The sequence below is a fragment of the Scardinius erythrophthalmus genome, assembly GCF_964197995.2.
Source record: "Scardinius erythrophthalmus genome assembly, chromosome: 13".
Lineage (NCBI taxonomy): Eukaryota > Metazoa > Chordata > Actinopteri > Cypriniformes > Leuciscidae > Scardinius > Scardinius erythrophthalmus.
Window position 1 is genome coordinate 18,069,300 of NC_138233.1, and position 72,089 is coordinate 18,141,388.

At 37.0% G+C, this 72,089-nt stretch overlaps 1 protein-coding gene across 2 annotated transcripts; it reads left to right on the forward strand.

Annotated features, from left to right (window-relative positions):
• The first annotated feature begins 8,573 nt into the window (after positions 1–8,573).
• pdgfc (platelet derived growth factor c) lies at positions 8,574–57,711 on the forward strand. 2 transcript variants are annotated; one of them, XM_081382473.1, is made up of 6 exons: positions 8,574–9,019; positions 9,127–9,193; positions 38,146–38,341; positions 46,183–46,363; positions 55,022–55,229; positions 55,330–55,738. In XM_081382473.1, exons 1-6 carry the CDS (start codon positions 9,017–9,019, stop codon positions 55,554–55,556), a joined length of 882 nt encoding a protein of 293 aa, XP_081238599.1. In that variant the 5' UTR covers positions 8,574–9,016; the 3' UTR covers positions 55,557–55,738. The 2 variants fall into 2 exon arrangements, with proteins under 2 accessions (XP_081238599.1, XP_081238598.1); XM_081382472.1 differs by adding an exon at positions 56,510–57,711 and having other exon boundaries at positions 8,986–9,193; positions 55,330–55,550.
• The last annotated feature ends 14,378 nt before the right edge of the window (positions 57,712–72,089 follow it).

A 72,089-nucleotide genomic window follows, 5' to 3' on the forward strand; every position in this document is an offset into this window, starting at 1 on the left:
TACAAAAGTATAATAGGACCCCTTTAAAAAAATAAATTTTCATATCATGATCTCTGACCTAAGATCTTCTAAAGGTCTATAAATTATGTATTAGAGGTAGCTGAAGTGGTGTCATGATTCCTGTCTTATGTTCCCCTTGTCTTGTGTGGACTTTTGTTATTTCCTGCTCTGTGCCATGTTTTGTAGGGGAGACCGGGGACAGTTGCAACACTTTTTGCATTTCTCTCTGTTACTCAGAGACTATTTGGACTAGACCAACCAAATTTGTATATATTAAACTTGCGGTCTGCTAATTACCCATACCATTTAAAGATGATTATATATGACATATCGTTCACAGTATTTATTTGAATGGAAGAAGTCAGATGTTGCAACTGACCACGACCCAGGGGACGGTTGCAACACAACCCAGGGACGGTTGCAACACGTTAAAAATACCTTAAATTTAATTAATTAACTTAAACTTTTTGTCTCAATGTGCATAGAATTTTGAAAATATTAACTGTTTTAGGCCTACTATAATATTATAGTATTATTTATTTCAATAATATTATTGTAGCCTATTATTTATCTATTTAGTCATATTTATCAAAAAACGGTTATTGAGTTTTGTTTGTTTATGTGTAGAACATAGGCCTACATAGATTCAGTGTGCAGGTGTTACAGATGCTATTCAATCTCTCCATATTTCAGTGTCAGACAGGAAGAACTGAAGAATTTGTAATGCAGCAAACCTTTATTAAACATGCAATTTAAAACTTGTTGCAACCGACCCCAAACCCTATCAGCCATGACAGAACATCATATAGACACACTGACTTTGACACATGCTAACCATGTCACTAAGTCAACAAAACAATAATTCAAACTAAGTAGGTTTTGATTAATTCATACAAAATTTCAGGACAGTATGATAAAAATATGAAAATCTCATGAAAAAATTTACTTTCAAACCTCCAAAACAAGTTTTGTTCAATAAATGCAGCAGCATATGTTGAATATGTCTACTGTCTTTTTGGTGGGGGGAGGGTCTAACTGTGTATGTGCAGTATGAGTGTCATCACTCTAGCTTGTTTCTGATTGGAAAAAAATGACATGTTGCAACCATCCCCTGTTGCAACTGTCCCCGGTCTCCCCTAGTCCTTTGTAGTTTTTCTTGTTGATTAGTTCATGATTGTTCCCAGGTGTGTCTTGTTCGCCTATCTCCCCTTGAGTGTATAGGCTATATACCCAAGTGTTTCTCATGTTCTTTGTCTGGTGTTGTCCTTCTATGGATGATATGTGTGCGCTCTTGTTGTCAGTTTTGTTTGGATTCCTTGACTGTGTCTGCATTTTGCCTGGGTTTACTTTTATTATGTTTGTTTGAATAAATGTCTGCTGCATCTGGATCCCTCTCTCGTTCCTCTGAAACAGCCATCGTTACAAGTGGAAAATGCATTAAATTATGGGTCCCACTTTATATTAAGTGGCTTTAAGTACTATGTACTTACATTGAAATTAATAATTTGATACAATGTACTTATTGTGTAACTACATGTTTTTACATTGTACTTACATTTAAAAAAATCCTGCATGTAACTACAGCTGTAATTAGGGCTGTCAAACGATTAATCGCGATTAATCGCATCCAAAATAAAAGTTTGTGTTTACATAATTTATGTCTGTGTACGGAGTATAATTATTTTCTATATATAAATACACACACATGCATATATATATTTAAGAAAATGTGTTATTTATATATAAAATATTTATATATAATATAAATTATATATAATATAAATATATATAATATAGTATATACATGCAAATATTTCTTAAATATATACATGCATGTGTGTGTATTTATATAATTATACACCGTACACACACATGTATTATGTAAAAACAAACTTTTATTTTGGATGCGATTAATCGCGATTAATCGTTTGACAGCCCTAGTAATTACATTTGTAATTACACAGTTGACCCTTCCCTTACACCTTAACTCACCCTTAAACCTACCCAATCCACCACACCTGTCCCTTACCTTACCCGTATCACACCTCAATAGCAGCAAAAGTGTTTTACAATACAACATGAACACAATAAGTACATTGTACCTTTTTTTTATGTTAACGTCACTTAATATAAAGTGGGACCAAATTATGTCCAGTATATTAATTTAGGCCTGCTGTACTTCACACAATATGCTACAACATAAAATCAGAATAAGTATAAACCAACTGCTAATCATATTTATGAAGGTTCAATATAGTAGTGCAAAGATAAATATTTATAAAATATAAATATAAATGTATTTTATAACAATATTTATAATATAATACTAAATACAAATTGAATATATAAGTTAAAAAAATATATATATATAATAAATATGCACAATTATATGCCTATTAAATACAATTACAAAAAAATATAGATATAGAAAATTGTCCACTTAAAAAAACACACACACATTCATTATACGTTACGGTTATCATTTTTCAGTAGTACAATAAAATTAGAATTAGGCCCATATTACATAATTTTAGCCTGACAGAGCATACCTATACTGGAAATCTCACCACATTCTCACATTGTGCTTATATTTTATGTTCATGCAAATGCGTAAAGGTACAATAACGACCTGTGGATGCTTTGAGCAGTTGAAGAAGTTGCATTCAGGCGTGATAGAAAATAAAGCAGGTTACGGCAGCATATGGGGAAGAGGGAAAACATAGCAACAGCATCCTCCATGACGACGAGGGGGTTGGGATGATGATGATGATGATGATGATGGGGGAAATAGTACAACACAGAATGACAGCAAATACGCGCGTCGCACCTCCCCATTCATAATACACATTTAAAACGCCCGATCGCGCTTTCTTTAAAATATTATGAGTGGTTTCACTCACCATTTCAAAATATGAACAGTTGTTGTTCCACAGATTCGATTCGGTAGAGCTGACAGTGCAATCTATCAAAGAGCCTTCAAAACAAGTCGCCGTCTAAATCGCATTCTGATAGTCGTTTCCTCAATCAGCGCGAATCTTCATTACGACGGCGTTTCACGTCAGTTTTTTCTTTTCTTTTTCAAGTTTAATAACCTGAGCAGAATATATATTCCCGCTGTCCTATTGCATTGGTAAAGGGTTGCCAAGATGGAGACTTGTGTGTGCACATGTCATGCAACATGCGCAGTAGCACACTGTACGAGGACAGAATTAATCACACAGCTTCCACAGTATCACTGGAATGCAAGGCCATCACACTTGCTCTGCCATTTCAGCACAAGTAGCCTATATAACCCCGAAAATGATTATCACATGCAGTATTCTTTACTGGGTCTGTAGAGTGCTTGAAATTGTGCCTCTGTAATGAAAAAAAAAAAAAAAATAACAGAAGGAATGCATGCAAAAATGAACTGAACACAAGGATGTTTGTAAAAAGGAATAAATGTAAAAAAAAGAATGAAAGCGAGAAAGAAAAATGCAAAGATGAATGCAAGGCCAAATGCAATAAAGAATAAATGCATGCAAGAAAAAATAATGCAACAAATCAAGAAAAAAACAAAATAAGAACTTTTGTGTATTTTTTGTATGTGTAAATAATTTAAAGCTTAATACTGTATGCTATACATGTTCCTAGATGAATGAATGGCGCCTTTTTAGGCTTAAACCAGAGTACTAAAGTAACAAGCAAAGTAAAACACAAGTGTGCCAACAGACACAAGGTGTGGATGTCTGTATTTTTAAGCTTATCAAGACATACGTTGAGGTTGCCCTGGGTGGAATGTAGCCGTCAGGTACAGTCCCAAACTGAGGCCAAAAACACACTCTCATTCTCTCTGAGCGAAGTCAAACACTATTACTTCCTCAAAAGACAACTCAAACATTAAGATGTGAACCAAAAGCAAAGCTCAGACACATTTCTCTCCCATGCAGATACTCTCCAAGGGTCTTGGGTGAATGGTGTTTGGATTAAGTGAGAATGAAAACATAGACATTCACAAATTTCCACAGGGCACTCTGGCGTTTAGAGGTCCAAAGACCTCAGGCATTGTTCATGTGAATTATACGCAATACAATACCTCCTTCATCAGCTTTGTCAGGACAATGGACTTCTTAATCTATGTTTTTTATTATAGTGGAGTAGAACGTATTAATAATGCGTGCACATAAACTAAATTACTGATTAATACCGGCTGAATTAAAACCCCAATAATAAATGACCAAGAACAAAGGGAGGCTTGTTTTCAGAAAACGTTCAATGTTTGGCCAAGAGCCACCTAGCTGACGGACAGTGCTGCACCGGTCCAAAAATATGTCAGTAGATTCTAGCAAATCGAATGTGTTATTATATCTGGCATGCAGACTCCACTTCGCTATCAGTCTCCACACAGTCGACACATTCCATGTTTAAAATGAAAATAAAAGCAGCCATAAGGTGAAGGTACCACTTGGCTTTCTCAAAGACTTCTTTTTGGTGTACGATGTTGTGTAGCTCTCAAGAGGTGATTGACAAGCCTTCCAGGGGTCTGAAGGAACATCAGGACAACCCGGATGGAGAATAACTGGGACTCTGCATTAGTCATCACATATATAATAGCCACTAGAAAGAGTGAGAAATGACATCTGAGAAAGGGATTGTCATGTTTCCAGGCAGACAGGAAGTTGTATAGAGAGATAAAACGGTCTTCCTACAGTGAATTGTGACTTTAAAGAAGTTAGTGTTGACAAAGAATTGACAGAAATGACAGGAAGTTTATTAATAAATCTGTTAATCACAGATATATGTCTCACTTTCCCCTGACAATGTCTATTTCAAGGATTTACAATGTTTCTCTTGCCAAAAAAGCTGTGCTAGCAACATGACTCATCCTATAGACTCTCATCTCACTCGTTCACTTTACAACATTTTTATCTGATAAAATCTATCAAGTTTATCTGTCTAGTGAAGTACGGAGTGTGATAATTCCTTAGGTCATAATTGCAGCTTAACAAGAGATTGTTTTAACTATTACTTTCTCTTTTTATGTCTCTTGGAACAGACCCAAATGAATCAAAGTGAGCAGGTCATTACCCTTTTTCTCACATTGGAACAGAACCAAATCACAGACTAGAAGCAATTTACAAGGAGAGAATTTACTCACCTGACAAATTACATGGAACTTTAACAGCTACAAATGTTCAGTGCAGTGCAAATAGAGATCAGATGTTAAATACAACAGGATTTAAAGAAAAATCTTTATGGTTTTACAATGACGACCATGTCTGCAAGCCAACATACTTTAAACGTGACAAATAGCCTATTATAGTGATTTGAAATCTTTAATTGAAATAAAATAGAAATATTAAATGAGAAACTTAGAAATGTTGCCTTAGCAACTAACTAAAGCTGAAATAAAAATTAAAGCTGAAGTGCTAAAATGACAAAAAAAAAAAAATAATAATAATTTACAAAATAATTATAACTAAAATTTTAACTAAAATAAAAAAAGATCATTTAAAAACATTAAAAATACTATAATAGTGTTTAATAAATAATACTAAAATAACACTAAATTTGACAGAAAATCATCAGAATGTTATTGTCATGTCCCTGGTGATGCATACCCTGTTCTTGTCAATCTGACGTGTCGCATCCTGCATGATGGAGACTGCACTGGACTGAAAGTGACACAACATTTGTTTAGTTTAGTTTCCTCTATGACCTCATTGCAAACAAACAAAGATTATGTTTTTGTTAATGCTACTGCCGGATGCTAACTCTGTGTTTGCTGGCCAGACAGGCTATGGCCACAGTGACCTCTTCATCCAATCCACAAATATCAGCTTTGTTTATAATTTCATATCTATTGTTTATCTATCAATATCAAAGTGACTCACAGGACCACCATGGAAGCATAAAACACTGTAGTGTCTGGAACAAGGCAAAATAGCAATCTGCTGAAACCCCTCCCCCATATACAGACAGAGGGAGAGATTCTTTCTGGCAGAGGTGCTGACATCTGCTGTAGGGTTTGGGATGGAATATGATACTCTCCCATAGTCTCCACATGACCTCCAGTCTGGCAGCACCACATACTGCACCTTTCCATTTTCTGTTGCTGAGGGATCCATAAGCAATATTTCCTGCATGCCTAGTGGTAATACTTCTACCAAAAAAATTAAAGCATTATATACTGTACCATTTTAATGCACACACACACACACACACACACACACACACACACACACACACACACACACACACACACACACACACACACACACACACACACACACACACACACACACACACACACACACACACACACACACACACACACCACATATACACACACACACACACACACACACACACATTTTATTTAAACACAATATCAAATATGTGTGTGTATATATATATATATATATATATATATATATATATAGACAGAAATGTGTATATATACACAAACACAGAACCAAAGACATATATAATGTATATATAATATATATAAATATAATAATAATATATACACACACATATGTTATATAAACACAAACTTTTATGTAGATGCGATTAATCGTGATTAATCGATTTCACAGCACTAATATACACCATCAATATCACCACAATAGATATGTCACACAATACAATAATTTGCAACAATAAAATAACAAACTTAGAAATCTGATCATGTCAGCTATATTGAAATCTTCAGCTTCCACATGCTCCTGGTCTCAGATTTTCCCCACATCTACTGAAAGTGAATTGCTTTGCCATTGCATCATTTGTCTGGGATAATCATTTCAATGTGTGCCCTTTCAATTGTTTAGTCTGCTATAGAAATCTACACCTAACAGGCATGTAAGGGACACGTTGACAACAGGGAGATGAGATTAACCACATGAAAAGACCTTCATGAGTTGATGCTTTGAGTAGGGAGAAGGAAATAACTTACACAAGGGGAGTAAGTGCACTGTCTGCAGCTTTGATTTGACAAATTAAGAGGTCTTTAGCGTTTCCCTTAAGATGCTTTAGGCATTGTTCTGACTTCACAATGATGAAATGCCAAACAAAATGATGAAAAGATTTAGACATGAGGACCGACACAGGCCACAACTTGTGATAATAATAGTGTTAGGCCTTGTTCCAAATGGTCACATCCGTTCAGGAAGCCTTTCCATAAACATGTGAAGCTGTCATGAACTAATGATTAATGCACCTTCAAGACCATTTGCAGGGCAACCTTAAATCGGCCAACCAACAGTACAAATGAGGGAAGATTACAAGTCAGTTTAATAAAAAAAAAATAAAAAAAGTATCTGCATCCAAATTCTTGTACTTCCAGAGTATGTACTGAATGTGATGACAAACTTACTTCCCATCCCATTGATGGAGTATGCGTTGGCAGTGCAGGTGTGTAGTATGAATACACCCATGTTGTAATTGTCCTTTGACCCCAGGATATGACCTATGATGTACTACAACAACTGTGAAAATCATTTACTCAAGTGTTTTTAAACAAGTATAATCTACATTAAGAACAACTTTTTTGTGATCTTTACAGATCTTTCACATATCTCCCCCACTTTTATTATTTATTTATTTGTTAAATCTGACAGCTCCAGCCGTCTCAGGTATTTTCAGAAAATACACATATTCGTATGTGGGGTCATGTTTTCCACAATATCTGTTATTCAATAATGCCAACTCAGCTGTGAACACTGTAACTTATGTATTTAACACTGTACAATCTGTAACGCATGTTTAATTATGCTCTGATCGCTTTATTTGTAAATCGGTAATCTATGCAAATTTTGTCTTTTCTCATGTTTATTTACAGTCTTATAGACAACAGGTTCACTTCCTCTGGTGCCATTGTGTTTGCAACATTGTGTTTGTATTTAAAATAAAAAAGTTGCTGCCTTAAATTTTTAAGTACAATCAACTTGGAAGTTTAAGTCATTTCAACTTAAATTACATTAAAATGACTTGTATAACTTTAAAAAGTTGAAAATCGCTTTACTTTGATGAGTTAAAGCAATGTAAAAACACGTGTTGTCATAACTTATTGATCATATACTAACTTTTTGCAGTATACTCATCCCAATACTTCGTCAAGCCATCCTTTTATTTATTTAATTATTTATTTATCTTCTGGACTGTTGCACCACATACATAATTTTGAGTAAGCTCTACAAAATGTATACAAAATAATTTAAATTAAGAAAATATGTTCATCAGAAGTGTTTTTAAGTGTATATAATGTATTTTTTAACAGTTCATCGATCAACAGACATCGTCGACCCATAAACTTCATAAACCCAACTCTCTCTCTCTCTCTCTCTCTCTCTCTCTCTCTCTCTCTCTCTCTCTCTCTCTCTCTCTCTCTCTCTCTCTCTCTCACGCACACACACACACACACACACACACACATTCATATATACTTGTGTGGCGGTGGATATGTGAGAAATATAGTCTTTCACTCTAAAGCGACTGCAGCGGCAGCACCAGCAGCAGCTTGTGAATGGTCCCCGCCTCTCCGGGGAGTTTCCTCCACGGGGAACTTTTACTTTATGTGCAGCACCTGTTGTGTCGCCAGTCGGCCGTCTGCGCTCGCCAAGCACTCGGAGCCACCTCAAGACATTAATTTCCTTCAGAAAGTCAGACGCGCAACGCTACAAGTGGCGTTTTACCCAGAGTCAGTCGCGTTACTCGAATGGACTATAGTGTTTGTAAGGGAAAGTCGAACACTTTGCAAACAGGCAAAAGTATGTTTCGCGTCTGAGCAGATCTTAAATTACAGCCGTGCACGTTTCCAGCTGTCCTCTTGAACACTCGTGTTTAGGCGAACAGGTGTGCGCTTACTAAGTTAACAGCAATTAATGCTCTTTGCTCAGATGCCTCTCGGGAAACTTTCCACAAAGAAGTTTTCGCTGTAGAAACTCTGCCCGATCAGGATTATGTGGACTTTACTTTACGCGTGCCTCTTACAGATGTGTCCAAAGTTGGATACGCGTCTCACGAACAATATTTCTGCATGGTGATTGAAACAACACATACTAAGTGCCTATAAGCAAGCACCGACAGCCACCATTAATCCAAATGATTCCAATGCTTCTCTTGATTCTTATATCGTCTCTTCATCAGCATGAGTCGGTGGCGGAATCGAGTCACATCAGTAAGATTCACCACGCCAGCACTAAAGAGCAAAATGGTAAGTTCAGAGAGTCATCTTTTTCTCTTGTTGGGGTGTGTGAGACTTCTGATAATTCTTTACAACTAAACGCATTGAGTTTACCTTTTCAATAAATGACCATGCAATCCTTTTTAAAAAATATTCCTTAAAACAAACTAATCTTTTTCATTTTACTGAAAAAATACTGCTAGTAAGATAAATGTTATTCATATTAATCTCTCATTTCTTACACCAGTGCATAATATTTATGTAGTAGTAAAGCTGGAATACATACTTATTGGGGTAGTACTAGTAAAACTAATCCAGTGACAATTAAATACATACTAGTGCTAATTTATATCTAACCCACAGAGAAAAAATTCATGTTACATTAGAGACTATTAGCAAATTAACAAATGCTGATGTCTGATGAATAATTACTACCAATTAAAAAATATAAAAGTCACTATTGGATTACCTATGTAACAGAATAGTAGCAAAAATGGATTAAAGTTAGTTAAATTGATTACATGTTAATTGATTACATGCTTGCCATGGGATGTCCTCAATTTATGGGGTTCACACAGCATTATGCTTAGTAGGAAGCTGAAGTTACCTTTGGCTTTCATGTGTATGAAACGCACATCTGTATGTGTGTTTAAAGGGAAAAAAATCTCTGGGTAACTGAGTCCCCAGGGAAGGGTTTTCTCTCTGATCGCAGAAAGACTCCATTCATAAAGTGTGGGGTGCCCCGGGGCCATGCAATTTGCTTTCCTCTTAATCCCACCAAAACTCACAGGTGAACTAAAGAAAATCAGAAATGATAAAAAATTAAATAAAGCAAAAGTTTCCATTTAACTTTGCTCTGGAACTATAAGCTCAGTGTTGTAAGGCAGGCGTTGGTGGGGACAGGCAAACTGTCGCTCATTGCGCACCATTAACAAAATGTAAACTACTACTTGTGTTGACTTAGGCGAGGGAGCGCCCCTTACTGTGTCAGGGGTGAAGCAGAGTGGAAACATCTTGCATTCAAACGGCTTCTCTGGGCCCAGTATCAGAGCTTTCATTGTGTTATCATTCTTTCTCTAAACTGAGGAACATGCAGAACATGTCTAATGGGAAGCCATGTTTATATGGAAAATATACTTTGTTTTTTTGGAAGTCTATGAAAGCACGAAAACCTTCTCAGAAGACTAAAATCTTAACATCTTTGTCTATTAAAAAGGAAGGCTTAATTGAGTTGGAACCTCTGATGCAGTACGCATCTAGTCCCCTCAGGTCAGAGTTGTGTGCCAGGGAAGACCTTTGTGATTGCCATTTGATAGGGGTCTTTGGCTGTAACGCCACCTTTATTCCCCAGTGACTTAAGAATGGAGGTGAATTGGTAGTGTGCTCTGCCAAGGGTTTCTGAACGGGGAGTCTTGTTCTCTGGCTCTCTTTAATTGTCAAAACAGTAGATGCTCTGTGGCAGCCATCTCTGGTTGGTGTTGATTGAGGCAGTTCTTCACCACTGATCTGAGGCTGGTTTTATTTTGCAGCTGCAGTGTGAGGTTAAGGTCAGGTTAAAAAGCTACTTGACCAACTTTTTCAGGTTAACCTCAATAGAGAATTTGCCAGCCCACAGTTCACTGAGCTGTTCACCCATCTCAAAGGCTTTTCTGAACACTTTTAAGTTATTTTGGTTCAATGGTTTTCATACAAATTGATGCGAGTAGGAGGATGTAGTTGAGGAAGGAGGGTGAAAGATATTTGCTGTGCTCCGTCCACACCAATGACTCAAATGGCAATACCTGCATTGACCTGACCTTCAAAAGTTGATTCATGACATTATAACTGACCGTTGCTGAAGGTTAGTCCATTTACGGTAGAGACATGTCCATGGTGTTGCAACAAGGGCTGTCAATTGATTAATCAAAATGCAAGTTAATCTTTTATATCGATGTTTTCCGTAAGCCATATTCAAACTCATTATTGTGGTAAATGATGAATGTGATAAAAAGTGGCTTTAGAAATCAGTAGGTGGAAATAATCCACAACAATCCATTTTATTGTCAAATTTGGTAAGGACTTTAAGTCCCCATGAACCAGAAGTTGCAACTGACTTCAGTGTTGTGATGTATTTCCAAATTCCAAGTGAAACGGAGTATTGAGTAGAGGGCAGGGTTTTATTTTACTTCACCTCCTCTCCATCCCTTAATCATAGCAGACTGACGATTGGAGGGGAGTGGTTAAAGTGAACCCTGGGTATTAAGACTTGTATGGCTTAAGGAGGCTATATGCAACTTTTCCCCCAAAATAAACGTAACAATAACCTTTTTATTTGACCATTTATGACTCAAACATCTCCTGATGAGCATATTGAGACCTTGTCAGCTCACAGTGGGTGCACCTATAAGCCTGTATCCTATTTTTCCTATTTTCTGTCGGGTCGGATTTTTCGCGCGCTGTCTGCGTATGTGACGTCAAGTTAAACGTTTCAGATCACTCCGCCACCACCGCTAGTCAGCAAACAAACTTAATTTCTCAAACAATATATGTATTTGACTGTTCTTACCTCTGTAAACATAATGTTGACTTTGCAGCGGATGACTTGTGAAGTGTGCACGTACGAGAGCGAGCAGAAAGGAAGAGCAGTTCCGTTTTTTGGCCACAGGTGTCAGTCGTGAGTTTAAATTTCAGAAAATTGCATGTAGCCTCTTTAATATAATGTAAATGATGTCTCCTAATGAAATATGTACTAGAAAACCCATGAAAGATTTGCGTTATTTAAAAAATCCACATCGTTTTATACATATTTTAGACAATTGGGGGCGCCATTATTTTAGGTGCGCAGTGCGTTCTGCGTCTGTCAAATTGTTGCTCTCGCTGAGCTACTGGTGCTATCTGTTGCACCCTCTTTAAGCCATGAATGATCAGCGACTAGTCGACATCAAGCTTACAGCATCATGGCAGTCTGTTCAACCCCAACGACCAACAATTTTTTTTTCCTGCATATTTTTTTAATTAGTTTTTAATTGTTCACCACAAGACTAGTAATGTGCGCTAACCAAATATAGGGTACATTTTTATTTCATAATAACTTTAAGGGTCTTTCACGGTGCGTTCTTTCATTATCTGCACTTTTTTATTTGATCTTTTTTTTATCTCGTCTTTTTAGACGGTGTTAAATTTAATTCGATTTTATTTGCATTGCATTTATTTGCCCCATGATTTAATAAGTTCTTAAGTTTTAAAAACATTGGCTCTTTCAATATGAACGGCTCATTACTCATTCTATGCTGCCTACTCTCAGTGGTTTGTCAGGTCAGAAGACATAAATATGTACATTTTAATGATTAGCTGCACTAATTTAACATGTTAAATTGACTCATACAAGGACTATAGCGCTTTGAATCTGAGAACAGAACATTAATGGCTGTTTACTTTGCTTAAAATCCCCATTTATTTTCATATTCCAACATCTGAATGAGCAAGATTTCTGCCATCTAAAATTTATTTTAGACTTTAGTGTGAAATTATTAACGTATAACAGAGGTCTTACATTTTATTGATCTCTAATTTTATCATGTTAGTGTTATCAGAAGACATCTAGATGACATTCAAGCAAAGAATTAGAATGAATCCTGAAATGGTGAGTAGTTGCTTATTAACCCTTGTTGCAACAGAGTCCTACCCTACTAATGACAGAACTACAAATACTTGCACCATTGTCCGTTAGCAGTTCACGTATTTAGTTGTCCATAAGTCAGATCTATATCAGTTGTGTGGGTTCAGAAAGCAGCTGCAGTTTTCTAATGGTGCTAGATTATCCACCATTAATCTGCTATAACCCCTGTGACGTCCCAGGCAAAGACGTGTGAGAGTCAGCCTCAGTAACAACTGAATGCCTCTCAAGGCGCTGCATTACTGGATTACTTAGTTAGGAATGGGGTTAATGTGATCCACCAGCTAACTGCGAAATGCAGCCTGCCTCACGTATCTGACAGTTAAGTGGTGGGTTTGTAATGATTAAAGCAAAATTGCTTGAATTATCACAAGAAACACTTCACTGTGCAGTTAAGAGTTTAAATCTAGTGCTTAGCATAGCTGACAGGAAGAAAAATATTGTTAAGTTCATTAAGGTGCTTTATGCATGTTACGCAGCTTGAGGGTTTAGTTCACCCAAATTTGAATGTCGTTATTCACACCCTCATACAGTGTTGTTTTAGTTATTTTAGTATTGAGATACTATTACCTTTTATTAATATTTACATTTTTAGTAAATTTCTGTAATTTTGTTCTTTGTTTTTGTCATTATTTTATTTTAATATGTCCATATAGTTTATTATATTTAGATTATTATTTTTTTTAGTGCATAAAAGTAAACTGAAAATGAAAAATAAAATGTTACATTAATATTTTTTTTTTTTGAATAAGTAATTTTAATAACCTTGCCCTCATGTCATTCCAAACCAAAATACATATTTTTTGTTTTTTTGGGCATACAATAGTGGAGTAACACATCACAGTTTCGATGCATACAGTCAAGACGACAAATACAGTCAGTTACAGGTGATCCACACTCCAGTCCAGAAGGGTGCGCGTGTGGCAATGCAACGCTCTTTGCTAACCACCACAACAGGAAAAAGAGCAGAAGAACAGCGCATGTGCAAATCACTTGACCGCTTGAAGTCCACTAGATGCATAGAATGCATCTTTCTGCTCTTATGGACAAAGGAGTATACTTTGAAAGGCTGTGCACGAACATTAAGTATTGGAGGTTTGGGCTTAAGCTTTGAATGTTTAAATATAGTTTAAGTGGAGCAAATTGTAAGACTTCCTGATTCACAATTTTTATTTTTTCTATTTATTTTGTACTTTTATAACATGAGATGCTTTTCAGTTTTGTTCTTCATAAGCCTTGCAAAAAATTACCTATGCAAGAGTGCATTCTGTTTACTACTAAGTTCTTAATGCACTAAAAGAGGCTGTACTGAACCAACTACCTCAGGGGGGACTAAATGCCGCTAGGTGGAACAAACTGCAATGTGCACTACTGTCTGTTCCAAATTAATAAGAAACCTAGCATTGTAGATTTGTTGCTTTTTCTGGTAACACTTTAGTTTAGAGTCCAATTCTCACGATTAACTAGTTGCTTATTAGCATGCATATTACTAGGATATTGGCTGTTTATTAGTCCTTATAAAGCACATGTTATGTACCCCCACATGTATGACCTTATTCTACATCCCTTAATCCTAACTATTAATAAGCAGCAATTAGGAGTTTGAGGCAGAAGTCATAGTTAATAGTTAGCTAACGGTGAGAATTGGACCCTAAACTAAAGTGTGACAATGTTTCCTATTGTACCGAACTCGAATTGAACCATGACCCCATGAGGTACGTACCGAACTGTGACATCTGTGTACTGTTACACCCCTACTATAAATGTTGTTTTGAACTCCATTGATTTGAACTCAATTTATCCTGTTGGACTTGTGGAGATATCAATGAAATTTAATGCTACATACTTAATCCATTCCTCAATGGAGTAATATATTGTTGGTATTCCCTTTGTTATAAAGGCTTCAGAAGGAAGTGGTACCCAGAACTCAGAAACTGTGTGGCAGCTGGCAGTGTTCTTGCTTGGCAAACCTCTACATTACTAGCTTGTTGTGTTAAGTAGTTTCCATGGCATTTCAAGTTTATAGTGCGATTGTGAATTGTGCATACACTGTGGGTAGCGACTGGCAAACTTTAACAAAAAGGATTTTCAATACCCCGTAGTCCAATGAAAAAAGAGCTAGCTTTCTGGTAACTTACACACACACACACACACACACACACACACACACACACACACACACACACACACACACACACACACACACACACACACACACGCACACACGCACACACGCACACACGCACACACACACACACACACACACACACAGACACACACAAACACACACCTGAGACAAATGACTCCCTGTTAAAGTAAAAGTTTACCCCAGTCCTTTTTCACCAAGCCTTTCTGGCTGTAATACTGTAGGTATTGAAGTTTGCTGTCAATCGACACGCTGTACCCTGCCAATGCCAAAATGTTTCAAAAGCTCATTGGGGACCGTGCTTTTTCATTGAAACCTTTCAGACTTAAGGAGAAAAAAAGCACTGGGAAGCTGAAGATATTATGTATGCAATACTGTGCAGTTTGTTTAAAGGTAAGTCTCTAATGTAACCCATCTAAAATAGAAGATTGCTTGGTTGGGATGTCCATGTTTTTGCTTTCGGCACACTTTAAAGGCAATGCGACAGATTTGGTAAGTAAGCAAGTCAATGCCTGTCTGCTGTTTGTCATGATGGACAGTGAGTGTACATTCCTAACCCAAACAGAGCTCCAATTTAGAGGGATCAGCAGCAGGGCAATGGAGTTCCTCTGTAGAACTGGGTCATAGCCTTGGACACCCACTCATTAAAATAAATTTCATCCATGCTTTCTTAATAATTTTCTTAAAGGCTCAGAGGGATGGCAATGCAACGACTGTAGCTGCATCACAAATGATGCACTATACACTATGCACTTATGCACTATATATTAGGGTTTTAATATTATTTTGTCATTCACCGTTGGAATTTGATAGCCTCTCCACAACATAATTAAAGCTGCAACAGTTGATTGCATGAAGTGTCCAATATTCCACACTTAGTTTTTTCGGTTAAGAGTATCATCTATTTAAAGTACACTTTTTTTATTTTAAATTTTCAGTGTGAACACGCTGCTCGCACTATTTGTACCAACAACAAAAAAAGGTCATAGAATAGTACGCGAATTGGGACGCACATTGTTTTTTTCCACAACTTGGCACTTAATGTATTGTAATCCACAGAGGCATCTTTATGGTTTTGTTGCTCAGTAATCCTGTCTTTGCATCTCTTTCGTATTTACTACTACATGACATGCGTGAATCGGTTGGCGCCTGGGTGGGCTATTGTCGGAAGGCGGAAGTCTTTTGTCACACAGTAATGTACTATGACAATCCAAAACTAGTAATTTTCTGAGCTTAGTTTCAATAAAATCTGATTTTGGAATAACAAGGAAGTTTTGGGTTCTGAAACTTACAGGATATTTTTATTGTACAATGACCTCATCTATTCACAGAAACAGTAGAAGACATTTAGTCCACTGCTTCTACAGTAAAGCCAAAAAAAAAAAAAAAGGAATCAGATTTAAAAGACTGTAATTGTGCTACATAGCTGCTTCCTCCTGTCTGCTTACCTCTCATTTTTGATGATTTATGCAGTGATAAGAAATAACGTCTAGGAGTTCTTAATGCTTTCTTGGCCCCAGGCAAGTCTAGTTGTAATGCTGAGCCCAGAGCCCAGATGCTGCTTTCAAAAGCAGTAAATCTCAAATTGCATTGACAACAAATACGATACCTAGAGTTTTGGCTATGGTCAAATGTGCATAACCACAAAGAGGTTTGCTTCTTCCCCAGACAAGAGTTTTATCTTTGAATCACTGTTTTCTTGCAAATGTGTAAGTACTCTACCATTCAAAGTTTGGGTATGGTAATATATTATATATTATATATTAATACAGTGTATATATATATGGTTTGTTAATTTGTTAAAACAAATTTGAATTAATCAAACCGTAATTACTTTTACCTTGATTAAAATATTCTGTTTCAGATAATATTCTATTTCTTTTGTACTTTCTATTCATCAAAGAATACAAAAAATGTATCAAGGTTTGCACAAAAATATTAAGCAGCACAACCGTTATCAACATTAATAATAAGAAGAAATGTTTTTTTGAGCACCAAATCAGCATATCAAAATGATTTTTGAAGGATCACGTGACCCTGGAGACTGGAGTAATGGTTGCTGAAACTTTAGCTTTTGTCATCTCAGAGGAATAATATAACCGTTATATTGTGGAGATTTCACAATACTATGATACTGTTTTGATCAAATAATTGCAGCATGGTGAGCATAAAAAAAAACTTCTTTCAAAAACTTTAAAAAAATCTTACCAACGCCAAGCTTTTAAACACTAGTTTATATGTATGAAAACAATGCTTTAACGAGCCAAGTTCCAGCACTGACCATGACTTGGGCTATCAGCACTTGTCTAGACTGGAGGAGCTAAACATTGCAGCCTCGGGTCTAGCTTAACCTGTGCCATGAATGCCTGTCAATCACTCCCCGACAACAACACTTCCTCAAGCTTTTACTCATCCCTCACTTTGACTCTTTGCTCCCTTTTTTTATTTATCCTACCTGTCACCCCCAGACAGTTTGAGGATGGACGTATCTGCACTTTTAATAAAGAGTCATGCACTCAGACAACACTTATCAGCTGCTAGTGACTTAATGCAGAGATTATAGTATAACAGATACCTTCTATTATTGTACAGTATAGTGAAAGTTAAGGGATTTGTGTTGAATTATTAAGTGAGACTGGGTTTAGTCACCCCCTCCAAAAATGTGCCCCCCAGAGTTTAATCATGTGTACCGAAACAAGCAGATAACCTGTAACTGTTTCTGAGGGCTAGTGCTCTGCCCGAACAGATAATTCTACGCTCTTAGGTGTTAACTGTCTGTGGATATTGGCTGTTTTCAGAGCAAACCGAATTCCAAAGGCCTTAGACTTTTGGCAGCAGGTAAATGTGATGACTTGACCTTGGTTCCTATCTCTTCAAGGCATGTCTACATACCTTGGCAGATGTCAGCACTTGCTGTCAGAGAGGTATTTTGGAAGTGCCCTCTCCTTTTTCAGTCTTAACTTATCTTGCTTTGTCTCTACTATCTGTGTGACAAAATATATGTACATGTATATGTTTATATAAATTATCTAATTTTTTCTTGTCTACTACTACTACATTCTCTCTCAGACACTGTGCATTGTCCTTTAGAGGTAGAGTATACCATGAGAATCTATTGGGCCATATTATTAAGTATCCATGCTTTCAGTTTTCTAACCTCATTTGTCTTTTTGCTAGATTGACTGATTTGCTTGACATCTGGAAATATACTTTGTGAGTGTGCACAATATGGACTAGCTCACTAATTTTCCTTTTTTTTTTCGGGTGTAGTCAAATCATACAAAATCTGTTCCAAAATACCTTTCTCGGAAACATGTTAAATGAAATGACTAATTCATGGAGTGAGTCTGTTTTGGAAATTATTAATAGAAAAAAACTCACATCAGGCTCTAGATTGCATTAATATCCAGGCATTGTTTTATACGACATACAGTAGCTTGCATCTGGAAGAATAATTATCCTGGCTGTAATAATTACTGAAGTAACAAGTCCAAAGTCTTTTGTAAAATTTTACCAATATCCTGTCTTGTTACCTTGGCTAACCCCTCCCTCCTATTTGAGACTTGAGTCTGAAATTCACCCATTACAGCATGGCTCCTCTGCATGTTTATTACTGGAGTAGGGAATCACTGGATGATCTCCAGCCCATTCACTTAGACACACTCTATTAGCCAAATGATATGCCATTATGACTGGTGTGTTTGTGCTGTGGCTTTGAAATGAGGAAATATTTTGCTGTCAACACCCCATCACTGTGGTGACATGACCTCCATCAGCCTTTCTCAGAAGGTCTCTGCTGACCCCGGGCTGCTGTTTTGCTCAACAGATTGAGAATCCTCAGTCCTCCTGAATGGTGTGAAAAATGTCCAGTGGCCACTGAGGATTCACTGAAGCCAGACTATAAATGTACATTTCTATGTTTTCATATTACCTGTTTTAGAGAAATTTCATGACTGAGAAACATTTGGTTTATGCTGTACTATCGGAGATGTGACCTTGAGGGTAGTGCACGAGGTCCATTGTGTTGCATGATGGATCTTATGTACAGGCGACCAAAGTTTAAGTCTAGTTTTCGAATACCACCCACCCCACCACTCTTCTTCCAATCATGTCCTGTCTCCTCTTTTATAGTTTCTGCCCATCTTGGTGTCCATACAAGATGGTGAAAAGAATTATTAAACATAAACTTAAACGTGACATATATTATGCCCCTTTTCACAAGATGTGATAGACACATTCTGGGGACACCATAGATTTATGTGTATCAGCTCAAAATACCCCCCAGATCATTTATTATAGCTTGGCAAATTAGCTTGTCACCCTTTTTGGGTGTGAGCAAAAACGCTCTGTTTTTGTGTGTGTCCCTTTAAATGCAAATGAGCTGCTGCTCCCCACCCCCATTCAGAAGATGGCCAATCCTTTAAACGAGTTTCAGATATAACAAAAAAATCTCAGAAATAACCAGTAGTGGAGTGCAGCCTAACGATAGACTCAGGAAGAGGTTACAACTTTTAGATCGCACCTGGACGTTTCAGAATGTTTTTACATTTATGTAGTTGTTGTGGAGTTACATTGATTCATCAGGTTCTGGGGGATTTCCATTGAAAATAACATTAATCCACTGCTCTCTTGTCTTATCTGTGGCTGGGACTCTAAATAGTGTTCTATGCTCGTCTGTCCAGCCAACGACAGAACAGTTTGCATGATTTGCTCGAACGTTTGCAATTGCGCTAGAACTGATTACTGTTGTCGTTTGCGAAAACCAAATGGCGTGCGGTGGGTGGAAACGTGCAGATTAAGGCGTGGTAATATTATAATAAGATGCCCTTCCTACGTCAGAAAGGGAGCGAAATCTGATCGGCTTATTTTTTGACATGCCTGCAGAGAAAGGCTTACTAAAACAGTTAATGGGTTGTCACTTTTCACATTTTCTGGGTTGGTAGATGCACCGGGGACCCAATTCTAGCACTTAAACATAGAAAAAGTCTGACTTTCATGATGTCACCTTTAAATATAAAGCCCCACCCTAAACATAATTGTAATATTTTTTTTTTAAATTCACCATTTTATCAGTGCATTCTCTGGGAATCAAACCAACTTTGGCATTTTTAGCTATAGCAGTGGTTCTTAGCCTTTTTTCTGTCTTTTTTTATTAGTATTATTAAGGCCCCCTGTTTTTCACAAAATTATTCAAAAGCCCCATGACTTTTCTATTTATTCATGATTTAGTGAATAGCTATTAAGTATAAGGATATTTTTACTCACAATTTCTACCCTGTAAGATGTTTTAGATCATGACATAACTATAAAAATATATATATTTATTATAAAAATGCCTGTGGAGATTTGAATATAATGACATTTAATGTCATGACATCTATAATTCGCACTTTTAAAATTAGGCTACATTTTCAGGGCTTTCAAGGCCACATGAACCCTGTTTCTTCAAAAGATAAAGTATTTTTGTTGTTTTGGCTTATTTTAATGCTTGTTTTGAATCATGTCAAGTCATTTTGTGGCCCTGTCCCCCTGGTTGAGAACCGCTAAGCTACAGGAAGGGGATGAGAAGGCCCAAAGCAGCCAAGACCACACCAGTTACTTTTCACCTGTTATGTATGGAAAAGAGTGCTTAGCACATTCAGCTAAATAACTGTGGAAAAGAATATGAAATGAGGATGAGTAAAGATAAAACCTTTTAAAATTTTTGTTCAGCTATCCCTATAACATGGTCTATTTTTAGAAACGTCATTTATGATAAATACAGTGTGTTTGATTAGTAATTGCTCATGCAGAACTTCTGATTTCTCTGAAACTGTAATCAGATGTGTTGGAATGTGGCATCCAACAGCTTCATCGTTATTCTGTCAGCGGTACGCTGCTCGCTGGTGAAATATGGACGTTGTGTTATTTGAAATCAGGGGGAAAAAAGTGGCAGCACACCTGTCGCGATACTCGCTGGCCGAGCACCAGTGCCCCCACGCCGAATAGATTGCATTATGTTTCCTTGCACATGCTGCGATTTGATATACAACAGTGTGCCAGTCGCACACCCAAGTGTGTGTAACTCAATCACACATAGTATTCGGAGAATGTCTGGCTTTTTGCCGGAGCACAAATTGGTTCTTCGCACACACTTACACAGATGCTGGTGTCAGGCGTGGCACTTCGGTTCTCCCTGGAGACTGGAGATCTATTTCCCACCCTACAGATGGAGGAACAGCAGCAGGCTGGCTGTCAGCTAAGATGGACTCCGGTTGTGATTTATAGCTATAGGAATGCAAGGCCAGATTCAGGAAAATTCGCTTGGACTGCCACTGAATCTTTTAACGTATTGACTTTGTAGTGCCGTAAGTCTAATTCCTTCAGGCAATGCTGGAGCCTATAAGCTGACTTTTTAGTGGTTTTGAATGACTCTCGCTGTCTTTTCTCATCTGATAGTGCTACATAATCAGTCCCAGCAGATGAAGGATGCTGAATATGCATTTACAGCCCCATTAATTTAATGTCCAATCCCTAATGGGCTGTTAAATTCTCGTTGGCTTGTGACGTAGTAGGACCATGGCATTGATAAGTGAAATGCATGCTGGTACTGACAAAAAGGCAGCTTCCATGAGCTTATCCACTGAATCAAACCCTGAGGTTTAGTCTGGGTGTATTTATAATGAACCATGCTTTTTCTTTTTTTCTCCCTCTATCTCTGTGTCTTGCTGTAGTATATGTGGCTTGTGGGTGGGTAATCAGAAAAGTGCATCAGAACAACTGAGGTGAGAAAAGGTTGGGATAAATCAGGCTTATAGCACCAAAAGTGAAATTGTCTCACCCCCCTTGCATTGGACATCTGTTCAAAAGCCTATTAGCTCCTCGGAATGACAGCACTAATTCAGGCCGGAAACCCCAGCGGCTAATGAGATGCCAGACACAGCTCTCGTTCATCTCTGTGCCACTGCTGAGTGTGTGTGCATGTTTCACATTGCATCACTCACCAATTCAAGAGATGGTCTCTGTCCCCACACCTGTGGCTGTAATGATGGAATTTGATTGTTAAAGTGACTTCTTTCAGATAATTTGGCAATGTTGCGATTCCGTTCTCCTGCAATGCACCTGTGCTCACCTCATAACTAAACACCTGGTTTATATGCCCATACTTGCAGAAACCAGGTGCAGTTTCATGCTGAAATGTTCTTTTAAGGTATTTATTTTATTTCATCATGGATGGTTTAGTGTGTTGTTTTGCATATTTCAATCATGATATGCAGGATGCTTTTGAGAAATAAGGGTATTTTGGATTATTTTTTTTTTATTTTTATTTTGCACAATTAATCAGAAAGTGAACTTTTTCCGCTGTCAACTCTTCATGGCCCCTTTCACTTGATTTGAGATAGATGAACACAATCAAGACCAGATTAAAGAGATTAGGAGATTTAATGCAATTCTTGGATGGTCTGGAATGCTTCTTAGTTTTGCAAACAATTTAAACAAACCTGTGCTTGTATGTATAGAAATAGTGACTAAGAGCCAATTTCTTATCAAAGTCTTAAAGTTTTAAATAAAGAAGCTAAAAGTAACTTTGGCAGAGTCTAAGGGTACTTTTACACGACAACAATGTACTTCATTCTAAGCGGATTTATAAATAGCATCACTGGTTCAAACATCTGTTCTGCTGTAATTATAAATCATTTATCTTAATACACTGAAGTGGGAATTCAAACATTTGTGTTTCCACAATGTGTAAATGTTTTTTCAATAAAGAGTTGGAAACCAAATTGATGAATTAGCATTTTTCCTCATGTCCTGTTTCCTGTTATCCTGTTGTTTTTACAGTTTAATTGGGTGTTTTGGGAATCTATCAGTCACACATGATTGAGAATTTGTTGTTATCCGCTAACACTTGCAGCAAGCTTCTGACAGATCAAGGCACTCTGATGCTTAATGGTGTGTGGAGGCTGTTAAAATGCAATGAGACACAAAGTGTTTAAGTTATTTATATAAACGCTTTTATCTGTTATTCTGAAGTAGCAGATTCAGGAAAACATTACAATAAAAGTAATCCAAGCTTTTATTATTCTGTCCATAGGTTTTTAATTGGTCTTAAATCATTTTCTATTGGTCCGCTGTGCACATTAGGGAACCATTAATGTGATTTGCATTGTGTGATTTACATACATTTGCTGTATAGCTGCAGTCCAAATGTATTTCAAATGTAATGTTGCAGATTGGATCTGTGTGGAGAAGAAAAAAAAAAAATCAACTTCAGGTTCATGGAACTAGGAAATCACCCCTCAAATGTACTTTATAGCCTACATCCATCAAGACAAGTTCATTTGGTTCATTGTAAAAGTCTGAAACCATCTTCCAGTGGTATGCATGCATGCTTGAGCAAGCAGGAGTCAGTGAATGTGAACACGTGTGTTTTCGTGTATGTTTAGCCATTAGCTGGGTCGGATTGTTAAATGCTTTTAGAAGAGTGACTGATCCTCACTCATGAATCGGGATGCTTATTTTGGTGGCTGTATTTAGTTTTCAGTCTTTAACAGCTATTACGTATTTGCACCACTAGGGATTTAATGGTTTATTTATTTATCTGCCTAGAAATGCATATATTTTCTTTGGCTTTGCATCTGATATGTTAAACAAGTAGCAAACAGCTGGGCATTGCATGTCTCAACGTGTGATGGTAATGAACAGTAAATACGGTATTTAAAGCCCTGATCTGTATCTTGGCTGCTTACCTTATAAATACTCAAACTCCTGAGTTCTGCTATAGTACTGTTGTTCTGCTCTTGTCCTCTAATAAAAAAATAAAAAACACTTTAAAAGACGCCAGTCATTATACCATCTTTCTTATCCAAATCTTGCCAAAAGTTTCTCTGGGACTACAAACCGTTTGCATGATAACGTAAAAGCATTGAAATGTATTTTTTCCCATCATTTTTCCCATCACCCCATGTCCCTTTAGGGCAGGGGTGGGGAACGTTGATCCTGGAGGGCCATTGTCCTGCAGAGTTTAGCTCCAACCCTGAAAAAAACATTTGGCTGCCTGCAACTTCAGTAATCCTGAAGACATTGATTAGCTTCAGGTGTGTTTGATTAGGGTTGGAGCTAAACTCTGCAGGACAATGGCCCTCCAGGATCAACGTTCCCCACCCCTGCTTTAGGGGCTCTATAGATTACAGAATAAATGCAAGAGCTAAAAATAATTTCAATTTGTTACAAAACTACAGCTTTGTTCGGTTTTATCTGAATTTCCTAGCCATAATCTATGTTCTTTCTATTCAAATTGACTCCCTATAAGCGGAATGCTTCAGTAATCTGACCATAACAAAAATAAATAAATAAATAAATTGTCATTTGTGTCTCTTTAGAATTGGGATGTGCAAAATGTAAGGGATAGTTCACCAAAAAATGAAAATTGTAATTTACTGTCATTCACCCTCATGATGAATGGTCACCCAAACCCATATGACTCTCTTCTGAGGAACACAAAAGAAGATATATTTAACCAAACATTGTTTTTAGATTGTACTTCCATTGTATAGACAGAAAAAAAAAACAGACATTTCTCAAAATATCTTGTTTCACAGAAGAAAAATGTAAACAGGTTTAGAATGAGATGAGAGTGAGTAAATGACTTTGAACTATAGTTTGTGAACTATCCTATAATCCTGAATAATTATGGCCCATCAGACATCAGTTTCTTTCGGGGCTGTTTGCACGGAATGTTCTCGGTTTCAAAGACAGCTAGAAATGGAGTAAAACATGGAACAGACTGTAGGGTCTTATACAGCAGTGTTTGTCCTTTATGAAGACTCATATGTGAATTTAAAATGTGTTTTGAGATGAATAGTGTTACTGGGAAGAGTTGCATTACTGCAGTAAAGCTTATGAGAGCTCAGTCTCTCACACACACGCACAGACACACATTCAGCTCCCAAAATCACAGATGGGATTACAAAAAGCCCCACAGCCATTCCACAAGAGAACCAGCACAGCTGTGGTAGGGAAAAAAAAAAACCTTTAAAAGAAGATGTCTTGTGTCTGATTTTGGTGTTTGGCCAGATACACGTGTCTGTTTGTTCGTGTGTTTAGAGAGGGTGCAATAAAGATTTAGTGGAAAGGTAAGAATTTGCACTTAGTACCAGCAGACATGCAATTCATCTATTGTGGCAGCTGGTGTTGTCTCTAGCCAGCGATTTTTGCTATTATATGAAAGTTTATCCTCAGAAGATTTTCACTCTGGCAGGTCAATATGAGATTAGAGGGGTTTCGAGACATAAATGTGGCCACCCACCCTGATGAGAATGGATTCCCGGCTAAGCATGAGCTGGTTTGTGTGGTGAGAACTCGGCTGACACATGGCCCTTAATTAGCTCAGTCATTTATGGACTAGTACTACTTCTGGGTATGAGGCATTTCCAGACATGTACTTTTTATTTTTATTTTTTTGGTTTAGAACTGGGGAAAAATGTCACTCTGGTCCGGCGGCCAGGGTTTTATAGCACTCCGAATACCTTGGTCCAAAGTGGGCCAACTGGGGCTTGAGGACTGGTCATGAACAAAGTTGATCTGAGTCAGGAGAGGGTCAACACCACTGCTCTATTCTCATGCTTCATAACAGACTACCTGCTAACATAGCATTTAACAAATTTAATACAATTTCAGTTGAACTCACTTTCAGACACCAGCGAGTGTCTAAAATAATTTCTGATTGCGTTCATATGAGGAATCTGATCACTATATGAGGCAGAAATGTACATGCGATGCTAAAGGCTACTTATGCTTACCATTGCTATATTAAATGCACAGGGTTATGGAAAATACCAGATACTGCTTAAAGAACTTAAACAAATCATATGATTATAAGTGTATTTATTTGGTTTCATGTTTCATCCATCTCTTTCCTGCGCCTTTGTTGATACCTGACTTCTGCAGTGCATCCGCATGTCATAAATTATACATACTTCTGTAAACTTGTATAACTCATTACTCCTGTTTTCTGTCTGTGAGCTCCCTCTGTTGCTTTGGCTAAAAGGATAACAGAGAGGGAAGATATCTCTCAAACGTCCTCAGATCGCTTAATTTTGTGGAAAATAAATAGAAATGCTCATTCTTTCTAAAGAAATGTGACGTAAATGTATGATAATGTTTCTAAATGTGTAAGCCTTCTGACTTAAAACCCTTAATGGAGTTGGTTTGTGCATTTCTGTGGTCACAAGTAAATGGAAGCAGGTACAAGTATGTGTGTTCTCTCATTGTGAAATTATGATAAATATGGTTTGATTCAGCATGTTGATGTGCAGTCCTGACTCAAATTAATAAATAACTGTCACTGTAAAACAATTTATAGTGTCAATCATTTAAGTAAATACCAAATTCTACAATCTAGCTAGCCTGGCTTTCCCCATGCTGATGATATGGGGTTGTGCGACGACGTTCTATGGAGGTGTGTTAAAGTCTGTGTGAACCGGAAGTTGCAAACGACTTTTCTCCAGAGTTGTGAAGTATTTCCCAGTGAAAAGAAATATTGAACAGGGTTTTACTCTAGTGCTCCTCCTCTCCATCTCTTGCTCATAGCAGACTAACAGTTTGAGGGGAGTTAAGCGTTTCCCAACCCAAGCCATCAAACCTACATCATCAGAGAAGGAACGCCATTCCAGACCGGAAGTAACTTTTCAGACTTTAAAGATTACGACGGCAAACCATTTTTTTCTGTGTATTAACTTGCACGGATTAATTTTTCACCACAAGACTAGTAATACGCGCTAACAAAGTAAATGGGGTCAATTTTGATTTCAGTTGGACTTTAAGGGCGAGTTTTAGGGTCGTGCTGTGGGGCTACTGGCCCGACAGTGGAAATGCAGCTTGATATTGGGCGCTGTGGTCGTCTACTTGAGGTCTGAGGCTATTGGCCCCTCCTGGCACATTGCTAGCCCTGGCTCGCACTAGCCCGACAGTGGAAAAGTGGCTAATGTTGCACAAAGCAATGCACATTTTAAAATCAATCAAACAATAAAATAGGCTGACATTAGGGCTGCACGATTAATCGAAATGAAACCGCACGCGATTTGGCAAAGGCTACGATTATTTTATGTGCAGCTTGTCAGTACAGCACGGCTGATAGGTAGTAAATGCTGCTCCATCTGAAACCCAGAGGGCGCTCTCGCGCAGAAACTCAAATGACCCGCCGCAGAAGTAGACAACCACACGTCATTCCAGGAAATCATACTATCACTGTAGTTGAATAAACAGAAGATTGAAATGCTTTGATTTATTAAATGTTGTCTTGTTGGATAAGAGGTTCATAAATGCTTCTCATGTTTGAAAAGATGTTTTTGACGCATGTTGCTTTTTTCAAATGCACGTTATAAGCGACTCAAACTCGCAGTGCTTTCAGATGAAGCAGCATTAACTGCGGATCACAGAGCCTGACTAGCTGTGCATAAACAATAATCGCAGCCTTTGCGATTTCATAATTAATCATGCAGCCCTAGCTGATATATTTGAGATGATAAATTATCTTTGGTTAATATTAATTTAATTAATAATACATAATATAAATTGTGTAATTTCTTTATTCCAATTTTTTTAATCCCTATTAGGGTCTACATTTGTTGAAGGATTGTAGAATAAGAAAGAGTTGCTTTTTTTCTCAAATTAAGTATTTTTGAAAAAAAAAATATATATATTTTATGCAGTATCACAAAATGTAGACTGATATATAATTCTGGTAAATGCATATCAGTTATTAACTTCAAAATATAAATATGTAATATGTTCCTTAGCACTGTTTTGCAAGTATCTGTTCTTCACAAAGTGTTTGGTGTAACAGACCTTGATATGTTATTAAAATTTCCACCGCCAGTTTATAAAGTTGAATTGATCAAAAATGTTATTAGGCAGTAAAGCAAAAAATGTTTAAAAGCACCAATAACAAGAACACTTCCCTTTATAAGGAAGGATGCGGTTAAACTGAGCCTACATTTTATGAGAAAACCCAATATCTACCTGTCATAGATACGCTATTATTCTGATTGCTGACTGTCTTCTGCTGTTTCACAGATGATGTCATGTCTAATTCAAGGCCCTTCTGGTTAAAGCGAAGTTACAGAGAACCAAAGCCGTGCCTAACTATGTAAACAGAGCTCTGTGGTGAAAGTAAGCATGAGGCAGGCAGTACTCCAGACATCCATTAGAGAATAATACGCACACGTGTTTTGCTTAATTGAAGACCTCACCAAATTCTTAAAGGATGTGGTCTACATGCAATATGAGCAAGTGTGTGTGTGTGGCCAGAACCGCAAACACAAGTATGCAAGCAGCTGACGTGTCGGAAGTTTAATTTGAGTTCATTTCACAAACACAAATGGAAACACTTTATTTGAGAAAAGCCACAAAGTTTGTTTTTTTTAGCCATGTTTGGTCCTACTATTGTTGGCTAGATTTAACAGGGACATTTAAATTCTTGTATCTTGTATCATCCAATGTAATTCAACTCAGATACTGTTGTTTTTAGACTAGCATGGTATGTAAAATAGCAATGAGGTCTCCCTCACTTTCCCTTGACATGTGTAATGTTAAAATGTCTCCCAGTTTACGTTAATAAGCAGAGACAACTGCTACTTGTAATACATTTAAACTATTCACTTTCTTTGTCTGAAATGGAGAGTTAGGCCAAAAAAGTGGAAGAAGTGTTTGGGAAACCTGTTTGGAAGAAATAGTTTTACAGATTCCTTTTGTTGCCTCTAGTGACGCCAAAATCGCACACGTTTAAAGGGATGGTTCATCCAAAAATTAAAATCATTTACTTACCCTCATGTCATTTCAAACCTGTATGACTGATTTTCTTGTGCATTTTTTTTTTTTTTTTTTTTCTTACAAAAGTTAATGGAATCCAATGTGGTTTGGACCCCAATGAATGTATTTTGTGTTCCACAGCAGAAAGTCATACAGGAAGGGATGACATGATGGTGAGTAAATGATGACAGAATTTATTTTTGGTTGTGAGTTTCTCCAACAAATTACAGTGATTTTTATACTTGACAAAATAATAATAAAAGTGCCCCTTACTATACTCTTATCAACTTTCTGTGTTTTAATTTTACCCACCAGACATAATTGCTTTTTACTTTGGCTACAAAAACAAGTCTTCAAAGAACAGAGGTGAACTGTAGATCACCATAATGGCTGTGGGAATCAGCATGACAGTGTGTCTCAGCTCCACATGCTTTTATTTTCCCAGTTGTTACTGTTAATTTTAGAACTGGCATAAAGCGTGAGTAAAGTGGTCTTGAAGAAAAATTGTCGCACCATGATGATACTTGATCTTATAATCATTTTAACAGTGATGAGCTCAAGCTCACAGTCAAGACGTTCAGAAGTACAGTATAAACCACATGAAACATTAGAAAAAGCTTATGAGGGGGACAGAGGGAACAGTCATGCTAACTTCAGAATCAAATTTCCTGTTGGGCAAGTGCTTCTTAAACACATTCGTACACACTCACATTCACCCACCCACCAAGTGGGTTAGTTCAGTGTCGATGTTTGGCCATACGATAGCATGTGCGGATGTTACGGAGCTCTCAGAGAGGACGTGTTAATGGATGAGCCTCATTCTGTGAGCTGTGGAGAGGGAAGGTTTTGGTGGCCTGTTAGGATCTTAATCAGGCCTTGGTGAAGTGCCTTGCGGGATTCTGTTACTCCGCATGTGATGACACAACAGCAACCTTATGCTCACAGCATTTAAAAGAATTTAGTTTATCCAAGCTTCACTTGAACTTGCTCTTTTACCACAGTTTATTTGTAAAAAGACTGAGACAAATGTACAGTACAGTAATTAGTCATATTAAAGGGGTAACCACTAAAATTTACTTTTAAAAGGGAACATTCACATGTTGTTACAAAACCTGTGTAAGCAATTTTCTCTGGTGTAACACAAAAGGAGGGTGGACTGAACTGTCTCTTTTAGAGTTCAATAGCACTATGAAATGACATGCAACGTCTGTGTTGTATTTCGTGAAAGATCATTATTGGGGGGAGGTACTTGTGAGTGTCAAGGAGGTTGGAGTGTGTTTTGTGACCTGTGTTGAAAAGGACTTAATGTGTGTGATGGTCAATGTCATGGGGTTCAGTCGTGATGCCAATCACTTGCCTATTGATTTTGACCTTGACCGAAACCTTGATGTTTTTCTGCAGATTGCATGAGATGCTGTAATAAGTGAATGGATTACAAAAATACAAAATAAAAAGGTCTGATGCATTTGCATGAATTTATCTAATCGGTGTAAGATTGTAAACATAAACACTCAATATGTATTGTAAAAAGAATTCAATATATTAGGGAAAAAGGTTTGCCACTTAAATTATGCTAAATGGTCGACAGGAACCAAACAATTCATTGAGTCAAAGCATCAAACTCCTGTGGTGAGTCTCCATGGAGCATCTGCACTGCAGATTGAAACATTCCAAATAAGTCGACGCTTTTGAAGCCAAATTATTTTTTAATGGTATGATAAATTCCCATGCTGCGTTCCCCTCACTTTTCTCGCCCCCCTCACTCCCCTTTTCTATCCTTTTCTGTGCTTCCCAACTGTAAACCTTAAAGCAATAAATATGAAAAGGCCAGAACTGGAATTTACAGCACCTGTAGTTACTGCCACAAACCCTTAATCATGAGCAGATGTAAGAGCAACTTAAAAGCAGGGGGGGGGGTAAAATCAGCATGCAAAGGGGGGAGAATGGTAAGCGTGGGGTACAGTTTCACCAGCCGGCTGCAGTCAGCTCCCGACATATGGGGGATTAAAACACAGACAGCGCCTGAACAAGTCCCTTGGAATCAGAAACATTAGCACTTTATGTTGTTAAATGCTGTTACGGGCACTAGCGTAGATGTCTAGCATAAACTTTCTAGAGTGAAATTAATACGGACATCAAGGACTTCTGCCAGACAACTGGGAGATATGAATTGAGTGAAATGTAGTGCTATTATGCCAAATTTCCAACAGGAGGTTTGAAAGAGTTTTTATGTGCTCGATTGATTGTAATGCTCGTTCTTGTAAGCAGTTTCTGAACCCGAAACATATTACAACCTGATCGGAGGGGACTGCAAAAAGCAGTAGGCTGGAGCTTTGATTTAAGTGGGCTTACTGCAACAGACTATTCAAAAGTAACTAACTTTTTCCTCACTGCATGTCTCTTTGATTGAAGACTAAATGTTTAGTGTGCTTTTCTAAATGTGCATTGTCAAATTAAACGTAAGTAAATTACATTTATGGGTGATCTATCCATGTTGCTCCAAACCTATGACTTCTGAGGAACATATATTCTGAAGAATGTCTTGGTGGCTATATAATAAAAGTCAGTGCATGGGGTCCAAAGTTTTTTGGACCTCATTGTCCTTCAAAATACCTTTCATTTCTTCGAGTCTCATTTGTGGTCTATTTTAGCATAATTAATTGTTACATATGATGCAAATAAGGCATCATACAGCGTTTGAGGAATATGTTTCTCTCTGTTTTTGTTTTTATTTATGCACTTGCCCACATGCTGATGCATGCACTCTTGAATGTCTGTGCCGTCTTTGTTTCTACCGCTGCCAGGTTAATATTTAAACTCCAGGCTCAGCCAGAGGTCTAACATGTGAACAAGGCACAATGGTAGCACTGTGAGCCCTTATTTATTCATGCTCAGCTTCCTACCTTAATCAGTGTAGCGTTCTCCTCAGTGAGAGGGAAGAGGGGAAAAAAGAGAAGTGGGTCAAGGAAAAGTCATGTTTGAGGTAATGCACCCAAGGGGCCAGCCTCTGATCATTATATGACATTATTTAACCCAGAGATGAGGTCATCTCAAAGCACAGACACAGAACCTCTCTCAATCCCTACTAAGCCTAAATTTCAAAAATCAAACAAGTTTTAGTGACAAGGCTGAGGTTCAGTATCTAATGACATCAAACACCCTACGTGAAGTGCACAAATACAGTAACGATTGAACAAGCATTACAAAACTTAAGTTTTCCTGTTCCTTATATTTTGTATTAAGCTGTTTACCTACATAAATTCCTCAGGTGTTGTTTAACTTTTTTTTTTTCCCAAGAAATTATGTCCGGATTGTTTCTCAGAGGCATGCTGTGGTTTATAATCACGCTGTTCTGTTTTAAGAGCTCATTCGTTAAACTGATTGTAAAACGCACTGTTCCTTGTTTAAGTATCAGTCATAATTTATGCTGCAAGCAATGCGGTCTTCTTACTTTTTTTTAATGGGAAATCTTAATGAAGAACAGGCTTTTATGATTCTTTGGTCAGTAGTCTTATTGTGATTCACTGAAACAGCACAATGTAAAGTGGTTTGATGGAGTTTTGAGGTGCAGAATTTTGTAAAATTGATGTTACAAAAAGCAGGGTTGTGCAAAATTCATTGGTTCTTTTTTAATAATGAGGGAATATGCTTTGAATTGACCATGCACCTCAGGAAATTTAATTTGAATAGGATTGACAGAAAGAGTTTTTATGAATTGGTTTTAAGTGCACACAATGGAGGGTTTTCCAATTTTTCAACAAAACAATTAGATCATGTATCAGATTATATACTGTATGTGAATTTGTAGCTCATATTCTGCACAAAGTTTTTTGCTGAAGTTAAATAATAATGTAAATGAATAAATGTGCCATCCTGTTTGCCACCTTGAAATTGAAATTAATTTGGAATTAAAGTGTTATTCTGAATTGGATTGATATTCTTAATTTAACTGCGAATGATGCAGAGCCAGAGGTGGAAAGTAACGAATTACATTTACTCGCGTTACTGTAATTGAGTAGTTTTTTTGTGTATTTCTACTTTAAGTAGTTTTTAAAATCTGTAATTTTACTTTTACTTAAGTATGTTTTGTTTAAAGTATTGTAATTCGCTACATTTTAAAACATATCCGTTACTGAGTAAAAAACAAAAAACAAAATAAAACACATTATTAAAAAAATGAACTAGCCTACTATGGGTAAAACAGCGCGCGCGCTCGTGCTCAGCATTGATTGATTGAAGGGCGGGAGAACAGACACGCAAAAACCACAAAAAATATGGAGACGGACAACACAGATTCTTTACACACACACGTGAGGCAAACCCCTGGTAAGTATGGGGATACTTTGGTTATAGAAAAACGAACGCGTGGTTGTCCTCGAGGCTCGAGCATAGCCTATTCATTTTGCAAAAATTGTGGACGCAAATTGGCTGCAAAAGAAGGAAACACATAGAACGTGTTCGGGAACACCATCCCTGCAGATTAAGATATGTCCCGTAACCGTTTATAAGTTAAGGCTGAATGATTTCTGTGATGCAGAGGGAATCCCGGAGTTTCATTATCATGAAAATGGAATTTAGCCTAGAGTAACGCAGACGTCACGTAAAACACATGAAAGTAAAGCTGTACAATAAATAAATCAAATTGCGACATGGTCTGTAGTCTATATATTAAAGCACAAGAGACTGCTATATAAATGTATAATCTGCGTGTCTGTGTGAATCAGTGCGAATGAGACGAGCCGTTTCGTCTACTACATACTCAAGTACGCGACGTGCTAAGTGTTTTCAGCATCTCACAAACAATATGAGAACATGAAAACATGAACATCTCCAGAGCTGCTCTGAGAGAATGACCTTTGAGAAAAACCTTGTCAAATAGCCTACACTCTGAAACAGGACTTCATTACAACCCATCAAAATTTTGGTTTAACTACGAAGAAATGATGACATAGCCTAACTGTTGTGGGCCTACAATAGAATGTACTTCTCATAATAATATTAACAACAACAATAATAATACAGATTATTTAAACATTATTTAAGGATTTTTGTCCATGGTTTAATTGAGTAAATCTGTTTTGCAGCACTTTGCCAAAAAATAAAAGGATAAAAAAATGTGTTAAACTTTTATTTGATTACCACCGTTTTGGATAATATATTTGTTTTAAATCATAAAAACAAAAAGGATTTTTCTGAATTAAATACATTTCATAGAAGTCTATTGTTATTGAACATTTTAATAAATTATTAATGATAAAAAATAAGTTGTTAAATGAGTAGTTAAAATGAAAATGAAAATTACCCCATGATTTATCAGCCCTGAAATCATCCTAGGTGTAGGCTATATTTCTTTCAGACGAATACAATCGGAGTTATATTATTAATAAACACTCTGATGCTTCTGAGCTTTATAATGGCAGTGGATTGCAACCATCAGTTTAAAGCTCAAAAAAGTACACCATACGCAGTCTACTTACACCTTAAACGCAACTTATGCAACTCATGACGTCAGAAGTAGTGTAGTGCGTCCTGGCGTAGCGTAAATATCAGCAGTACGTCGCATTACTCCCATAAGTTGCGCTTTAGATTTAAGTCGAATACATATGTTCGTTTGGCCGGAAGCTAGTTATTTTACTTTAGAAAGTTTTAAATATGAATATCTTTCTTCACAAACTCATCGTTTTGTTTCAGAAGGCCTTTATTAACCCCCCGTTGCCGTGTGGAGCACTTTTATGATGGATGGATGCACATTTATGATGGATAGATGCACTTTTATGAGCTTCAAACTGATGGTTGCAATCCACACCCCCGCTGTTAAAAAAGTAACTCAGTTACTTTTACTCTGAGTACATTTTAAATGAGCTACTTTTTACTTTTACTTGAGTAGATTTTTCGACCGGTACTTTTACTTGTACTTAAGTAAAAACAAATTGTAGTAATAGTACTTTTACTTGAGTAGAATATTTTATTACTCTTTCCACCTCTGTGCAGAGCTGACTGAAACCCATGAGGCTGATGATCCATGTCTTTTCCAGTAAGAGACCAGCTACATCTGCTCCTGTTACATTAGCGTTTTAGAACAGGAATGCACCTTTTCCCTCCTTCCAATAACTTCTAACAGCTTACAATCATAGGCTTCAACAATAGAGGGCCTGCCTTAACACCAGAAACCTAAGAGTATTATAAACATTAATACAGAGCTTGACAAGAAGCTGTCAGTCAGCTGGGCAAATGCTGCAACATGCTGAGGAAAGGCCCTTTCTTTCTCGTTTCAAGGGACTTCAAAGACCTTGGCAGCTGTAGCCAACCCTGATCTGTTTATATAACTGAATCCATAAAGGGTTTAGGCTTGTGCTGCAAACAGATCTGAGGTGTTCAACACTGTTCCACGGGCCTCAGGCTCTTTTGTTTGGATATCTTTCACACAAAATGCTCCTCAACTCCGGAGAGCATGAGCGATCTTGCTTTGCCTCCCTAACATTGACAAAGGTGTCTATTCTTAAAGCGGGCAATAGTTTGCGGGGCATTTCAGGTTTCTGCGTGTCGAGCGCAAATTTTGGTATACTTTTTTTTTTTTTTTTGGACGTGCACAAAGTTTGTCTGTTTAAAAAGTGTATTGTCTTTCACATCTCCTCCCCAGAGTGCATTTAATCACAACATGAGAAAGAGACATCAAAGCAGCCCCTGTCATGTTTACAGAGAGAAATTATATCAGTTGTCTTTTCTTTTTTTCCACTCTAAATTTTTCCTCCTGCCTATTATAAACAAGTCACACAGAGTCTTAGTCAAACATATTGAATTTTGATGATCTAAACAGATTATTTTTTTATCTCTCTCTCTCTGTTCTGCTCCTTCCTTCGGTTATGGATGTCAGAGTGATCGGATTACTATCTCTTGTGGTTGCTGACACACCTCAGGGGTTAAAGCTGTTCCCCAGAACTTTCCAAAACCCCATTGGTTGAGCCATTACTCTTCCAGTGACTCCTGAAACATCATTCAGCATGAACTGCTGCTTGTGATGGGACCTGTCATCCAGACTGTGGAGGGATAAATAAGTCATTTGCTAATCCTTATGCATACATGCATGCATGCATACATACAGAAGATAGGAAAAGATCACATTCATGGTGGACATTTACCAAAGCTACAGTACCACCTCAAATTCCAATTTACTCTCATTTCCAAACCTGTATAACTTTATTTCTTATGTTAAAATACAAAGGATATTTTGATGAATATTTCTGTTCATACAGTGAAAGTCAACATGTTTTGGACCCCAGTGAGCTAACAAGATAATTATCCATTGTTTGAAAGGAAGCAATGATAGTTTCTCAATCGTTATGTATTGATACCTGGAAATACAGCATAGAAAAATGCTGGGGGGTTTTGTCATACTTTTGAAGATGAATAGTTCTGGTGTTGCTGCTTAATTTATATAGACAGGAAAGAGCATTACAGATCTTGTATCATCACCATAACAGACCAGGATACCTATTGACACTGGCTTTTCCACACAACTTGATGGAGCCGTGTGTGTGTTCGAGGATTGGGGTGTGAAAGAAAATCTGTGTGGATTTCCCCTGGGTGGGCTCTGAATGTGACAGGCCTGTAAAACCAGTACTGGTTTTGCATTTCAACAGCTGTCTGTTTGCATCAAACATCTTTTCTTAACCTAGTTCAACAACAGGATAAGATAGATTTCAATCCACTTTCAGAATTCAATAACATTTTATTGGACGGGAAGCAAGCATCCCTTTCTAAGAATAATTTCTACCTAGTTTGAAACATATTTTCAGGCTTGTTCTTTATTAGTTCTTTTTGCTGTGATGTAACTGTTATGAAATGTTGGCGAAAGTGCATCAGCACATGTAGAAATACTTGTAGGCTTTTCTTACCCCACTTAACACTGGCTTTAACGTCCTTTTAAAACTCGGTTACAGACTGTTTTTTACTCTAGCTTAACCAGTAATTCACACTTCTTTTGACCCTGGAATGTGAAATCTGAATGTTAAGATTATACACTGTGAAACATTTTGATGTTCTATTTAATGGGCAACCAATCATAAACACCTCAGTGGTTATCTTATTCATTCAGTTTTGTACATTCACACAACTTTTTAGAGTTTTTGTGTCTGATGGAAATCGTTATTGTTGAACAATTATAGCAAACGACCAGACTTAACAAGTGCAGATATGCATGGTGCCATTTGCACTGATGAGCAAGTGGTTTTTAGGACCGATTGTGTGCTTGTTACATGTTGTACTTGTCCAATCAATGTGTTTAGCCTCATAAATATGTAAATAAGTATATTAACTCAGCGTTTACAAATGCAGAGTATGACATAGAATCCTGACTATAGGATTAATTACAAACCTAGAATAGCAGTGTGAAATGTTGATAAAGAGTTAAGAATGACTCAGTTTCAAGTGAAAAGCATGTTGGAAGTCAGCATTGTGTTCTACAAGCTCATTTTCATTCCCTGGCAAAGGTAGAGGTAATTTTTTTTTTTTTTTTTTTTGTGCTGTATAAAGGAAGCCATTATAGTTTTTTTTCCTCTAGGGAGGAACAACTCTGTAAATCTTGTCATAACAGTAGCAAGTGAATCGGTGTGTAATCATTTCTGAGCTTTAAACACCACTAAAGTTTTGGCATACCTCTGTTGCCCTGCAAAATCAGAATCACTGAGCTCAAAAGTACTTCAATCTTTTCTTCTTCACCTTGCATTTCTCTGAACTGTTAAACCATCAGAGCTCTAAGAACTACAATTGATTGTAGCAGAACAACTTGGTAGCCTTCAAGTTTCCACCACCCAAACAATGTTTTTCAACCCAGCTTTAATTCTTATCTTACTGTTACAACTAGGAATGCCATTTCAGCTGTCATGTCACTATAAATAACACTTTATAGCTACTGATTCATCTTTCTTATCTGGATCTATAATTGAAAACTATTATGGTGAAGCAACATCAAAGCACAATATTGCTTGAATGCACAGATGTCCATTAAGCGTATGCTGTGTTAGCAAATAGTAGAACATCATTCTACTGGTTTTATGGTGTTGATATTGCATAATCATTTCCATAAGTTTTCCTTTATCACTCCCTTAATGTGATTATCAGGTTTGCAGTCAATCAATGCTCAATAAAAAAACAGAAGAGTTTGGTTCATCCTTGCTTTGTGTGCTCAATTATTTAGTATTCACACAGTGCACCGCATAATCCATATTATTTGTGATGCATTAGAAGCTAAATCCAGTTTGATGTTAATTTGCATTAAGAAAAAAAGAAAAGGACTAATCACAAATGACTGTATGACATGTTCTTTCTCCGCTCTGGTGAATTATGCAGGTTCAAAAATGTACTAATAAACCTTTCTTTTCTCTTCTGAAGGAGTGCATGAGTCTCAAAACGAGAAGGTCCTCAGTGTTACTGGGGATGGAATTATTCAAAGTCCTGAATTCCCCAACACATATCCCCGGAATACAGTTATAGCGTGGCGGCTGGTGGCAGTCACAGAAAGTTCCAGGATCCAGCTGACCTTTGATCCGCGCTTTGGCCTGGAGGACTCAGAGGACGGTATTTGCAAGTAAGAGACTCTGACCCTTTGGTCACTTGCTAGACCTCACATGCACAATTAGAGAAAGACAATATCTTAACATGGAGAAAGCATTGGAGAAAGAGAATAAAAAAGTAAATAAAAAGAACTATAGACTTTACTGTTGAAAATGAGTAAGTCATTGAGTAGACATTACAAAAACAATAATTTGTTATTCATTTCCATATATTTGAACATAATGACCTAGTCCAGAGCAATATTGTGTATTATTAGTTATTAATGAAGGTGGTTGTTCAATTGGAAAAAAATAATATTTATAAAATATTTATGCATTCTATTTTAATTTGTGAATTGTTTTTTTTACTAAATTCATAAGACTGTTTTGGTAATCATTATGACTCTCATGGACTCAGCACTTAAATTTAATTTTACATTTCAAAATATATTCTGTGGTACCTGACAAATTAAACTTTTTTTTTTTTTTTAAATGGTTCTTCAGGGCTGTGACAATCTAGGACAAGCCAAAGCTGGCAGTTGATTTAAACAGGCGGGTTTCAATATAGCATCAAGGCTAGACCGAAACTGTAGAGAGGAGGTGATTTAAAAGATTTGAGAGCTTGAAAAATTCCCAAGTGTTTCCTTTCATGCGACAAATCAGCACTACTAAACAAGCGGCATCAGGCATCCATTGCACTCTCTTGACAGGGTCAGATGTAAGATAAAGCACCCATATACAATGAAGCAGTATAAGTGTATGTGGGGTGGGAGGGGGGATTACAGTGGAGATGTATGTGCTTGTTGTGACCACGTCCATTTGTTAAGATTTAGAGTCGAAAGGAAGCCATTTGGGAGATTGGCTGTGCTGCAAGAAGGCTGATGAATAATGAATAGCCCACCCCTAAAGTGATTATGTTCTGTTATATATTTATTTTCTCCATGACAGATACAGTGACATAAAGAACAGCCCTTTCTGCTTTGTGCATATTTAGTTCCAAGTCTCCTATGTAACTCCATAGCATCTGTTTGAGATTCTGGAGGCGCATACTAAACCAGACACTCACACACAGCTCAGCCAGCCAATCCACATTAAAGACTCTTTCAATTATGGGCTAGCTTTCCTTCCTTCCTTCCAGGCCTCTGTCCATGCCTCTGTTTTGCTTTATGGTGCAATCGATTGTAGACGTGCACATCTGTGCATTTTTTACTTCCCAGAATCATGATGATGACCTTCCCATAGCTGGTGGTTTCATGTGGAAAAAATGCTTTTAGGCCTCTGCCAGTTATTGATAAAAAAAAAAATGTGTTTTTTCTAAGCATATTCTGTCTTAATATCCTCTTGACTTGTGGACACAACCTGTGAAAGGTTCCTCTTTGTCTGGAAGCCTCATGTGAAGTGATTTGTGACTGTGCTCTTGTACTTAAACAAGTAAATCAGTAAAGTTTATTTTTTATTTTTTGTTAATAATAAATTAGATTGTGTTTTGATACACGCTTATCAGCAAACTGTCTCGGGTTACGAATATAACCTTGTTTCCCTGAGAAGGGGAACGAGACAGTGCGTACTAGGACGCTGGGGCACTAAAGAATGAGAAATAGCCATACCTTTCTCAAATTTCTCAGCAAGCTCCATCTGAGAGCCCCATGTTCTGTCTCCTACTTGTCTTATTTGCAACAGGTCCTAATCCAGATGATTATCCCAATTCCCTTAAAAAAGGGACAAATGAGAGTGGAGTTTCTTCTTAGAGAAACTCTAGCAAATGCTCGCATTCAGCCCCCTTGAGGACTGAGCGATGCTCCTTGCCCGATCATATCAAGCACAGATCGTGTGTATCAACAGGTATCAGATAGGGCTGACACATATGTACGCACTTCCTTAAAGCTTTAGCTGCCATTACTGCCTTCAACACGTCACAAACAAACAGCTCTTGGGGACATTCCCCATTAGCGTCCTAAGACACAGTGTGAGTTCCCATTCAAAAGGGAAATCTGGAGTCTTGCCAGCTGTGTGTATATCCTAGTGTCTTCATGTTAAAGGAATACTCCACCGTCTTTTCATATTAAACTATGTTATTCCCTTAACTAAGACGAGTTGATACATACCTCTCTCGTCTCAGTGCATGCACTCAATCGCTCTGGCGCGCGGCGAAACTTTGTTCACTCAGTTCATTCAATACGGGCCAAGCAGAGAAGCTACCAAACACCTCCACGGTTTCCCTATTTAAACACAGTTACTCGCGTAGTGTAACTCGACCTAGGACGGTGACACAAAACAAAACGTTGCGCTTTTCTAAGCGTGTAAAATGGATAACTATATTGTATGGCGGAATACCATAGCAAGTGCTAATGAGCACTTCGTCTTGGCGGAGTAATATCTTCACCAGAGGGAGCGGGGGCCGGTGAGAGGATTTTTCACGAGTGAAGATATTACTCCGCCAAGTCGAAGTGCTCATTAGCACTTGCTATGGTATTCCGCCATACAATATAGTTATCCATTTTACACGCTTAGAAAAGCGCAACGTTTTGTTTTGTGTCACCGTCCTAGGTCGAGTTACACTACGCGAGTAACTGTGTTTAAATAGGGAAACCGTGGAGGTGTTTGGTAGCTTCTCTGCTTGGCCCGTATTGAATGAACTGAGTGAACAAAGTTTCGCCGCGTGCCAGAGCGATTGAGTGCACGCACTGAGACGAGAGAGGTATGTATCAACTCGTCTTAGTTAAGGGAATAACATAGTTTAATATGAAAAGACGGTGGAGTATTCCTTTAACAGCACATTAACACTGTTTTGGTTAATGGACCCCTTAGTCTTCTTTTAAAAGTCTTATAAGATCAATAAGACTATTAAAATCAGGACCTCTTCAATAGATCAATAAGATCTTAGTCTTATATCTTATATAAATTCAACAAACTGCCCAACGCAACCCATTTTACTTTGACACATTTTTTTTTACATTCAATGTAAAGGAATGTATTTTATCCATCGGGATTTGGTTGGATGGTAAAACATGGGTGTAACATAGAAGAATGGAGTAAGATCGAATGCTGCTACTCTATCCCTATAGCGTTTTGCTTATTGGTTAAAATTGTCCACCAGCATGAGTGAAATGTCAGCAGGAAAGCAAAGTTATTTTACAAGGATTAAGTATTCGCAATAAGACCAGGAATATGTATGAAGTAAATGGTATCCATAGATTTTTTTTTTTTTTTTCATATTCACTTTAAATTATAAATATGCTTTATTCCCTGCTCAAAGACATATCGTACCGATAGGCGAACATAACAGAACCCCTATTTTAGTTGCCCACATTGATGCAATGAATTTGTGCCTGCTTGTCCACTTTGTTTAAATCAGTAGCTGTGGCCTTGAGGAACGTGTAGGGTTGAAGTTGGATTTTTGCCGTGAGTCGGAGTATATTTGACCTGGAAAGAGTTTGTGTGTGTGTTTTTCATCTGTGTTCATGTATATGTTGGCATGCAGTGACTTGGTCTGTATGATTGCACCAGCAATAAATTATTAAAGTCATTATTGAACACTATGATGGCACATGCACTCGTTCACAACTTTCACATACATAGTCACCAAAGGCACTCCCCGCCCCCCAAAAAACACACACACACACACACACACACACACACAAAACCACATTCACCATGCAATGTCATTGCTGTCCTCCTTTACTGCTTTTCAATATATGGTTGCTATAAATATTTTAAAGGCATTAATACACATTGGTATGATGATCTAATGCCAGTTAATGAAGAAAAAAGATCCCTTCTGTTTGGATCGAATCAAAGCAACTGGGCTGGAATAAACTGTAATAAAGCTGCATGCTGAATCATATCACGCTGCCTCCAGCAAAGCCCAGCCCAGAGCCGACAGGCCACTACAGACAGCTCTCATCATCCTGTGTGTTTGTTCAGACCGATAAGAAACCCGGGCCAGATTTTCTGTGCTACTTAGGAAATTTTACAATGTTGGTTCTGTCTTAATGAAAAGCTGAAGAGTGTTGAAAGGACACATAAGAAATAAGCTTGTCAACGCAACGATTAGGAATTTGAATTGTGATCAACAGTACCCTTTTTTTAATGTACAGGAATATTTGTCATTCAGGTTTATGTTGAACGATTCCTGTGAGAAACCTGGAAAAAAAAACTGTTTCCACAAATTTTCAACCTTTGATAAATCAAATCAGCATATTAGAATGATTTCTGGAGGATCGTGTGACACTGAAGACTGGAGTAATGATGCTGAAAATTCAGCTTTGCCATCACAGGATCAAATTAATTTTAATATTCAATAAAATAGAAAATGTATAAAAGTAGAAAGTTATTTTACATTGTAATATTTAGCAGTATTACTGTTTGTACTGTATATTTGATCAAATAAATGCAGCCTAAGAGCATTAGAGACTACTTTCAAAAACATAGTCTTACCGACCCCAAACTTTTGAACATAGTGTATCTTTATTAATATCTTTCACAATAATCTATAACATAACTTCATTAATGTGATTACTTACTCATCCTCTCGGTTAATAAATGAAGGTAAAAGATGTTAAGCACAAAGTGCTGTGTTGCTTTGTGACGAGCTATTAGCTGAAATCTCATTGTTCCTTGTTTAAGCATTCAGTTTCAACATTCCTGTCTTAAAAATGATTCAAAACACCCAGTGCTTGTTTTCTGATGTCGTGCCATATTTTCTAAAAGATATCTGCTGCTCTTTCATGCTTCTGTCCTACTTGAGCTTCTGTGGAGTGAATGTATGCATGTAAACCTGGTAGTAGTGAAATCGCATTAAATTATTGATGAGCCATCTGCCTAAATTGTCACTGGGAACGAGACAAACCCCTCTGCTTTATGTTCTTCTGAGGTAGAAAAGAATCATGGGCAGAGAAAAATGTTGATAGTATGTTATATTCAGTAGCTAATGCTTGATATATGGACACCTGTTCATTGGATTTATTGTATTGTATATTTATATAAGTATACGATTGTGTGTCAGAAATTCAGGTGTCCAACGTCCGTTTAACCGGCAAGTGTTTGTTTTTTAGTTTTTTGTGCAATGCGCGATGACCTGTTGTTTTTATTGAATGTGGTTTGAAGCATTAGTGTCAGGCTGGGGAGAGAGCAAACGATGACTCCAGAAAGCCAAACGGTTGAGCTAGGACATGGAGAATAGGGAAAGTATTTCTGTCCAATCAAATTATTACTACCAGGCTTTGGCTGCGGCGACTGAAACCAGCCTTCATTGAACACTGCTGGAGCATTGAGGCCATGCAGGCAGGGATAACACAACCTCAACGCTGCTGTTTTTTCTTTCCTTTATTAAAAAGAAAATGCTCAGGCCACTGTGTTCAGGCCAAGTTGCATCAAAAGACTGTAATTTAGAGCCCAAAAGAGGGCCATGAGAGACATCAGGGGTGAATTCACTTAAGTTACACTACAGTACTTTAGCATGTGGTACTTGCACAATCCAGTTCAACCAGGTGTGTGAGTATAAGTTATAGAGGGAGGTATATTGTACCCAATGCAAATTTGTTTGTTTTTTATCACTATACACACACTTGCATGAGCCTGTCTGTGAATATGTAGCCTTGTGTCCAATTTGTAAGTTTCCCTTCTGTAAATTGCAGTCATATTGGGAAAACAATGATTTTGTGAGCATCTTTGCATCATTAACATAATTCTGTTAGTGAGCGGAGTGCTAAAACAGTTAATAGACAGTTTAAATTAATGATGCTATTATTTCAGCAGGCGCTCTTCATTCTTAGACAGTTTCCCCCTGTGTGCCAATGTGAATTTGCTGTATGGGTACTTTGAAAAGTTACTGTATAACCAGTCAAATCTGTACCGGTTTAGGAGTATTTTTTTTATTTATTTAATCAATCATATGATTAGGTGTGATTTCCCCCAAAGTAGATGCAGAACAATCCTTCAGGTGTGATTTTGGATAGCTGAGTAATCCCAGAATCCAATATGTTTTTAGACGTCATAATAACAGATTTATCTCTCATGTTCTCTGTGGACTGCAGTGCCATCAGGGTGATTGAGATAATACATTTAGCCATGCTTCGGTTTATAGCTTATTCAGTTCATTGAATGCTTGTGAGAATGGATTTCTAGGTCACAGCCATTGTGGCTTATGAAAAGCCTAATCCGTTAGCATATTAGCTTGAGATCAAATACAGATAAATATAATTTATGAGCTTACATGTCTGTAGTCCTCATTTAATCTTATTCACTCTTCACTTTCTCCCAAGCTTTTTAGCACAATTTTTCTCTCAGTAATCCTCTTTCTCTGTTTTTCCCCTCTACTTTTCCCATCTTTCCTCGTTACCTTTGTTTAAATGCCTGTGTAATAGTGTGTCTGTAAATAGCTTAGTTGGCATAGTTCCCTGTGTAGGCCTTCAAAGCATTGGACCTACATTTAGATGCCTTCCCTCACACTCGATGATAATGGACAATGATGAATTAACTATATAGTTGTGACAGAGCAGTGTGAACCTCCCCTCAAATCATCTCTTGCTAGCCGTTTCCTCGGGTTCAGGCACGTTACAGAAGCTGCCTGGTGGCCAACAGGATTGACATGGTGTGGATTTATTACAGTGGCAATGAGGCACAGTTAGCTTCAGGTGTGCATCATCACATGCTGTTGGCAGGACAAAAACCTCGGCTGTTGACTTGCTGCCTCACTGCCTTATCAGGCAATGACTTTGTAGGCAGCGTTTGCGCACAAAGGTACCTTTAGCTTTGGTGATAACCAAGTGAATATTTAATTACTACAATAGTAATGTCTCCCTAGAAATGACATCAAAAGTGGAAAACATTGGTCAAAAACAGACATTTACACACAAACTGACCACCAACTGCAAATTTCAGACACCATCTTTATTTTTTAGCTCAACTGTCTCAGAATGGAAAGCAGAGGATTGTGGGATATCAAAGGCAGCGAAGGATGCTGCTTTCAAAAACTGATCAGATGAAGGTATCTCAGGAGACAGGAAGTGAAGCTAACATTGGATTTGGACGTGCCACGATGCCTTTCGACCATTGAATGCATCCTCCGAAGGCAGCACTTTTAAGTTTTTGGATGCAACCCAGATCCTGTCATGAGCCTGTACTTCTGATAGGAAGTAAAACAAAAAAAGTCATAACACCATCAGACACACAAATGGCCTTTATCCTTTAACCTCTGTTGTGGCAAATACATCTTAAAGAGAAAATTTCTTCCACACCTCCTTGTGCTGATTTGATGGACAAATTCAGAATAATTCTACCTTGTTTTCATATACACTACTGTACAAAGAATTTGGTGTCAGTAAGAATTGTTTTTGTTGTTTTGTCTCTTATGCTCACCAAGGCTGCATTTATTTGATCAGAACAGTAAAAATGGTAATATTGTAAAATAACTGAAATATTTAAAAATGTGATTTATTCCTGTCATTACTCCAGCCTTCTGTGTCACATGATCCTTCAGAAATCATTCTAATATGCTGATTTGATGCTCAAAAAACATGAATTATTAATATTATTATCAATGTTGAAAATGGTTGTGCTGCTTAATATCTTTGTGGAAACTGGAAAACTTGATGTAACTAATGTTACATGATGTACTAAATTAAAACTGAAATACAAATTCATTACTACACAGAAATATAAAAAATTAAATGACAAAAAAAATTACGCAAACTTTTAAAAACAATTAAAATAAAAACGAGTTTAAAATAATAAAAATATAACTCGGTATATAACATGGTCTCAATTATACTAAAATAACACAGATCCAGATGGATGTTAATACCAGGTGTAAACAGGACCTGAATGCTAGTGATTCATTAATCTCTGTAGTAAATCAGTGTGTTTGCTGTTGTAGGTATGATTACGTGGAGGTGGAGGAGCCTGTTGGAGGGATAGTGTTGGGTCGTTGGTGTGGCTCACAGATGGTTCCAGGGCCCCAGATATCCAAGGGGAACCAGTTCCTGATCCGCTTTGTCTCTGATGAATACTTTCCCTCAGACCCGGGATTCTGCATCCGTTACACTTTGCTTCAACAGGTAAGAAATTACTCGCTCACCTCGTTCTTCTTTGTGTAATGCTTATGCAACATTTATTGAGAGGGCCGGCTATGTTTTAGTTGAAAACCTTGTTAATCCCTAATGGCCCTGTGCTAATTATCTCTGCTCCTGGTTAACTTAAATACACAGTTTGCAAATGATAATTAGGTGCTTATGAGGAATACAGTGAGCTTTGTTGAATAGAAATAAAATAATTGAAGAGAGATGTACTTAAAAAAAAAAAAACTGGGGCCAAAAAAGTCAAATAAATAAGAACATATTTTATTACAATGCATCTGTTGCTGTAATCACCATCCCCTTCCTCTGAAATGACCTGGCAACCTTAAATGGCACTTACTAAGTTGGAAATTTCAAGTTCTAATCGTATTCCTACCTCAGAGACCTTCTCCTCAATGTTTCACTTTATGTGGTGGTGAAAACCACAGCGGGGGCGTGCTACGGTGTTTTCCACCTTGGCCATGGTTCAGTTTCCTCCCTTTAATTTACACCCTGACAGGCGTCACACGGCACATTTGAAAAGGATTATTCCCCTGAAATGATTTAATAGACATGCTTGGCTTTGATGTGTGATGCCTGTCAAAGTTTTATGACTCCACTTTCCCTTGCATTTGTTTACTGAGCCTTCGGAGCATGTCTGAACGCTTTGCTACGTTGCGCGAAATTTGCTCTCATTGTATTCCAGTGAACAAAGGTGTTCTTTATCTCATTTTGGTACTGTAGATAGCGGCTGCATCTATTCTGCTGAAATGTAATTACTGTGGTGTTGATAGTGGTAAGATAGGGCACCAAAATTAGACAGGACAAATGCGGCTGTGGATGATTAAAAGGCAAAGAAAAATGCATATGGCACTTCCATATGCCATTTCCTTCTGAACTCAAAGTGCTTTTCAATTGAAAGTGCTGATGCGGATCTGCAAGTCTTTTTCAGAACTGACCTGCTTTTCTGCTGTTTTGAGAGCTTAACGATGATTGAACTGAATAAGAGTAATAATAAGAAATGTTTCTTGACCAGTAAATCAGCCTGGAGTAACTGAAAATATATTTTAAAAAGTAACTATTATTTTATTGTATTCATATTTCCCAATAGTACTGTTTTACTGTGTTTCCTAATCAAATAAATGCATCCTTGGTGAGCATAAGAGATTAAAAATCTTCCTGACGCTAAACGTTTGAATGGAAGTGTAAATGTAATTCATATCACACATTATTAGTAACTAATTTTAGTTATTATTTTGCAATGTGATATGAAGGAACAAGATGTATCATGCCAATGCAACTTAATGCGTCATCACCACATTGATTTAGAATTAAGTTTTGAGTGATCAATTGAGTGTAGTGGCCAGTGAAGAGCCCGTTTTCCTGCCTTCTCTGTGGTATAAATGCAATTTAGTTCATTTCTGGCTTCAATGCTGATGTCCAATAGCGGATGTGTAATGGTGTGACTTTAAGAAGATCTTCTGAAAAATGGCACAAATCATTGCATGAAAATAGTACATTTAGTTTTGCTATTTTAGGGTTTTTTCCCCCTACATTACATTTTAATGTTGGCTTTTAGATATACAGTTAGGTATGTTTGTATGTAAAATGTGTAAATGAGTACATTCTTTATACTAGGTGGTGTGTTTTTTCTTTGAGCAATGCTCTATTATTGCAGAGGAGGTGGTGTGTTATGGCTGGTTTCTGGACACAGAGCTCGCATCAGAGAAGGTGTGGCTGAATCGAGCTCTATTTATAGTGTTTGTGGAGGAGGATGTCAAGCTAGAACCTACAATTCCAACACTGACTCCTTCAGCCCTGACTCACAGTTTTTGTTTTCTTGCTCACCAAACAATTGTATTTAGGAGCCTTGTGGATGGGAGTTGCATTTTGAGCATTGTCTGTTTGTGTGCAATCAGTATTCGAAATGTTGTGTTATAAAATGTCTGAAAGTGTGTGGCAGAAGATCTTCGAAAAACCAAAAATAAGTAATTTGCACTTTAATTAAACCGTTTGGCAGTTCTATAAATATTGCCATGTCGACGTGACAATTATGTGAGTGTGTGTCTTGTGATACATTGTTAAATGCCAGGTAAATTTCATGAAACTCCTTTTCTAGCTCTTGAATGCTTACAAGAGCCTTTAGTTATTTATCTTCAGTGCTGTTAAAGTCAGCTTCTCTCTGGTAGCATGCCTTAAAACCTAGTTTAATTTGCACATCATGCACCACCTGCTGTCAACTAAATTGTAAAAAGACAGCAGTGGTGTTAATGACACTTAAATTCAGTAGGAATCTTACTTGGATTCCCTTACACAAAAGGCTCATTTAAGTATGTCTAATTTTGGTTATATAAATATAATCTATATCACTGATTGAGATTGGGGACAAAACATGTTTTAGAAGTTAGTTTGTATTATTTCATAATACATTCTTATAAATATATATATTTGTTATTACTCCGCTAATGAACCATGTAAGGGAAAAGGTTTTTCGGATTTTTTTTTTTTTTTTTAAATGTACATTTATTCACTCTGTCAGACCTATTAAAAAGCATTCTATTTTAATTTGATACATCCAACAGTGTAAAGTCTTCAGTTATGTAATAATGGTGTTTAGTAAAGGAGCTAAATGAAAAAATTCTGAATGGGTTATTATGAACAATTGAGTTCCTAAATTCCTTAATTCGCTACCCTCCTTTTTAATATTAATATTAAAACAGGTAAGACACACCTACATTTAGGCTGGTCAAGCAGCATTTTTGCTGTCCTAAATGGAAATTCACTTCTTGTCTTTGCAAACCAAGTAAACTTGAATTAGTGCCAAATATTAGTCGTCACTAATCTGACGCAGACTTGCGGTAACATACGAATCCGTTTAATCTACTTGGGAAAACAATTTCAGAGCAAGTCAGAATAAAATCAAATGGAACAATTTGTTATGTCAGGTAAATGTACCATGCCAATTTCATAATCAGTTTGAAGATAATCAATACAATAACATCAATATGCTCAGAGATAAAGAGTAAAAGATGTAGACTAAACCCGACATTTAGAAAAATACATAATCCTGAAGTATTTGAGGTCCTTCAAAATTATGGGCTGATCTGAGTTACATATATATATAATTATTTATATATTTGTTTATTTACTTATTTCACAGACATCCTAGCACCCTTTTCCAGCCCAGTTGGAAATTTTTCAGTTTGAAAACCCCTATAAACGTCAGTAAAATCTATCAGTAAAACTATTTATCAATAAAACCCAACACTAACCGATAAATTGGATAAAGTCAGACAATTGCAGAGATCAGCATTCCCAGTTTATGTGGCATAAAGTTATTGTCTGTTGAGCAACACCATGCATTGTGGAAGGGTTAATTTGCCTCACTTCACAAATCCAGTGCACTTCTCATAAAACACTTAATGGTGTTGTTATAGTGTTTACCACACGTGTTTATAGCTCAGTTTTTTAATTATTTATTTTGCTGTCCATTGATAAGCTAAATAATGTGTGCTTCAGATCTTCTGGTTTAAGGTTCTGCATTTAGTCCCTTTATGACACAATTTAGGGAAATGAGTGGCCTAGCTGGCTGGCTTTTGGCTTTGTACACCGTGGCAACGGGCTGCCATGTTGGAACAGCCGAATTCTGTTTCTCTGTGGTCAACCTCAGCTACTGGAAACCCGGGATCTCGGGGGCAGCTCTGCACTTTTTGTTTAAACAAGCATTCACTCCCCTTCACCACTTCCACCGAGAGAAGGGGGAAAATAAGCCCCAGCTGCGATTCTCAGGAAGAGATTTTGGGAACTGGTAAGGGTTTGAGGTAAGAGGTCATTATAACAGCACCTAGCTCTGGAAATAAGAAAAGTTTTGTGATTCTCATGAGAGTCAGGAACTGGACTGCTGCTTTTAGATCCCAGCTAGATTTCATAGATGTTTTCCTCCTTGAACCAACCTGAAAGATGCCTTTTGCATGTGCTTACTGATTTCTACTGGCTTTGTACCATCTTAAATATCTAGGTCAGTCATGAAACTCTAGAGGGCGCAGGCTGAGGTCCTTTTCATGCAATCCACAAGCAATAATATCGTCACATGGCACAAACTGACTGGCCTCTGCTGATCCTGCTATTGCTTCCTCAACCTTTAAAGGGGTCATGAATTGAGAAATCACATTTTCTTGAGCTTTTGACATTAGAGTTCATCATACTATAAGAATATCCTGTAAGTTTCAGAGCTAAAAAGCTTGTTCAGAGCTCCTTGTTAGTCCAAAAACAGCTTCTATTGAAACCAAGGTCTGCAAATGACTCGTTTTGGAATGTGCCGATTTATGGCGTCATAGATATTTGAAAGAATGCCTCTGCAGAAGATCAACACCTGCTTCTACATCATCCCTTCACTGGTGCGTTAGTGAGATGAGAAGATAAAAGAAATGCAGGATCACTCTAAAATAACATTACCTTCTAAAGGTTCCTAATGCTAGGAAAGTGCTTATTTATTTTCAACTATGTGAATGTCTCAGAAGAGCAGTATTAGTTTGTTCGGGACATTTCACTGTGGATTCTTTGATAAATCAGTCCCATTTCGGCGCAGGCTTTGCAAACAGTAATGGACCCGACAGCAATGGCACAACATGCAAGTAACCATGTTAATTGTTACTGTTATAATCAATGACGCTGTCTACACATGCTGTTTACTCCATGTGTTTGAACTGTTAGTTATGATGAAAGCATTCATGAAAGTGCAGATATCATGCGCTCAACAGACAGTCTGACAGTCTGTCATTGGCTACAATGCTAGCATCGCTGCAACCTTTTAGATCTAAATATAATGATACAATCAACACTTTTTGACGATTAGTTAATCTCGACAGTTTTTGAGAGTTCCACGTGTAGTACTTATTTCATATGCAAGATGCTAGCCAATCAGCAATGGGCTTTTACAGTGAAGTCTCACAGCAGACACACCTCTTTCAACAGGGTGTTCAAATCAGAGGGCTGAAATCAGGGTAGAAAATGGCCTTTTATTTCTAAATTATGAAAATTTGTATGTAAAAATCATACTAACATTATAAGTGCACCTCAGGAAATATTATAAAATAATTTAATTTAGATTAAGTTCCTCTGAAACTTTCCACCTGCCTAGATCTGCTACAGCAGTGGTTCTCAAGGTGCCCGCCAGGGGGGTATACAGGGGGTGCAGGAGATCCGCAGAAAAGGAAAATAAAATAAAAAATCGGCCGTGGCATTGCCATGAATGACGGTTGGCTCTCTGCCTTTATAAAGCCACACTGAACACCAATTGTCTGAATCTTTCTTCTTCAGACCATTAACTTTGCAACACCTGAACAAGTCTGATATAAAAGTTCCTCACCACAGAAAAGCTTTTCCTCAGCGGATGGCATCACAAGCTGTTATTGTGAACTCTCCACTCCCCTGCCGTGTTCTGGCTAGAAGACGTACAAGAAGCTGATACAAGGTGGCTGATTATATATTGTTCATACAATGCAGCATCACTTGCCAAGCAGAGTAACAGGTTTGAGTAACACATGGTTGCTGAGGCAAAAACAAAGTTCAGGCCAGACTTTTTTTTTTTTTTTTTTTTTACCATTTTAAATTGGCAACAGCTTCTCTTCAAAAGAGAGAGGTTGACATGCAGTGTGAACACCGTATGCACTTGTACTGTATATAAGAACCTTTGTATTTGCCACTTGTTTTTAAAGTAATTGTAGATGGTGGTTTTGTTGGCCAGACCTTTCCTCTCAGCAGCGTTTGTTCAGGACAACCACAAGTATTATTGAATTACATAAAGCATATCATTTCAAATACAATACCTATTCAAAATTTAGAGTTAGATATGTGGAAATTTTTCTTCTCTTCTTGCAACCACTGTGTATGATTGGCATGCCACCAAGCATGGCCTTCACCAAAATATGTCCACAGTGTATCACCCACATTTTTGAGAGACCTCTGCACTGTTATTTGGTTTTCTACAGAACTGACTGCTCTCATGTGTGTTCTGACGGGCTACTGGCAGACATCTGAGTCTGTGCGCTCATGTCCATCTGTTAAGCCATTTTCCTAGTAGTCTAACAGAACCCTACAACCTGCAAGCAATTTGAAACATCTTGTCAAGCTGCAGAACATAAATGAGGCCATTATTTTTCAGATAATATTTTACCTTAAAATCAATGCATCTGTTCTAAAATTTGATGACATAAAAGAGGAATATGATGGAGGAAAGGTGCCTTAAATGTGACTGTGATTTCTGCATTTTTAAATTCCTGGATTTTTAAGTTCTTAGTTTTTAAATGGAACTTAGTATTTCCTAATTTAAAAAGTTTAACCAAAATAAATTAATGTCTGAGTGTGGATAGAGCATTTCTACAATGGCATCAGTTACTAAGGGCACCCTTAAATCATTTTTAAATTCAGATTATGCCTGCATAATAGAATTCTAAATTATGGGGAAGGTATTGTCTTTTTTTCTTTTAATATGTTAAATTTCAATATATGATCCCATGTTTTATGTCTGAAAGTCTCCTAAATGTCTTATCTTGTTAGCAAAGTTGCACAAGCGCTGTTTTATCCACCTCAGAAGGGACGTTTGGCTGTGGCTTTAAAGACCAGGGCTCAGAGGATCTTTAATTGACAGATTGAAAGAGTGCCTCACATTCACAAGCTGTTAATGGTTTCCATTCCCAACTGCTGACCAGTGCCAAAACTGGAAGCCAATTTTCAGCATTGAAGGACAGCTGAATGTACAGGTCATTGTAACTGCTCTTGAGCAACAATAAAATTACAACAAAAAAATATTTAAAAAAATTATGTGTGCAGTTGATTTACATCTTTAGGGAATTATGACTAAAGATAGGCTATATTAAAGTACACAACACAATCATTTTAGTTCACGTCAGACGCGAGTGAAAGTAATGGTGACTTGCGATTCAGTAAGTCAGATGTTAATTCACTATTCATTATAATGATACAAACAGGTCACTTGGGAGTTCTTGAGTCCTGAACAATTCAAAGGACAATAAAATAATTGGCTCATTAGAGTCATACATTTGTGAATCTGACTAAACTGTTTGTTTTTGCATGTGGACAAGGCAATGAAACAACATGTTGTACTTGTTTTATTTTCAAGTATCCTATTATTTTACTCTTCACATTCATGTGGGTTTATAAGTATTTTTTGTGTTTCTTAATAAAAAATATATATAGTAAATATATGTGACATCAAACTAAGAAGTACTAAAGGTTTTTCATTCATTGCCTTAATGCCCACATACAGTATTCTTGTACTGACGGACATTTTTCCAGTGCTTGACCCAGATGCTCTCAATCAGTCTGTCTTGGTGACCTTATTTACACTGTTCGTGGCATCAATGCAATTTTTATCATTGTAGAAATCTCAGGCCTTCAATTGACACCTTGTCCTTTACACAATGGTAACCATGCCAACTCACTCCTCACTTGTTACCTGGTTTTAGAGTGCGGCATTGGACGTGTCATTCACAGGGGGATTATGTTAGTATGCCTGAATTAAGCTTCTGGGAAAAGGACATGCTGACAGATGCCACGGCACCCAAAGCAGTGGAGCAGAGTTGAACTGAGTGCAGAAATGTGGCTTCCTGCAAGTTACCTAACACCAACGGTATCATTGTTGCTGCCCTGGCACACATCTTTAATTGTGTTCGAGTTCAAACAGGGTGGACAGGTTAATTGATCATGTAGCTAAACCAGTGTCAATCATTAACTCATCTAGCAAAACCATGCATTCTCTTATTAACTGATATTTTGGTAATACATTTATTTTCATATCTTAATTTAAATATTCTTGCTATTCGAGCTATAGGAAAGAAACTGAAGATTTCACTAAAAGAAGTTTACTATTGTCTGTAGAGAAAAAAACTGGGTCCAACAAGGACTGAAAAAGTAGTGGAAGGCCAAAATGTACCACTCCTCAAGAAGTGTCAAGCCTTCACAACAGATACTTAACTAGTCTTCAGCTTACAGCACAGCTCAGTGACGTGTGATGCACCAGTGTCAACATCCACTGTCGTTAGAAGGCGCAGAGATGCAGGGCAGATGAGCAGAATTTCCTGCAAGAAACACTCCTGAAGGCTACAAATAAAGCAAAGTGATTAAAGTGGACGAAAACGCACAAGAATTTGTCAGTGAATGACTGGAAGAAAGTTCTGTGAGTCCAAATTTGAAGAATGTATGTAAAACAGAGAACAGGAGAGATGTTAAGAGACTGCCTCACACCTACAGTGAAACATAATATAGTTTATATACTGTATGTGTATGTATGTTCACTGTCCATTTCTTGTATATATATATATATAAACATTGATTGAAAATGTGTTTTATTGTATGATTATAATGGGTTTTATTTTTTTTTGGGGGGGGGGTAATTATTTCCATTGCATTATGGAAAATGCAAAAAATTATGCAAAATCAATCTGCTATTAAGTGATATGTTCCTTGGTTTTGCTTTGTTTCCTCTCACATCACAGCTAAGCGTGTGAAATTAAAGCATTAAACAATTCTAAAAATAAACCAGGCCTCTGCCGAACACTTTTAAAATCACCTGTTAAAAATGAAAAGTCCCCTATGGAGTGGCTGCCGTACCACTGATTTCTTGTTTGATTGTGTGTTCAGAGGCAGTCGGAGCCCGAGGCCCCTGCAGTGATGCCTGCATGGATGCAGAGTGTGGATGTTCTGAGGGAAGCTGTAGCTGGCTTTAGCACAATGGAGGAGGTGATGAAATACCTGGAGCCAGATCGCTGGCAGGTGGACATGGAGGACCTCTACAAGCCTAACTGGCAGGTGGTGGGCAAATCGTTCTTACATCAAAAGAAATCCAGGGGTAAATATCCTGAATTTGGAAGTACTTAAAGTCAATTGAAACGTTGAAACATACTTTTTTTTTTTTTTTTTAAACCTGCCGTCTATTTTTGTTTGCGTAGGAATGGTGGACCTGAACCTGCTTCGTGAGGAGGTTCGGCTTTACAGTTGCACTCCACGGAACTTTTCTGTCTCATTGCGTGAGGAGCTGAAAAGGACGGACGCCATCTTCTGGCCCAGCTGCCTGCTGGTGAAACGCTGTGGAGGGAACTGTGCATGCTGCTCTCACAACTGCTATGATTGCCAGTGCTCACCTACCAAAGTGGTCAAAAAATATCATGAGGTATAGCAAAGAACAAAAGGCCTTCCATTACTCTACATCTCTTTTACTTATAACTTCTCATATGAATAAAAACGATGTATCTTACGCAACATTTCTGCTATTTATATCTTAATGTCATTGTGATGTTGATGTTTTCAGATTATGATGAGTGCATGTCCAACAATTAAACATTAGCATTATACATACCAAATCAAAGGTTTTTTGTAGGCTTTATATGGGTCTTACCTCTAACAATGAATAATAATATAATCTATCTGTTCTCCAAACTGCTTGTCCTATGTTAGGTCATTGGGATGCTGGAGTATGTATATTTATAAAAAATATATTTATATATTACAAGATACAACAATTTGTATGGTCCTGTCAAACAGACAAAAACATAAACATGATGAATAGGACATGTGGCTTTGCATGGTTAAACAACGTACAGATATTATCGCTTAGGGTGTACTCACTTTTGTTGCCAGCTATATTGACAATAATGGCTGTATGTTGAGTTATTTTTTGAGGACAGTATACTGCTATAGCAGCACATTGACAATAGAGTATACTCTAAAATATATCCAAGTTTTCATTTCAGTATTGTCCCTTGAGAAGATGTGAGGGGTGTACTCGCTTTTGTGAGATACTATACTATACTATATATATATATATATAACATTTTTATATAAATGTATTTGTATCCATTTAGATGTATCTATTATTCATGTGTTCATGTTTATTATATATTTATATTTTATCTATGTTTAAATGCATAGGATATGAATATAAATGCTTGTGTCACATTTAATTTGAGTTGGTTCTAAAATTGATTCTGACTTTAGAGAAAATGTAAGTGTAAATCATGATTTGGACACGGTTAGTGAATGAACCCATTGGGTGTAAATGGTAAAGTTATTATATGTTTAAGTGCTTGAATCTTTTTTTGTGTGTGTTTATATTTGTCTGTTTTTGTGCAGGTTCTGATGCTGAAACACAGGGCAGGGAGTCGGGGACTGCAAAAGACTCTAACGGATGTCCCCCTGGAGCACCAAGAGGAGTGTAGCTGTGTGTGTAAAAATGACTCCGACTAAAGCGGTCCCACCGAGAGAGAGCTACACTGCCCCCCCACAGACTCACCCAGGAAAATATGTCTTGCTTTGTGCATAAATGAGCGCGAGTTTTTACCCTGACGTTGCAAACTAATGAAACCCAGCGCTGGATATCTTTTTATCTGGACTTATCTAAGCCTGCGGTTCCACTGGTTTTGGGCTCGCAAACCATAAAGAATTGACCCATGAAGAAGAGAGCATGGAGTATTTGGAGGAAAATTGGACACGGTCTTGCTTGTCTGTGTGTATGTGGAGGTTTGTGAACAATGTGCTTATGTACATTTGTGAGAGGTAAATTGTGATTTGTTGCAGGTTCAGAAAATGAGGTATTCCAGGATAACTAGAGAGCCTGAAGTGAGGTTGCTATTACTTGGGGGAACAAGTGGATTTGGCATGTTCTTTTACATAATTTGTTTCTTTACTTATTTTTTTACAACTTAAATCTCAAAGGACTTTGACTATGCATCCACTTTCAGCGATCCAAGGACATTTTTTGAGGTGGCATGAACATTCTCCTCAATAGCATCCCAAAGAAATTGACTAAACTGTGTCATAAGACAGTATTTCATCGCCTACTCATCTGTGAAATGAAATTAGACATTTTCATTTATAATTCTTAAAGAATATCCCAGGAAAGATAGGGATGACCATCTTTTTTTAAACCAGATCGGAGCGGTCATGTCTGCATTTTCTGCTCCTTTACTATGAACTATTGACTCTTATGAGAATGACTCCATTCAAGAGAGAACGCTAAAATACAAAAGTGAATCTTGTGTAAATAGATTTCAAATTGTGATTTGTCAACTTTTTCTATGTCATTATTGTTTTTGGTACGGAAATATTTTTCCCCTTTCATAATCGCTGTAGTATTTTCAATATTAGTCACCCTTTTGTAGAGACATTCATTCGTGTTGTTGTTGTTTTAATAGAGATAATTGAAAAGAGATAAGATCGTTATTTTGACTGGAGACAAAATATTCTGAAAACTATTAGATGTTCATGCAAATAGACTTTTTAGAAGTTAAAGGGACATTGAACTGCCAGTAACATATTCCACTACCATTAAACGGTTAACTAAATTGTTGTGGTTTTTTCAAATGGCACTTAAAGCATTGGTTTGTTCAAGTAATCTGCAGTTGTCAGGGAACCTATAACTGTGAACTATTAACTGAAATCTGTCTTCATCGATTGAGAGCGTAATTAGATGTAAAAGACGTGTCTCTGCATTAAGACAGTGATCTCAGTGACATTACACATTTCATTTCCTTGTTTTGTTGGGAGGGGAATGATCACAACTGCATGGAGTCGATTATGTGAATGCTGAAACAATATAACAAACCATGACACTGGTGTAAAATGAAGACAATGTGATTTATTCACAAATCATCATAAATTCAGTTTTGATTTACTGGAAAAAGGAGCTGAGCAAACAAGACATGCAGCATTATTCACATATTTTTAATCCGCCTTAGATGACCTTTTCGGCTGTCATTTTGTCATACTATTATTCTTTGATGTAATATTTTTGTGGCTTGTTTTCATTCTTTGATCACAGATTCCTCACACTTGGCAAACCAATTTAACAAGCCACCCACTGTAAGCAGGCTTTGAGATCATCTTTAAAAGAAGAAAGGCTCGTTTTTTGTGCATTCTGACAGAGGGGTTGAGAATCTGCATTTTGTTGATGTGTCATGTGAAAGTGAGAGAAGTCCCTTGATGTTGTTAAACAGCACACAGAAATGTAAATCATGAGGTTTCTCTTCATGGGACTCATTTACGGCTCTGAGAGATGTTAAAGAATGATTGTAAAGGGTGTTCCTCATCATCTCTTGATGGTTTACATCTTGAAATGTGTGTGTCAGTTCAGATCATCGTCAGATCCCCTGTACATTGGAGTCTTAAAGTGATGTGAAGTGTATTTTTTTTTCTGTTAAAATACTTTCTTCTAACCCATCTTAAATTGGAGAGACCTAGCCATTCATGGGTTGATGATGTAAACAAAAATGTAAACACAGTGGTTCTGTTCTGTTATCAAAACTCTTGCTGTGTTAAAAATCATATTTTTGCAATATACTGTAGTTTAGTCACGTTAGTTAATACTTTAATACTTTGTTAGAGGTCATTACTAGGGCCTGGTTTCACAGACAAGGTTTAGATTAAGCTATGATTATTATGATTATAAACGTACCTTAGAAATAAACATTACTGTGGACTTTGTGACAAATCAATGGCACTGACATATTTTAAGATATGTCAATGCAAATAGCTTTCAGTTAAAACAGCTCAAACATGCATTTTAGTCTGGGACTAGGTTTAAGCCTTGTCTGTGAAACCTGGAAGACTCTTAATATGAATTAGCACAGGTCTGCATTTTCTACAGAGGCTAGGGAAATTCACTGTCACAGTTAATTGTAAAAAATGATGGCTGCAAATTTATGAGATTGTCTGGGAACAAAGCATTAATGTGTTTAACCAGATGTGCGTATATGAGCGTTGCACTGTGGGCTTGGTCTTATTTAGATAATTACAGGGAATGTGTTCTGTGGTTCTCCAGGAACTGGCTGTGGTTTCTGGGTAATGTAATGACCTGACATCTGAGTGACATTAATCAGTGATGATGACAGTTTGCCTTTCCACTGCTTGTGTCGTTGTGAAGCAGTCACGTTTTAGATAAACACAAATCTTACACTACTGTTCAAAATGTTTGGGTTTGCTTTTTAAAGAAGTTCACGAATGCTGCATTTAATTGATCAAAAATCAAATATAAAAGTAATAGTGAAATATTTTTACAATTTAAATAAAATTTATATTTTAAATGTAATTTATTCATGATTCAGCTGAACTTTCAGCATCATTACTTCAGTCTCACATGGTCCTTCAGAAATTATTCTAATATGTTGATTCAACGCTATCTCACGACTGGTGATTAAAAGGTGGCTAATTCGTACGTTCATATGAATTGGGCAACTTGTAAAATATGTACGATTTAGCAAAAATCGTACGAATTAGCCACCTCATAAAATTCGTATAAAAGTATTCATTTCTTTAAACACAAATATTACTGATCCTAAACTTTAGAATGGAAGTGTATACACAAATTTGTACGATTTGTCTAAACCCACATGATGAGTAGGTTTAAGGGCGGGATCAGGGGTAGGTCATTCGTTCGAATTCATATGAATTGGGCAACTCGTAAAATATGTACGATTTAGCAAAAATCGTACGAATTAGCCACCTCGTAAAATTCGTATAAAAGTATTCATTTCTTTAAGCACAAATATTACTGATCCTAAACTTTTGAATTGTAGTGTATACACAATAGGGCTGTGAAAAGATTAATCGCGATTAATCGCATCCAAAATAAAAGTTTGTGTTTACATAATATATGTGTTTGTACTTGGTATAATTATTTTGTATATATAAATACACACACATGCATGTATATATTTAAGAAATATTTGCATACATATACTGTATATATTTATATATAATTTATATTATATATAAATATATTTTTTTATATATAAATAACAGTTTTTCTTAAATATATACATGCATGTGTGTGTATTTATATATACAAATTTAATTATACACAGTACACACACATATATTATTTAAACACAAACTTTAATTTTGGATGCGATTAATCGTGATTAATCTTTTCACAGCCCTAATACACAAATTATTATTTTTTTTACATCCTGACTAATACAATCTATATATTACTTTTAAAATTGCGCAATTCTACTATTATGCCTGATCGTGCCTGTTTTATAAATGTGGGAAACTTTGTGCACTCAGTTTTAGATTTATAAAAATACACAAGTAACAGCATGCCCACTGAAAAACATTTATTCCAAAAGCACAAGTCCAACCTGTACTGCACTAAAAGTAACAGTCAGATGTGGTTTGATTCCCTTTAGCACTGAATATGCATAACTCATAAGCAGGGTCTGTAATCTCTTTCTAGAACATTCAGTGCTTTTACCGCACAAAACATTACAGTCACATTGTCTCACACATCATGTGTGTGTGCGTGCGTGTGTTAACAAGCTTATTCCGAAGGGGCAGGGAAAAGGCCATTTGTCTTGGAAAACCTTAATCTGTCATGTCCGATTAGACCAGATAGAGGGCAAAGTGTAGACTACTGCATTTGCCTCTAGTCTTTGAATAATGCATGTACTTCATAGGCCCGTATACGTATTCAGGGTCCTGGAAGGTTAATACATCTAATGCTGTTTTTATAATCCAAACTAAGTTAGTATAAGTGAGCTTTGACTTTCTGAAGTGTTGATGTAGACAAGATGGCAGAGCGGTCAAGGCCACACTCCACCGTGTGTCGCACATGTGAGTGAAAATCACATTTTCCTCAGGTGGTGGGTTACAGTTTGGTTCAATCTCAAGGAGCTGACAATTTAAAACTTGAAAGTGTGGTTCCAGTCCTGCTACATTATCAGTTAACTAGATTTGCATTTCCTGAAATGCCATAATGGAAACAGTTAAAGATTAAATGAATAAACCAGTTTTTAGATGTAGCCTACCTTAGTGTTTAAAGTTGGCATAAAACAGAAGTTGCGATAATACCTTCAAGCAGCACAACTGTTTTAAACATTGGTTATCCTAATTAAGAAGAAATGCTTCTTGAGCACCATATCATAATATTAGAGTGATTTCTGAAGGATCATGTGACACTGAAGACTTGAATAATGATGTTGAAAATTCAGCTTATCACAGGAAAAAGTTGCATTTTAAAATGTGTTAAAGATAAAAACAATTGTAAATATTTTGTATCCTGTTTTTTTTCTCTTTTTTTCATGTCATCCCAAATCTGTAAGACTTTTGTTCATCTTTGGAACTCAAATGAAGATATTTTGAATGAAATCTGAGCTATTTCTGCCTCTCCATTGATAGCTACGCAACTACCACTTTGACGCTAAAAAAGTTCTTAAAGAGATAAAATGAATCCATGTGAATTGAGTCCAAGTCCAAACAGTTAATTTTCTGAAGGGACACAATGCTTCATCAACTCACACATCAGTTATGGTAAATTGAAGCTCAGGCATGTTTGCTTGATGCTCGAGAACCAATGAGGTTCTTTCTCATGTGTTAAGCAGCACGTTTGAGCTTCCGAATAAACCAATGAGGTTTGTTCTCATGCGTCAATCAGGTTCGATTAAGCTTCTGTTTGTGTTTGCTGATCAATGTTGAATTGATGCAGCGTTGTTTTATGTGAATAAAAGCCCAAATTTAATCTGTTCATCATATAAAGCCTCAAAGTGGTAATTGCGTAACTGACTATATGGAGAGTCCAGAAAGCTCTCAGATTTCATTAAAAAGATATTTGTTTTCCAAAGATGAAAGAAAATTCTTACAGGTTTGGAACAGCATGAGGGTGAATAATTAATGAAATAATTTTTGAGTGAACTAAACCTTTAAATAGTTTCTTATTAGCTTGCATATTACTAGCATATTGGCAATAATGTTATATACTGTATTAATGCCTTATTCAGCATGACCATATTCTACATCCCTTACTCCTACCCAATACCTAAACTTAACAACTACAACAACTACCTTACTATTAATAAGCAGTAAATTAGGAGTTTATTAAGTCATATTAAAATAGAATATGTGTTCTCCAAACTAAAGTCCTTCGTCCTTCGGATGAGACGTTAAAAACCAAGGTCCTGACACTCTGTGGTCATTAAAAATCCCAGGATGTCCTTCGAAAAAGACTAGGGGTGTAACCTGTATCCTGGCCAAATTTGCCCCTTGGCCTCTGTCCATCATGGCCTCCTAATCATCCCCATATACTGATTGGCTTCATCACTCTGTCTCCTCTCCACCAATAAGCTGGTGTGTGGTGAGCGTTCTGGCGCAATATGGCTGCCGTCGCATCATCCAGGTGGATGCTGCACATTGGTGGTGGTTGAGGAGATTCCCCCTTCCATGTAAAGCGCTTTGAGTACCCAGAAAAGCGCTATATAAATGTAACGAATTATTATTATTATTAAAGTGTGATCAGAAAAACTGATTGGACAACAAAGGCTGAAAATACACATTGAAACCAATTTTTTTTTTTTACATGTTTTAAAACTATTTGGGCTGGATAAATTGTGGAAGCTCAATGTTTAAATCTTAAGGGTTTTGAAAAACTCTTAATCAGAATGTTTGAGGAATATCAATGCAGCGTTGCCTTTAAGCTCTGCAATAAAGATCCCACATACATAGTAATTGCTTTGTGTTAACAGTTGTAGATCAATAAAGTGAGCTTGGGATGATTATAGCCTGGGGTTTAAGGATCTCTGTTAATGAGAAGGTCTTAAGTCTGATGAAAAAGAAGTGAAGAAAAAAAAGGAGGTTTGCTTCTGAAACAAGGCAAATGCAAATAATGTTAAACTAAAAACAGGAGAAGCCATAGTTTGATAGTTTATAATTGCTTGTGTATCTAGAACTGTTCAGTATTGTATTCAGTGTGTGTATAACACTCACTATGGAACTGTGAACATCTTAGTGGCTATTTCCACTGAGACATATCATTATGCAAATGAAAAAAAAAAAAAAAAAACATTGCAGGTGTAAGGCATCTTAATGTCAAAAGCATTAAAGAAACATCATTGCATGGCTGATAGTTACTTTCTTCATATGTGACAGAGCAGCTTCTCCATAGAGCTACAGTCTTGTTTTGCAATGTGCTGATGCATGTTCTCATGCGCACATTCTCATAATAAACACTGACCTGTGCAGTCTATAGAGGGCTGAACTGGACCCGCTGGGAATGAGCCAAGGCTACAACAATGTCCTTCACTCAAAGGGGTCATTATCAAGAAATGCTGACTTGTGCCCTATTTATACCCCCTAGCTTAATACTGCTTAATTAAAAAATAATAATAATTCACACAAAATCTTCTATTTTGAGTGAGAGAGGGAGAGAAAATGACCAATTGTTTCGTTATAAGACCCTTATTCCTCGGCTGGGATCGTGTAGAGCCCTCTGAAGCTGCACTGAAACTGCTATTTGGACCTTCAGCCCGTTGGTCCTTGTTTAAGTCTGGAATGTTTTCCTCAAAAAAACGTAATTTCTTTTCGACTGAAGAAAGAAAGACATGAACATATTGGATGATGTGGCGGTGAGTAAATTATCAGTAAATTTTAATTAGGTCTTTTTAATCACATTGTTCAAAAACAGAAGCAAGTTTCTCTTAAAGCCTATTTCAATGTTTCTTTATTGTTTACACTTATATTGGCCTGTCAAACCCAAGATTTCAAATATATTTTTGTTACAGTTTTGTGTAGTTTTTGGTTAGCATTAAAAAATATTGAATGGGAATAATGTGATATGATGTGCCTGTAACATTCAAACCCAAAAAATTCTGAAGGTTCCAGAGTTGGCAAAAACAATTTCAGAGAAACATTTCAGGTTATTATTATTTATTTTTTAATAAAAGGTGTTTTATTACGAGGCATATACCTAAACTAAGTGATTGTGCTGGAATTTATGAATTCAAAGTCAATTTTTTTGTCAAATTTTTCAGGGTCAAATTATTCACAATTTGCAAAAATATGTTTACCAAAAATTCTTTTTGATCTTGAATTATACCATAACGCTTCACTTGCCCTTATGTCCGCCAAGGTAATGCATGGAAAAAGCGGGTGTGAATAAGGTGCCTGGTGCCTGATCTCACATTCACACATTATCTTCCCCATATGACCCTGAGGCTCAGAGAGGTCAGCCTCACTCACTCCAAAAGATTCATGGGTAATCAGTCTAGAGGAAGTCCCTGTTGAGCTGAGCCTACTGGACGCTTACAACCATCTGACACTGACAGATGCTGTTTCACCCTATCACACAATATGCATAGTGCTGACCAGAGAGTATGTACTCTGCTTACCCTGCTGCTATAAATTTTAATAAAAGTAACTTTCAAAACTAAAGCGAATGACTTCGAATATTGCATAGCGAGGACACAAACTCCTCAAAATGTATTCACTACACTTAGATCATGAAAAATAATATCACAAAAACACACACATAAAGAAAAAGAGACCCTAAGTGAATGTATTAGACTGAGATGAATGAGATCTATATCATATTTATTCTTTCCAAATAGGAACCTCCACTCAACCACAACTTCCTTGATGGTATTTTCACTCCAGGCCATCATTTATCCCCTTTGCCTATTCCACTGACATGACTGGTAAGGAATTTATATTTACATGTGGTTCTAACTGCACGTAAAAAACAAAAGATAGGCAAAATGGCTTTTAATGGGAAAGGGACAGTAGGTCAAATCTGTCTCCCTAACAAAGTATATATAAACATTCAACATAAACACTATATTATTGCCCATCATTATAAGCAATATATACTGTATATATATAATATCCAACTTTATTAGCATACTTACAGTACACACACATAAAGCAATCTCAACTGCTTGGCACTTATTTCAATGCATTTATATAAAGTTGGGTACATATAAAAGACAAAAATTAGTTATTCATGTCTTTCTATATCAACAAATACTGTATATTAATAATTATTAATTTATTATTATCATATATATATATATATAGTGCTGTCAAATCGATTAATCGTATAAAATCGATTTATTTACATATATACATACATATATTCATATACACACAAATATATACAAATACAATATATACACATATAAACAAAAACTTATGTTAGAAGCGATTAATCACGATTAATCGATTTGACAGCACTAGTATATAAAATATAATTATTGTTAATATCATCATTAATAATTTATATTTATATATATACTGTATATATACTGTATGTTTGCTTGTTTTCTTTATTGTTGACATGCATTATGATGATAATAGTTCTTTTGAGCTATTCCAGCTGGATGCAAAGAACCCTACACAAGGGTTCACATTTTATTGAGAACTTTTATTGACCTTGGACTGTGCCTTGAATTAGGTCTTTGTAACAACGGAGAAAAACATACAGCACAGTGTAGCTAAAGAAATCATGAGAAGGTGGAGCTGAAGGGGCATGTGCCTGGAAAATGTTCACTTCTTCAAGGAAAAAAAAAACCTTCATTATTGAGTTCGACTTTTGGACATCGCTGTCAAATGAGTCAGCTTTGCAATTACTCATGCTTGTATAAGAACAATGTTTTCATCAGACCACCCAAATCCATGGAGGTCATTCTAGAAGCAGCCCAAATGATGAGAACATAGTCCCAACCCTTCAGTTCTCCTTCTCCTAAATTGTGAGGGGGAAACTTCCCAGAGAACACCTGAGAGACAGAATGCTAGAAAGCAAGTGACCCTGTGTCTTAACATTGTGTAGTTTGACCCTAGCCGTCTTGAATTCATGTTTTAGCCTGCAAGGTACCCGGCATAACAAACAGACCATCTCTTTGTTAGTCATACAGACCTAATGGCGCTGGAGAATGGTGCAGGCCTCCTCCATTTTCCCCTCATTCCTCTTTGACCTTACTGAAAATAGGGTCACAAACCACATGTAAAGACTTCCATATTACAAGTCAGCAGTCCACAAAATGTGCCATTCACATCTAAACACCAATTTCCAGGCTCTCTAATCCACATCAGTGATGTGGTTGTTCAGAGAAGCGAGAAAAAGGGGGAAGAGTGGAGAAGAAAAAACAACAGCTGGGGTCAGTTTACTCTTTAATGGTTGAAGGTTTACAAATTTAGGAAACCACTGATGCCTAACACAGTGGAAGGATCTCATTTTGAAAAGGAGAAGTTTCCGCCCTTTTCCAAGCCAGCTCCTGGAAAGTTTTAACTAGACGTCCCTCTTCATTAGGAGACTTCCCTGTGAATACACCATGTGCATTCAGCACCCATTGCCCCAGCTAGAGTCTAATGTGAGGAAAATGTCTGTTTGTCTTGGCATGGGGACGACGCAGCGCATGGCATACATAGGGTGTTAGTCTGCTTTTATAGCTCCCGTTGCTCTTTGTAAACTGCCGAAACGGAAGGAAGGCTCTTAGTAAATCCCTTCAATCCCCCGGTGTTAGAAAATCTATAATAGTTCCTCCTTTCATTTTAAAAAAAAGTATTAGGTGAATATGACAGCCAAACTGTTGGAATTAGTTTGGGGAACAAGGAATGTATTATAGCAGGATCAATAATGTGTGTAATAAAGAACGCTCAGGTCAGGCATGGTCAGGCTGTGACAGAATCTGCTGACCTTTTTCACATTTTCTGAATATTTGTTATACTGTATATAGCTGAGGGTAGCTACTGCACTCTTTAATAATTAAAAGCATCATTCAATAGTATGATAGTAAAAAAAAAAAATGCTAAGCAAATACATTTATTTTCTGATTGAATGATAAATACTGTGATGTTTTCTGAAAAACTCTATTGTAAATTGAATCTAAATGATGTAAATTCAAATACAAACTTTGCAAATGTATAAACACTTATTTAAATTATGAATCCAAGTATGTTTATTAGGAATAATCAAGTAAAAAGTAACATAAAAGTAAAATGCCCTCTCCTCTTTATATAACACATAACTTTTGAAACACGTACTTACTGTTCTATTTATTTATACTTAATTCTATTACACATACTGTACTTCATTCTAATTGGTCAATCGTTATATTCGGTGGTCTCGCAAATGAAACCGGATCGACTTTTATGTCTTGGATAACACCATGCATCAACTTCAATGGTAATATTACTGTAATATTGTGTTCATTGATTATTTTGTATGTTGTATTGAATTATTTTGTCTTAGCAGAAGCTTTAAAATATAAAGAGGAAATATTATAAAATGATTTCTCAAATTATTGAGTAGCCATGTAATAAACAGCAAAATACAGTAAGCCTATCAATATTGCGAATGAAACTGAGTGCTGAGTGGTTTTATACATTCTCCCTTACTTACAGTATTGAATCTTTGTTTTACCAGCTTATTCCTGACCAAAATGGCAGCATTATCCTTTTTTTTTTTTATGATCTCAGTCATGGTTTTGGGTCAATGTACACCCATCTCTTGCTCTCCCTCTTTCTCTGTGGGAGTCTGAACAGGGTGGAACTTGCTTGACTTCACTCAGATGGCCTCTGTCCAAGGCAAACGGTCCAGATTCTCCAAGGCAGGGTGCTGCTCTGGGATGCCATTGACCTAAATCACTGGTCCGCTCCATGGTAAGAGGTTACAAAGCCTCACAATGCCTCTTTGAATTAGTTTGAACACTAGCGGAGTCTTTAGCTGATGTATACCTCCAAGCATTTGACAGCCTGGCCTTCTTACACTGTATGTGGGTTGTGTCCAATTTCACCAAGAACAAAAAGTATCATATAAATACAGTGTCTCAGAATTTCAAAGCATCTGTTAAGAGTATTTCTGAGCTCTTTGAAGATAAATTGCAAGGCTTTGTAGTGAAAACTTTGATGGTTTCTACAGATTGGATATTTGGAATATTTTTTATAAGTTCTTTGTAAAATCAGATGCCTCTTTTCTCTGTGCTGTCTCACATAATACCTCTTAGCACACTTGATTCCATGGTCTTTTATTGCAAATCAAACTTCTTAGTCTACTCTCAACAGGCCTTTGAAGTCTGTATTCCATTTGTAAGATCAAACAGCTCAATATAAAAGAATTACCATGAAGTCATGATAAAAAAGTTAGCTATGTGTGTTACCTAACTTCCAGCAACATACTCTAGGGTTTGGTACGCTGTAGGTTTGGTCAATATTCAGCATTTCTGGCACACATTAAAGCTGTCGGTTCAGCAGTGAGTTTGTATTCAATGCATACTATGGTCTCTTTTGCCCGTCTGGAGCTTCTCTTTCCTAAATTCTTTCACTTTATTTTATAAGAAGTCTCATGTCGCCAGTGTGACAGCTCATAACTATACAGCAAGAAAGCCCATAACGGTCAGGTATAAATTGTCCCTTTGTTGGCTTTGAAACTCTTTGTCCAGCAGTGTCTGGAGATCTGATAAAGGACTTTTAGAAAAAAAGATTGCAAATTGTTCTCCAAAGTAGGTCGACTCTCCAAACTGGCCTTAAGACACAGAGAGTTATGAGGAAGTTAACAATGTCCCCCAAGTCATGAGAAAAAGGTAATATCTCATGTCAGCTGTAGCCAGTCAGACAGCCTAATGGCAGACATTTATTCTGGGTGGGAAAATAGTCTCATTTCTGCTGGATTTATGTTGACTGCTGGGAGCAAGTCAAACTGTGCTGTTTTAATGCAGAGTCATATTGCATCGAGAACAAATAAGACAAATGGACTTGGGTGCATAGTACACAATTGGTGGTCATTATGCTCCAAATTATACCATTTCAGATGACAGAGTCATAATGCAAGTGAAAAATATGGCTGTAGAAGTGGTGCAACACAAGCAGCATCAGAAAGATGACATTGAGGATTGTGTTTTCCTTTTATAATTTTACGTTTGGGGACCATGAGGGAAACAAAACATTTCCTCCTTTCAAAACAAGTTTCTGAAATGAACAGGTCGCAAAGACGTCAAATTTCCCCTGACAAGCAAATGGCACAAAATGGATGATTTCTTTTTATCCTAGAATAATCAGGCACCCTAATTGTTCTTTGACTCCCCCCATCCCCACCAACACCATGCAACCTAAGACAGTTCCCCCTAAGGAGAAGATGGAAAAGCAGGATGTGTCAGGGATTGTGTGAGATCAGACTGTTTCAGGCTGTCAGTGTGAGACAAATGAGTCATTCCAAATCTTATTCATGTTGATGTGAAGTGGAGGTTTGATGATACAGCTGATGGAGGAACTCTCAGAGGAAGACCCTGGTTTCTACTTAAAATACAAGCTGAAACCCAGATCAGATCCATGCATGTCACTTTGATTCATTTCTCATGACAATCAAAACAGTATATCATGTACAGGTCAGCCTGGAGACGGTTGGCTCTGAGATTTAGCTGAAGGTAAAGCACTGCTCAGGAAATGTCATGGGGTTCTTTATTGCCACTGAATTAAAATAAAATGGATATTTTAGTTTTGAAATAAAGAAATAGGCCTACTTTTTTAAACATCTTGTTTGGGGTCGTACAATTTCTCTTATGCTCAACAAGGCTGCATTTTTTGATAAAAAAAAATCAATAAAAACAGTTATATTGTGGAATATTATTACAATTTAAAATAACTGTTTTCTATTTTAATGTATTTTAAAATGTCATTTATTCCTGGGATGAAAGCATTGCTTCTTTTAGTCCTTCAGAAATCGCTTCTAATATGCTTGTAAGGGTTGCTCTGTAATGGAGGCACAAAGAAGATAATTTATTAAACCGTTAGGATAAGTACAGACAACAACTTAATACATTCAAGACCAGACAACAAATGAGAAGACAAGCAGGAACTTAAATACACAGAAGATAGACATTGACAGACAGCTGTGATGATAATGATGATCGATGGGAGGTGCAGGTAATGGTAGAGGAGGTGCAGGTGTGGGTCAAGGAGGATGCTGGGAACTGTATTGCGGACAGAGACTAACAGAAGACAGTGACAGAAACAGTGATGGTGACGATGACAGCGACATTGAAGATGATGAAGGCAGTGACGGTGAAGGTGATCGTGACAATGCTGATCTGGTGCTCAAGAAACTTTTTTTTGTATTATTATCAGTGTTGAAAACAGTTCTGCTGCTTAATATTTTTGAGTAAGCTAAGACAATTTTTTCCCCCAGGATTCTTTAATGAATAGAAAATTCAAAAGAACAGCATTTATTAGAAATAGCAGTTTTTTGTAACAATGTAAACATTTTAAACTGAGTTTTGATCAGTTTAATGCACCCTGCATACTGATGCATACTGATTTTATATATATATATATATATATATATATATATATATATATATATATATATATATATATATATATATATATATATATATATATATATATATATATATATTATTGACCCCAAACTTTTGATAAATACAGAGAACTTTAATTATTTAAACCATTTAACAGTCTTAAAACTGCTGCAGTTTACAAAATGTTAGCTACAGGGTGAATATAAAACATTTTTACATTAATAAAAACAGTATTAGGAGTTATCATAACACAGCATGACTGTGCCCTTTACTTGCAGCAATTAAAGAATAATCATACTAATTATCACTTCTTGATGAAATATGTTAATGTTTAATAAAAATGATTCTGGTGGCATTACCCCAGGGAAAAACTGTGGTTCAATATAACACATTTTTTGTGTGTGATTGGTCTGTAGTCTATTAGATACATTTTTTTTACTAATTGCACAGCCATGCTAATGCTGTTCTTTTCTGACTGGAAAATGAAATTGCCAGAAAAGCTGGCAAAGGCCAAACCTCAGGAGAGGAGTGAGGTGAAGTATTAGAAGATAGTGTGAAAGAGCATGCAATGAATGGCCTATAAGAACATCTGCATCTCCAGCCTAGCCACAGCATCTTCCCAGCATGCAATTGTCTTAGATGGGTTGTTTCACTTTCACCATCCTTCATTTGTTGCCCAACTGCTGAACTTAACTTATGGCTAACCAGCTATTTAAATGGTCTTTACGGTCTTTTCTCTTCTCAAGCTGTTTAAATGTGCAGCACATGAGACTAGTTTTTGATTTTTTCTCTCTCCTCTAACAGAGCTCTAAGACGCCCACAGCTGGATTGCCTATTTCCATTGGAGGTGCCAACAAGTTATGAACAATGCCAGGGCTGAGGAAGATCAAAGTGATGGCACTCCTAGGGCACGGGTCACCATGTGTGGGAATACACCTGTGTTTGTGTTTGTGTGTGTGTGTGTGTGTGTGTGTGTGTGTGTGTGTGTGTGTGTGTGTGTTCATTCTCTTTGATTTTGATACAACTGATTAACACTGTTCCCTGGTGATTTTCATTTAGATCAAAAGAGTCTAGCCCAAACAAAGCATCTGCTACAAAATACCAAAACAATTTCCATTTCCCTCCTCTCAAGCTGGACATCCTAGCAGATCCACACACCCCACACCCAGCTAGTCACAGCTGCACTATTTGTATATGTTTCAATAACTTACTGTTATTATTTTGGCCTTTTTACAGATTCTCATAGAGAAACAGGAAACAATTGGAGAGGGAAATGGAATTGGGAAAGGACCACCAACCTAGCCTCAAACCTGAGGCGCCCGAACCTCTGTAGCACCATAAGCCAGAGCGTTGCCCATGCAATAGCATACTATTCGTACTGTTTTTACATTACACTGTATGTACTGTTGTCCGTGCAGCAAAACAAACCAGTCAGATGCTTTTATCAAAGCTAACTTAAATGCAGTTTACAGAGAATGGGTTTTTGCAGTTTTCTGTATCTTTGCCAGGGTTACCAAATACTTTAATTGGAAAGTAGCTAGATGCTAGCATAGCCTATCCTTGATATCTATGTCAGATTTGCATTCTGCTTAGTGTCAGCCCTTCATGTTTGTTTGCTTATCTTCGACTCTCTGTGC

Coding starts and splice junctions, on each gene's coding strand:
- pdgfc (XM_081382472.1), top strand. CDS start 9,082: ATGATTCCAATGCTTCTCTTGATTCTTATATCGTCTCTTCATCAGCAT. Junction 55,230..55,329: donor ACATCAAAAGAAATCCAGGG/GTAAATATCCTG, acceptor TTGTTTGCGTAG/GAATGGTGGACCTGAACCTG. Junction 55,551..56,509: donor TGGTCAAAAAATATCATGAG/GTATAGCAAAGA, acceptor GTTTTTGTGCAG/GTTCTGATGCTGAAACACAG.